The 72,089-nt window shown below is 36.2% G+C and overlaps 1 protein-coding gene across 1 annotated transcript; it reads left to right on the top strand.

The window, feature by feature from the left end:
* The first annotated feature begins 33,911 nt into the window (after positions 1 to 33,911).
* LOC131038039 (syntaxin-22) lies at positions 33,912 to 57,685 on the top strand. Its single transcript, XM_057970313.2, has 7 exons — positions 33,912 to 34,490; positions 44,020 to 44,113; positions 46,265 to 46,404; positions 46,603 to 46,677; positions 56,674 to 56,831; positions 56,919 to 57,019; positions 57,115 to 57,685. Exons 1-7 carry the CDS (start codon positions 34,303 to 34,305, stop codon positions 57,178 to 57,180), a joined length of 822 nt encoding a protein of 273 aa, XP_057826296.1. The 5' UTR covers positions 33,912 to 34,302; the 3' UTR covers positions 57,181 to 57,685.
* Positions 57,686 to 72,089: the final 14,404 nt, after the last annotated feature.

The raw sequence follows: 72,089 nt of genomic DNA, 5'->3' as shown, positions 1-72,089 counted from the left end.
GTCTCAAAACTAATGGAAAAGAACAAGAAGCTGACAGACTTAATATGCTTAGAAAGACTCTAAAAGAGCTTGATGATAAAAGAAAATTCAATACTTACTATCAGAGACCAACTATACCTATGAGAAGACTAGTAATACCATCAAAGAAAAGTTTCATAGAGTGATTGTTGTATGACTGTGAAATGAAAATATAAACTTAATATTTTTAGATCATACTTATTCAATGGTCCATATTATGGACAAAAATAAGAATCAGATAAATACTAACAGATGAGAAGAGTAGAAAAATCAATAAGATCTATATAAGTGATGGCGAAGATGAATGACACATGAAAAAAAAAATCTAAATCCCAAAATTTTCACTAAGCATGAAGCATTGAATGCATGCATACCTGTAGCATTTGAGCCCATTATGACAAATTTTCAAAAGACAAATTCGAGCTTCCCAATTCAAATGAGGTCACTACTAAAACATGAGCATTTCCCCTTCCAGTTGAGCTTTCTGTAGTACACCAATTCAATTTGCAGGTGCTAATCATAAAATTGATACTATTGACCATGTTATTCCTCCCTTAATGTTGTATCATTCTAGCTCTTCTCAAAATTGGTCATGCCTCCATTTGTAAATCTATTCCTATTTATTCTTTATGCAATGAGATGAACTTGGTGCAAGATATTCGAGTCATATAAATAAGAGTGGGGTCCCTTAGATATCGTTGAGTAGTGCTACTAAATATAGCTAAAGTAAATGTGGTTTTAAGTGGAAGGTTTAATGTTTCATTTATGTGAGTATCACCTAGATGTAATGAGTGCTAAGTGGACCATTCATTCTCATGAGATATGGGTTCTTGTGTACCACTACTCATGTAACATGGGTCAATGAGTTTGACTAAAAAAATACACATTTTAATCTTGATAGTAATATAATAATAGTTTTAATCTCATAAAAAATGAGATGAAGGTACTGACATGCATTCTCATGCAATATCCTTGAGCACAAAAGTTGATAGTTATAAAGACTATTCCCTCCCCATGAGATGTATCATGCAAAAGTAACAACCCACTACTTTAACTCTATTTTTTTACTTTAAGTCTATTTTTAAGCCTTTAAGTCAAGTGATCACAAATATTCTTCTTATGGTTACAAATAAAAATAAAAAGATTCTAAAATAAATATTTAATTATTTCACAAATATGATTAATAACAAATTAATATTAATTAATTAATTAAGTTGATATTCAAAATAAAATACTTATATAATTGATTAAGAGGAAATTGCAGTGACAATATTTATGTTTATTTATGTAACTGTTGTAAAGATTTGAATTTTTTTGAAGAACCCTCCTCTCAAGGTTAGCGTAGGAAGTTGTTTTGCTACCTCGACTTCTTTACAAGTGGTATCAAAGCTTGATTACCTTTGGTTTTAGTTGTGGGTTATTGGGTTTGTTGAACTAATCCGGATTTGAATTGGAGCTTGTGTAAAAGATAATTTATGATCTTGTTGTAGGAATTTATAGATAGCAAGTTTATCAAGGAAAATATAGGTAAATTTTTTTTAGAAATAATTTTGAGATGTGGAAGCTGAAGATGGATGATTTGTTAATAAATTGGGATCTATGATATATTATTGATGAGAATGTCTTTAGACCTATAGACCCTACTTTGGGTGCTCAATATGATGTCATGGACCATAACTCCAAGGTCTAATTGGACTATGCTTGGAAGACTCTATTTTAATCAATGTCCATGAAGAGTCCTCTACAAAAAAGCTATGGAAGAAATTTGGTGAGATGTATCAAGCCAAATTTTTAGTGAACAGTATTTTCTTGAGGAGGAAATTGTATTCCTTGAAAATGCAAGAAGGTGGATGAATTACAAACTATTTGGAAGAATTCAATATGTTGGTGGCTCAGTTGGCATCTATTGGTGTCAAGATGGAGGAGGAAGAGAAATGTTAGATCTTGCTTTGTTCTTTTCCTAAATCATGAGATTCTCTTGTTATGGCTATTGGTAGTACTTTTTTTATTTCAAAGGCTAAAGATATGAGGAGGAAGGTATCCATCAATACCAAAGAGGCCCTAAAAATTCATGAAAGACCTAACGAGAAATGCAAGATGAATGAGAAGTGTAATAAATCCAAGTCCAAGGGGAGATCCAAATGTATTGGAAATTCCAAAGTCATTTGATGGAACTATGGTAAGTGTAGACACTTCCATAAGTAGTGTAAAGAAGAAAAGAAGATGAAAAATAAGAAATTTGATTATGATTTTGAGTCCAAGAAGGAATATACTGATGTGTTCATTGTAGCTTTAGAAAGTCATGTAGGTAATGATGCATGGTTAATTGACTCAAGTGAATCTTTTTATATGACCTCTAATAAATATTAGCTTTCTAAATATGAGGAATTTGATGGAAATAAGGTGTACTTGGGTGATGATTTTCATTTAGATATTGTTGGTCATGGTAAAGTTAAATTAGGTTTCCTAATGGTAGAATAAAAAGGATTAATGGCGTGTTGCATATCTTTGGACTAGCACAATTTTTTTTTATCTATGAGCAAGCTAATAGGTGTAGGTTTGCAAGTAGTCTCTTTTGATATAGGATGCAAAATGGTCATAGGTGTTATGATGGTTGTTAGAGGTGTTAGATTTGGCACATTGTATAAGTTGGATGCATACACTGTTGAGTGTAATAATGCTTCTATGAAAAGTAAATATGTGAATACTTTGTTGGAAGAGGCGAGGGATTCAACTTTAGCAGGTGGTCATGGATTTTGGGTACCTAAGGGTACTCTTTATTCTGAGACAAAGTTACCTATAGATATGACTATGTTCTAACACAAGAGAAGTGGCCACATTGGAGAGAATGTTCTAAAAATCTTGAAAAATAATAATCTTGCTATTTAGGTATGAATGATTGTAATCTTTATTTTGATTTCTTTAAGCATTACATTTATGGAAAATAAAACCGCGTTCAGTTTTATTTGAGTTCTCATAAATCTTGTGGTATTTCGGATCTTATTTATTCTGATGTGTTTGGTCTTGTAGATGTTCTTTCCATTGGAAAATTTACATGTTATGTTTCATTTATTGATGATTATAGTAAAAGGATACCAATATATTTTCTAAGGAGTAAATATGAAGTTTTCAATCAATTAAATAATTTAAAGTAATGGTTGAGTTGTAGAGTGGAAAGAAAATAAAATGTTTGAGGACTAATAATTGTAGTGAATTTATTTAATGATTTTGATTATGTAAAGATTGTGGCATTCATAGACATAAGACAACTTTGTATTCTCCACAACAAAATGGATTTGGAGAAAGAATAAACAAGATATTGATGGAGAAGGTTAGGAGTATGTTGAGTGGTACTGGTCTAGGATAAAAATTTGGGTTAAAGTTGTTTCCACTTCTTGCTTTCCAATTAACAAGTCTTCTACATCAGTTCTTGTTGATAAAATGCCTATGTAGTCATGGTTGAGTCATAAGTTTTCATTAAGACATCTTAGAGTTTTTGGCTATGAATCATATGCACATGTGCCAAAGGAGAAGCAAATGAAGTTGGAAAATAAGGTTGTAAAATGTATCTTTGTCAGATACAGTTATAGTGTGAAAGGATACAAGCATTGATATCGTATTGCACAGAAGGTAATATATAATAAAAGTTTCATTTTTAGAGAAACCAACATTTCTTTTATTATATTGTAGCTAGAACAAATTAAACAAGAAGATGTGATTCAACTTCCTTCTAAAGCTGAGAAAGGTTGAATAGATACCCTAAGATAGACAAGAAATTGAGGAGAGCTAATCTAGCTCTGAATCTTTAGAAGAGGAGGAAGAACCTCCCTTTCAACTTTTTTGAATATCTACAAGGCATATACAACCACTTGAAAGATATTCACTTGATAATTGGGGATGCATTCTTCCTTTAAGTACTAACACGAATGAACCTAGATCTGTAGAAGAGGCATTAGGTATGAATGATGCAAAATCCTAGAAGATTATTATGGATGAAGAAATTGCAGCTTTGAAAAAAAATGATACATGGGATCTTGTCCCATTTATTGAAGGATGAAAACTTGCTGGTTGTAAATGGGTGTTCAAGAAAAAGATTGGTTCAAATGGAGGTATTGATAAGTACAAAGAAGAGTTGGTTGAAAAAGGCTACTCTTAGGTTGAGTGTGTTGATTATAGTGAGATATTATATCATGTTCCAAAAATGACATTCATTATACTTTTTCTCTTTATTGCTACTTCTTATGATTTAGAGGTTGAGAAAATGGATGTGGAAACTGTTTTCCTTAATGGCGATTTGGAGGAGGTTATTTATTTGTCACAACCATAGAACGACATGGTAAAAGGGAAAAGAAATTTGGTTTTTAAATTGAAGAAATATGTGTATGGCCTCAAACAAAGTCCTAGGATGTGGTACTAGAAATTCGATACATACATATTGAGTTTAGGATTTGAGTGTTCTAAATTAGATCATTGTGTTTATTATAAACTTGATGATGATCATTTCCTAAACATTGCATTATATGTTGATGATATGTTATTCATTGGTAAAGGGAAATGAATGATTTTAGAACTAAAGACTCAACTTCTAGCTAAATTTGAAATGAAAGATCTTGGTGTAGCTAAACACATTCTTGGGATGGAAATTAAAAGAGAGAGAGTGAATATAAATCTATGACTAGGCCAGAGTAAGTATGTGAATTTAGTTTTACAAATGTTTAACATGCATGATTGTAGACCAACATGTGTTCTTTTTACAATTGGAATGAATTTATCTCCTTCAAATTGTCCTACATTCCCATAAAAAATGGAAGACATGAGTAGAATGGCTTAATAGAGTGTAGTTCAAATTTTGATGTTTTCTATAATCTACACCATACTAGACATTACCCAAGTAGTGGGAGTTATTTCTAAGTATATATTCAATCATGTTAGAGCTCATTGGGATGTAGTTAAAAGAATATTAAGATATTTGAAGGGTACCTCAGAGTATACATTGTGTTATCATGGTAATTTGACAAGAGATGAGTTTTCCATTAATATTCATGGTCACGTGGATTCAAACTAGGCAAGTGATATTGATAGTAGAAGCTCTATGTGTGCTTATGTGTTTACTTTATTTGGTGGTGCAATCAGTTGGATAAGAAATTGATAAGATATGGTTATATTGTCTCCTACTAAAGTTGAGTATATGGTAGCTACTCATGCTTCTAAATGAGTCATTTGGCTTAAGAGACCATGTCCATATATTGGAACAAAAAAAGGTGGAGTGATATTTTATTGTGACAATCAAAGTGTGATTTGCTTAGCTAAGAACCCAACTTTTCATGCCAGGACCAGACACATTGATGTAGTATCATTGTGCCAAATATGTGATTGATGTTGGCAACGTGAAGTTGGTTAAGATAAGTTCTTTAATGAATTTTGTAGATTCTTTATCTAAGGTTGTGACCATAGACAATTGTAGGTGATGTTTAGAATCTATGGGTTGTTGGAAACTTGAGTTATTGTGTTGTGTTGTCATTGATGTCAACCTATTTGGTGTTGTTATTATGTGTTGCATCGATGTTGAAAATGGCCTATGAGTAAATGATGTGATATTGTATTGTAGTTTGATAGTGATATTGAACAAGTTTAAGGTGTTTCTGAAAAGTTGGTGTAGTGGAAGTTTCAATATCTAGGAAACAATATATATGCAAGAAAGAGTTTTTAATGTTCTAGTAGAAGAATAATTTGCATTCCTTTGGTATGTGAATATTAATGAAGTGTGGTTCTAGATATAATGTTTATGGTCTATGTATGTTGTGCTATCAAGTTTATAGGTCTTCTATTGCTCATATGGTAGCATTAGTTGTTGTTTTTTACAGTGGGGTGTCTATTGGAATTGGTTCGAAGAATGCTTGGTGGTTCTTTGATATGTGTCTTTTTGTGTTGTGGCTTGGAGGAAATGTTCATTTGGTTTGTGTAGTGTTCCAGTTTAATTTTATAGTGATGGTTTGATTGGCAAGTGAAGTTATGGTGTTCAGATTTTTGTGTTGTTAACTAGGTTGGTTTCTGGTTAACAGAGGTGGTGTATCCTATCTGGAACATGCCTTTTTGGTCTATATATACTTTGGTGATTTATTTTGGATGTTTATATGGGTCTCACAATGACATGTGTAGATATGAATTAAGTTTTGTGCATTGGAAGATATTTTTGGGCTGACTGGTTGGCGTATGTGCTACATTTTTTATCTACATATTTCAATTGAAGTTGACCTTGGAGGATGTGTTAGCATGTGCAATTCATTGGAATCAACTTGGAAGGATGTGTTGTGATATAGTTGGATCCTCTCTATCTCCTAGAGTGGACCACAATAGATGATTTAGGTTTGGGTGCCTGAATTTATGTAATATTGGTTATTCTGTCTGTGGTTGACCCTCAAGTAGGGTTTCAATGAAGTATCTTGTATATATATGAGTGTGAATGTATGAGTTATGCATGGGATATATGTGAATTAATTTAAGTGGATATGAATGATGCAAAAGAATATTTGGTATAGTAGAAGTGCAAAAGACAGTTTGTGAAAAGCTTTGAGACAATATTCGAGGTCCAATATGTTTACCATGATATTGGTCTTACCAATTTTTGCACACAACTCAAATTGATAGAGTTGGAGAAATTATTGTTATTAATGGTGAAAGGTACATTTATTTATTGTTATTTGATCATATTTGAAATCAAAGATTTCATTAAATTTCAGATTTATTATACAAAATCAAAACAAGAGATTATAAAAAAGATGCATAATATTCCCATCCTTTTCCATTTCATTATGAAAGTACATAAAAGAGTGCAAAAAATAGTTCCATTTCATTCTTTGAAGAAGAAAAGTGTTTAGAAGTCCCACACAAGTCGTGGGAGTAGCTGAACCAACATAAAACATATGAAATGTACTATATAACTGAGTAAAGAAGAGGAGAACAGATAAGGATAACATAGCCATCATTGCCTGATGATGAGTCTTCAGGGGGTCTTCAAAGTTGTCATCTTCTCTTGCTTTTGGTCTTCAAACAAACCTGTAAATGATGAGTGAGAAGGGTTAGAGATCTGGTTATGAGACCTTATATGTTCTACTAAACAAAATATAGTGCATCACATATGCCATAGTGATCAAACAAATATCAGATGCATGCAAGAGAAACTGAAAAAGTATCAATCACTGAGGCATCTAATCATGAGCCTAGAAGATGCATTTATTTTTCTAACTTGTTTGTTCACTGTATAGGTACAGGTACATAGTGCATTACTGATTTATCATTAAAATATGTGGTGTAAAATATGGATCCCACAAGGATTGAGCCCAACATGCTTTATGTCAATATGGCTTCATTGTATAGGGGCTCATCATTCACAAACAATGCACTTTTGAGATAATTGTCATGAATAATGAGTCTGTGTCCAATAGAACCATATTGGCATGTTAACAACCAGACAACCCCAATAGGGTCTCAGAGTAATTATTGCAACATCAAATCCAAAGAAACAATGCATTATTCACATCAATGGTCACCATGTGAATAAAGGAATTCATAGAGCTAAAAGATAGTCACAAAGGTTTTCAGCATGTCCACTGTATAGTGCATCCACAGTCATGGCATCATAGACAACCTATGACTGTCTTGTGTGCACTACTCTCAATACATCATTATAGGCTTATCAAAAAACAATTTCACAATAAACAAAGCTTTAACATTCACTGTCAAAAAAACAATAGATAGTCTACTAACCAAGGAGTCTCTGAGAAAATTCAAAATTTTGTGACAATATTTAAATCAATCCCGGGGATCTTTTTGCTAGTCACTTAAAGCAGTCATAGATATAAATCCTAATAGAAGCATGCTACAACAATGCAGTCAAAAGACAGTAATTGGATATATGACAAACATTCAAAGTACAAAAAATACAAGGACTCCTATAGTTACATAAAGGGTTTCGACAGTGAGTAACAACATAAGGATCATTGAGATAAAGTTCTTTCTTTTCTGCCTACACATAGCAGAAAAAGTATTGTAGCTCACAGATTTTATGCATTGTAATATATTTATTTTCAGTATTCAATAGAGAAAGCAGATTTCCTTGTCAATTATTCTTATTCTTCCATTGTCAAGTGAATGATTTGATAGAGTTGTTGTGATTTAATTTTGAATCCTTTACTTTGTCTCGTTTATGCTTTGTAGAAATGGGAAGATTTCATAGTAAATTCGGGTTGTGGGTTGTGTTCATCTGATTTCCAGCCAATTGCATGTTGTGAAAATTCATTTTTCCTTCATACAACATTGGAAAACTTCGAGCCTTCACATGAAATATTGATGAATTTCATGATCTTATTTGATTTATGAGATAAATAAAAATCTTTATTGCAGCTGATTATAGTTTTAGGACAACCAGTAGAATCACACAATTTTAGTGCAATCACCTCCTATAGTTTTAGGATTTCAGTTTTATCAAGCTTTTTATCCTTTTTCTCAACAAAAAAGTTATTTTTAGGAGATTCATCATACAAGAAGCCGACCTATAATATGGAGGTCTACTTTCAATATAGGCGACTCACAGGCCTTAAAGTATTCCCATGTTTCATAGGATTGTTGAGTTTCATAATTATCTTCACGAGTGCAATCCTTCGTGACAACAATTGGTTTCTTGATACAGTGGTTCAAGGATAGCTACATGAATAAGAGATCTTGTTCATTTCAATTAATTGATCCTCTACACCTACCAAAGGAAGGTGTGTTCCTTTTGGCAGTCAGTGCATTCATTTGTATCTTGCCTTGAGATAGCGAGTCCTAGTAATGCAAGTCCTTTATATCTTTCCCTAAGTTTGTGCCCCTTAGTCTTTCAAGTCCTTCAGGGGCAGTGAGCTCCTCAACATTAAGCCTAAACATTGTAATAAACTATTCATATTGTGAGTGTGATTCTCATTGTGGTTTTTCCCTGTTTAGATTTTTCCACATGAATATGGTGTTCATGTGTTTTTTGCAGTTTGTGTTTTCATGTTTCATAATTACAATAATAATTTAATTGTGGTTTGAAGATAAATAGATCACAAGTGAAGCATTTTTGAGGTTTGGATTGAGTCACCCCCACTCTTAGTGACACGGTATGTTCAACATAGGCCCCATGGCCTCTAACAATTAAACTATGGTGTAGATACTTTCTTTGCTCTTGCAAGGTGTTTGACAAGTGGGGGAATGCTAGGGAAATGGTGTATCAATCTTGTATTTACATAAGACCACTATTTATAGTAAGTTTACATTTGAGCTTGGATTGGTCACAATTCTTTCACAAAGCTATGAATTGGCCAAATAAGCATTGCTGATAAATTTTTGTTTCAATGTCATGTCTAGATTTGAAGATAAAAAGTTTTTAGTTTTGAAAGTTTCAAGGCCAATGTTGAAGACCTTAGAGAATTTTTTTGGGCTTAAAAGTGGTCATAATCGATGTAACGGTTATAGCTTGATAGATCAATTCACTAGCTTTCTAACGCTTCAAATAATTCATCTATTAGACTCGCAAATCAAAAGTTGGGTCTCCTAAAGTAGGAAATATAAAAATGTTTAGACACATAAATGAGTTGTAAAAGGGAGTTACACATGTTGGTGTGTGTTTTGACACATCGTAGGGTAGCTTGGATTGGAGATAAGTTGGGTGCCACTTTTTGGGGTGGTTTTAGCTCATGGTTTTGCAATATCATTTGATGGTTTCATATATTGTATCTCTTATATATTAGGTACATGTGACATAGGTTGTGTGTAAGAGTCTTATATAGCTGTTGAGTAACCTCCAAATCTTTGGTTGCTGATACTCTTGTGAGAAGGTTGCTCTAGAAGTATATTGTATTCTATTGTTTAGTTTTGAATAATATATTTGGTGGCTTTTGGAGTGTGGAGTTTTTTCTCTCGAAAGGGTTTTCCCCACACAAATCATTGTCTTGTGGTATAAATGCTATTTATGTTTATATTTGTTAAGTTTTTGTAACTGTTGTTAATATTTGATTTTTTTTGCATAACCCCCCTCTCAAGGTTAGTGTAGGAAGTTGTTTTCCTACCTTAACTTTCTTACATTAGTAATCCTCAATTAACACCACACACCCCAATCACTATTTGAAAATAATTATCACCCTCCTTAAAGATGAACTAATCAAACCATCAAAAGTGTAAGCAAATATCTTTTCCTTTCCTTGAAAACTTATTTCTCTCAAAGAGCATGTGATTCAATATAGAAGACAATTCGATTTATAAGTATGTAAATCATATCATTATTATGGAGCAAATTTGATATATCATGCTATCCAACAATGATTCAAATTATTATCTCTCAAGAAGAAAGTTACAACCTTCAATAGTGTTTCTCTTTTACAAGTTACTTTCTCCAAATTCCTAACCCTTAAATGAAGATAAATTTACATTTTATATATTTCCTTGAATTTGAAACTCAAATTTGAGAATTATTACAAAAAGAAAAATTAAAAATCATGTTGATTTTTCCTATATGTTATGTCTATTTAATATTCTCCTTTTCAAAATGCTTTTAGAATCTTAAAAATCGCTACCATTTTGAAATTTTAATTTTGACATCTTTATTTATCTTCTTAAGTACTTCTGAAAAATATGCACAATTTTCAAAATCCAAAACTTTTGATTTAGGTACACAATTGACCTCTCATTTTTTTAAACAGAAGATCTTAAAGTTCTCTTTTCTCTTAAAAATGCTACGATATTTTTGATAACTTTCAAGGAAAAAATTATTCATTCAAAGCTTCATAATCCAATTTGAATAACTTTTTTTAAGATTTTGAGATTTCAAAACTTTAATCTCTCACTATGCATAGGTGGTCTTTGGTGGATTTATTCACTATACAATGACTTTGAAAATTTGAAACTCTAGGTAAATGTTCAAGTCCATATGTTCTCATCTAACAATACTTTATAAAAATAGCAAGTTGCTATTTAGACAAACAAAATTTTACTTTGCCAAATTATTTTACGGATCTTTTATGTAAACATGACACTTTATAGGATCTAGAATCTTGATATTGACCAACTTTGACACACATGTAAACTTTTTACCTATTGAACTAGTTTAGGCAAGTTATGACATCAAAGGGGATGCAAAGTAGGATGATAGTTTCATATATTGGGTTGACAATTTTATAATATCATAAAATATAAACTCGGATATAGGGTTCAACAATAAGAAGGCAAAAAGACATGGTTTAAAAATCATGGTGCAAGAAAGAGATGAAACACAGTAGACATGATTAAAAGGAAGCAAAGATACTATCATGAGTCACTGACCTCAAGATAAATAGTGGTTAGGTATCACCTAGGAGTATTTAGAGAGTGTTGTAATTTTAGGGGGTACCCATAGACGAGGGGTCTTTTGGTTAAGGAGTGTTGTAGATGGAAATGACATAATATGTCTCATGGAACTTCATGAGAAAGATGGGTGCAATAATTCATTGGAGGTTATATGAAAATGGTCATTTAGAAAGAAGCAATAGAAAATGACAAAGGTTATGGAAGAATAATGGTGTTGGTAAGGGAAATTTGGGGCGAGAACACTCAATTGGAAAAAAAAAATACACAAAAAAATGCATTTGGTAAGGAGAACAAAAAATAGAAGGCACATCAAAACTACTACTTGCTAATATGCTCCACGGGCCCTATAAATCATACAAAAATAACACCTGATGGATGGAAAGGATCCTTTTGTATCATTAAAAGGAGATATCAGCATACCCTTAGCATGGTGAAGTCATATTCATGGGATAATTCAATGTTAGGATTGTAAATGTGAAAACCTTGAGCTTTTGAGTAACAACGAGAATAATAACCTGTTATAGCTGAAGGAAGTGGAAAACTATTGGTGTGCTAGATGTTTAGAAGAAAATTGGGGCATTAATCGTTTTAGTGAATAATTAATAACCCTAGGTGGTATTACAACTTGCTTATCTATAATAGTATGGGTAGGTGAAAGGACTCAAAGAATCACATGTATAAAAACTATAATGATGCAAATGTAGTTGATTATGTTACTTGTGTTGAACAAACCATAGGATTGAGGGGGGGGATCAATCCGAACCTCAAAAGTACTTACTTTATGATCTTGAAACTTAAAACCACAATCATATAATCATAATGGAAATAAATCATGAATATATAAAGCACAACAAATACATGAAAAATAAATTTACGTGCAAAATTGAAGCAGGCAAAGACCACTGTGAGAATGAAATTCACAATATAAATATAATCTATTACAATGTTGCCTCCAAAAACCACTTCCCCTGAGAGGACTTGTAGAACTAAGGTGCACAACCTTAAGGCAAGATGCAATTGACTTGCAAAGCTAAAACACATTATTTTAGGGCAAGATATAGAAAGTTTCCAAGAGACTCAGTGTCTTCTAACAAAGAAAGGAATAGCTGAATTAAAATGAACAATATCTCTTGATCATGAAATTGTCCTTGAACCACTTGGCCAAGCGACCAATATCATGGAAAATAAATCTGACATCAAACACTATCTTGGAACACTATCACACCGAAGATATTATCATAAAAAATATTCATAGCAATCTTTTGCACATCTCCAATACCAAATCTTCTTTCAAATCACTCACAACCACTTCACATAAATTCACATACATTCCACACCTTCACTTATACATTCACACTCCTTAATATATAAGATAATCATCAAAACCCTTAACTAGGTTGATCACAGATAGAATAAATAATATGACATAAATTTGGCCACCTCAACAAATAACAACCATCATGGTCCACTCCAAGAGATAAAGAGGACCCAAAAACATCATAACACGTCTCTTTAAAATGATTCCAATTAGCTGCACACGCTAATATATCTTCCAAGGTTGATACCAAATTAAACATGTAGATAAGCATTAAAGCACGATAGCCAGTCGACCAAAAGCAAATCTCCATTGTGAATTACACAATGTGGATCTATGCATGCCATGGTGAGACCCAAAACATTAACTATAATGATCTTACAAAGAAAACCCGAACTAGAAGAATATGATCCAATCAGGAAACAATATCACAGTCGGTCAAAAACTAGACTAATTGACAACACAACTCAAAACATCATAAATCTACTTGTCAATCAAATCATCACCTAAAAACTGATCTGGAACACTACACAAACCACATGAACAAATCCTCCTAATTGCAACACATGAAACCACATTTTTGAAAGCCACTAGGCATTCTCTGGAAGTATTCTGATAGACAAGCTTATTGTCAAAGACACCAATAATCAACTTTGTCAATTGAGTCATAGAGGATCTGCAAATTTGATAGTGCAATATATACAAAACATAGACATTATATTCAAAACCATAGCACATAATTTTCACATACTAAAGGAATGCATGAAATTCTTCCATTGGGACATTAAATATTGATTCTTGCATATTGAAACTCCTACTGTACCACCCTTCTGGAAATACATCACCATTTCCACAAGACAATTTAACAATATCAAAACACATAAATACGCTTTCCTGCATATTGAGACTTTCACTACACCATCCTTACTTCAACATCAACGACAACAAATCCATCAATACCAAAACATATTAATACTCTTTCCTGCATATTGGAACTTTCACTGCACCATCCTTACTTCAACATCAAAAGCATAGGATAGGTTGACATCAATGACAACACGTGACAGATTGACATTAATTACAACAAAGCACAACAATTCAATTTTGTATAAGAAGGTAGGTATGCAACTCAACACTAGCAAGACGAAGATCATGATCTTCTATAATAAAGGGAAGAAAAAACATCTTAACTTTTATTTTGAAGAGAATATTCTAGAGGAAGTAATATAGTACAAATATCTTGGCATTGACTTTCTCAACAAGCTCAATTGAAATAGTTTAATGAAGAGAAATTTGGGAGGGTGGAGAGTGTCAATGCTTTTCAAAACAAAAGCAAGGAGGCAAAGTATGAGACAAAAACACTATGTAGATTATTTTGGGGCTTTTAGTTATTTTAGTGATTCTTTATGGATGTGATTTATGTGGTAGCAACATTTTAGGGTGGGGTCCCATGGGGGGCTTAAGATTCTATTTTTTAGGAACATGAGGTTCCATGAAGAAAATAAAAATTTCTATAGGATTATTTGGAATATTTTCCTAGAAAATAAGGGTTCCTACTTTTTAGGCTTGCATTTTTTAGTGAGTGAAAATGGGTTGGATCTAGAAATTGCCCCACTAGCTTAGGAATGCAATTTGCCACTTGTCAATAATCTAAGTTTAGGTTTTTGTTAAAAAATAATATTGGAGCCTAGAAAATATTTTTCTTATTGTTTTTATCACTACATAGAGTATATAAGACCAACAATAGACAAAATTACTATATTCATGAGACCACTAGCTTCCTTAAATTTTGTAGCTTAAACTTTTAAACTAAACTACACTACAAATTTCATGGGACTAATAGCTTTAAAATATTCCTAATAACCTCAACAACTCCAACTCTATTTTTTAGGAAGCCCCCCTCCATGGGACCCCATCCGTAGTGATAAAATGAAAGCAAATAGAGAAGATTCAAAACAAATGATCACAAACATATTCAAACTCAAAATTTTAGTCTCTTATGAGATTCTTCTTGCTGAAATGGGTACCTTCCCTATTGAAATCATTTCAATGGCGTGTCTTATAAGTTACCTTAAGAAATTTGAACAAATGGAAACAACATAGATGACCTGAGATTGTCTTCAAAAAAGTCTTGAAAGAGAGAAATAAGTCTTGGATGAGGCAAAATATCAAATGGATGAGAAAATGTAGATTTAACCTAAGTATGTGCCGAAATAAGAACAAAGAAATAAATGCACTTTGTTATAGATGTATATGGTGAAAATGGATAACAATAATAATGATATTGAAAGGCTAAATGAATTCAACCACAAAACCCTAGCCTAACAACAACAAAGATCCACCATAACATATGAAGATTACCTAAGACAATGCAAATCAAATGAAATCACAAAGATTATACCATCACCTGTCCAATAGGGTTTGGATCTCCATTCTTCCTATCTCCATTGATCTTGCTTGATATATTTGCTCTTAGATTTTATGTGCACAAGAGCTCAACAAAGAACGGAATGTGGTTGCAAGTAGGACCGCATATGCCGAGTAGTCAAATTGATCAAGTAGTGCGGTAGTTAGGGTTTGATAATGAAGGAAGCATCTCCTTATATAGAAGACACAATATGAAATGGATGGATATGATTGAGAGGTGTAAAAGGAGGTCGGCTATGATTAGAGGGTAGGTAAAAGAAATAATAAAATAGTGAAAGGGTAGGTAGTGTAGGAATTAAGAGATGAATGACATGTGTCATGGGTAGAAAAGGTTAATGAATTAATTAAATAAATAAAGATTTATTAATTAATAGAAGAAGTGGGATAATTAAATAAATAAGATATTTATTTAATTTAGAAAAAGGAAAATTTAAATAAATAAATGTATTTATCTAAATGAGAAATAAGGCTAGAAGAGGATAAATGAATTAATTAAATAAATAAAGATTTATTTAATTAATAGAAGAATATTAAATAAATAAAATATTTATTTAATTAGACATGACAATTCTAGGTGTCTACATTTTGCCCCTCTTTGAGACAATGTGGCTTGTCGCGTTGTTTCAAAGAAGATAAGATGAACTGATACAGAGTTGCCCCAAGATGGGAATCATATGCCCCCTCGAGAGATTGGATGGAAAAAATGTCTGAAAAGATCGCAGACAAACTCTTGATAAGAAAGACGGGATAGAATGGACTGATTGGATAAAGTGACAGAGTCACGAGATAATGAAGACTGACTCGGGAGACGAGGGCTAGGGCTAGGGTAGTCTATAAGATAGACCACGAGGGAAAATACATCTTCATTGTCATCCACACATCCATGAGAGCAGAGTGCAGAGCAAAAATAGAGCAGTAGCAGTCAGTAGCAATGGCTTTTGTTTATAGATTCGATCACGTTAGCCGATTCCAGAGGCCAGCAGAGGCAGGAGAGCTGATAAATACCACAAAACCTCCTTGTACTTTGTTGCATTTATTGTTGTCATTAATGCATGGTAGATAGGATAATAAATGCGCTCTAGGTTAGGGTCCAAAAAATGTCAAAAACGTCCAGGCGCGTCTGCGTTGGTGCCAGGCGCGTCTATGTTTGTGCCAGGTGCATCTGTGCTGGAAAACGTGTCTGTGCAGAATGCGGCTGTGTCTGCGTTGTGCAAGCACGTCTGTGCTAGGCAGGCACGTTTGTGTCTTCCAGGCGTGTCTATGTAGAGCATAGGCACGTCTGTCTGTTTCAGGCATGTCTGTGCAAAACAGGCACGTTTATGGAGTTCCTAAGCACATTTATGTCATGAAGGCGCATTTATGTCTTCAAGGTCAAATTTGCAGTTCTGTGATGAATAGGGAGTGCAAATGTGAGCAACACTTTGTGATGAATAGGGAGTGCAAATGTGAGCAGCACTTTGTGATGAATAGGGAGTGCAAAACACGTAGTACTTTGTGATGAACATGGAGTACCACTAGGATAGAAGCAACACTTTGTGATGAATAGTGAGTGTCACTAGGATAGAGTACCATATGCACTTAGATAAAAAGTAGCATTTTGTGATGAACAGTGAATGCCACTATGACTGACATGATTGATTTGCTTGACTGCAAGAGTATTTGCCTATGCTGGAGTCACGGGAGAGATTCCCATCGACTTAGAGGTTGCGACCTGAGCTGACCTTCGAGGACAGAGCTGCTATTGAGGCTATGGGTCTGAGACATATTCTATATGTGCCTGAGTTTCGGGCAAACATGGGATTGCTGACTGCACTGGCGGAGAGGTGGCACTCCGAGACTTGCACGTTTCATTTGCCGATGGGTCAGATGATAGTCACCTAGGAGGATGTATACAGGATTCTGAGGTTACCGATCGATGGGGAGCTGATTCCCTACGATTGAGATGGAGACAGGGATGCCCTGAGACGAGTGTTCCGGGATCCAGGACTGGAGATGAGGGCAGGGCATGTGGCATGGGATAACATGACACAGACAGGATTGGCACTACCGGCAGTGGTAGGAGGAGCGATCAATGGGTTCTTGTGTCCGGATAGAGCGACACGAGGGTTGGCTGTGGGATAGGGGAGCACCTTGGAGACACTGGTGACACAGCACACCAGATATGCCTGGGGACCGTGTGTGCTGGCGCACCTATATTACGAGCTACATCAGTTTGTGTACCATGGATCAGTGGGATTGGGCTGCGGGGTCACATTGTTACAGGTGTGGGCCTATGAGCATCTACCGATGACGCGACCGATACACTTCAGGGGCAGAGGTCACAGACGTAGTTTCGTGCATTTGTACGATATGATCACCTCGCAGCCACGGATTGGCAGGTTGGAGTACTGGCGGCGAGCCATAGATGAGATTGATACAGTTATATGGAGGCCATACCTGGGATGCGAGCAGTGGGAGGATGATGCAGTAGAGCTACCCTACACCTTCCAGAGCAGGTATTTGATTAGGCGGACACCCTATGTACTAGAGAGGCGGCTAGTGGACAGGGTGGGCAGGCAGTTTGGCAGGATCTAGCGGATGCCATGGGGTTCATGCATGTATGCGCGGATAGTTAGGGATCAGGTGCAATTTGGGCCGTTACTATCATATGATCAGGTTGTTACACAACTAGTGGAGATGATGCCCCTACCTTGGGATATATGGCCAGATATCGAGGATGCTAGCATGGATGTAGAGTACACAGCATACTAGGTCGAGCATCCATTCCCACACCTGACAGATCCAGGAGAGCCACTAGATGGAGATGGTGGTGGGGATGGTGATGATGATGGAGATGATGGGGGGAGAGGCCGACAGAGGAGGTGGGGTGTAGTTGGAGAGAGGAGGGTGGTGCCACGGAGGGAGGGTGGAGAGGACAAACAGGTGCGGATTGTGAGGGGTCGCGGTGGATTACCACTACAGGTGCCAGCAGCACAGGGTCCCAGACAGGTGCAGGGACAGGGACAGAGGTAGGTACAGGTACAGGTACAGCCACCAGTACAGGCATAGGGACAGGCACCCGTACAGGGGGATCCACATGCAGAGGTACAGGGGGCCAAGGCGGAGGAGGATGAGCTGACCGAGCTGAGTGAGATCTGCCAGGGATAGGCATATGAGATTCAGGACCTGGAGAGGGAGAAGGATAGACTCAGGAGGCGGCTTAGAGATGCTGAACGGGAGCGGGACCAGGCCATTCAGTGCTACACAGAGGCTGAGACAGCACTGAGGGTTGGGAGGCAGGCGACAGAGGACACAAAGGCTGGATATGCCTATGTCCTGCGGGCAGGGGAGGAGATTGCCTACTGGTGGGATCTCTATTATGGTGCAGTGCCAGCTGATCAGTGGGCAAGGAGCTTCCATAGACCATCGCGGACAATGACAGCTACAGAAGGGAGCTGGAGGAGACAGGCGTCTAGTGGTGGGGTTATGGGTCCTCCACCACCACCAGAGAGAGGGGACAGGAGGGATGATCCTGGGGTGGGTCCTTCAGGGGCTCAGATTCCATCGAGGCCAGGTGGCTCCAAGGGAGGGAGTTCATCATAGCCGTAGAGGGCTCTCTATGTATTAGTATTGTACCATTTTTGTATGATGATGTAGACACCTTCGGGTGATTGTAGCCATATGATTTTGACATCATTGTATCATGACACTTATGATTATATATATGAGATGATTCATCTTTGCGGCAGCTATATGCATGCGTACCTATGTGATGTATGTTTCTATGTGATGCTTATGATATGGATGCAAATATGTACATGATGCAATGCAATATTTTTGTTCTTTTATGTTTTATATGTTATGCATATGCAAATGTGAATGTATGTAATGCAAATGAATATGATAATGCAAATGTAAATTGTGCTAACAGGTGTTGTGTGCAGGATGTGATGCAGTTGTGATATCTATATGTATGTATGAAATGCTTATATGTGGTAATGCAGGTGCAACTACATGAAATGCAAATGTTTTTGGTGTGTCATTATACTCAGTCATGTGATAGCAGGCTACGCGGACTCAAGAAGGATGATGGAAGTCAATCAAGAAAGGGGGATGAAAGACATAAGGTATGAAAGTGAAAGAGCTTCTTGTGCGTTATCATCATTGAGCTTTATTATGGCAAGATAGGTTATGACAATCGAGGCATATGTTCGACCCAGAAAGTCATTGTACCCGTTTGCATGGAGATAAGATAGTCACAAACAAGGAATGCCGCAGTTCATACTAGACTCACAGTGTCCTCATATCCTTGGACAAGTCATAGCATTACTAAGAGACAATCCACAGACAACAAATAAAAATAGGTGACGATATCCCATCCTCGCCTTTCTAGTCAAAGACATCCTGGAGATAGAATCTCTAGTCAGAGACATCCTGGAAAGCTAAAAGACATGTCACCAAAAGATAAAATCAAAAGAAAACCAAGACTCGACACCAACATCCACTGTAGTCCTCAAATTTAGTATCTCTTGTCACTTGTATAAGTCTTATTTGATTGTGGTCACAATGTTTACTTTCACAAAAAGGATAGATAGCATTGAACCATCTGTTGTCTGAGTCTGTTGAAAGATTTGATTTGTTGAAGCCCATTGTTGTTGATGTGTCTCATCTGAAATTGACTGAATCCATGAAACTGATACTTTATTGCGGAGAAGATGAAACTTTATTGTGGATATGTGATGCAAGTGTTGCTTTATTGTGGATTGTGCGCGAATAGACTGAAGAAAGCTGAAAGAAACTGTACTCCTCAAAACATGTGATGTTCTTAGTTCCACACCCATCACTTAGACGTAGGATTTGCCTTAGCCAAAGATAGGATCTGATTTATTATGGATAGAAAGGGAGTGAAAAGGGAGGTCTATTATGAATGGCGAACCAATCTTGGGTAGATCAATAACAAGCCATGATGGGAATGGGTAAGTTTATTATGAACGAATAGGTTGTGAGTGTGTGCAAAGTGAAGGATGAAATGGAATCCTGAAGGAGGGAGGAGCAATGTCTCTACACATGGCGTTGGTGACCCAGTTTTCACCATGGTACTTGCCCAAGGTGCCACCGAAGTGGTTTTCACCATTGGACGAAATTATTTCTCTTTACTTTTTTTTGATTTTTCAATGTTTTTTGTGTCACAAGGCGCCTGTTTGTCAGGTTTTCACCAAGTAACAATTTTTTTGTATTTTCTAAATTTTTGTATTTTTTTGTATTTTTTTTTTTAGGATACTCTGAAGAGCTATGTGTAAAACCTACGGAGGTGCATGCTATTGATAGGATCCTCAAAAGATTCACCCTCTGTGGTTGAGAGCTGATATGCACCAGATCCATATGTTGTTGTAATGATGTAAGGACCAAGCCAATTTGGTTCGAACTTGCCCTTCTTTTCTTTGTCTTGCTGATTTTTAGGATTTTCTTTGAGAACTAAGTCACCCACCTCAAATGTGTGAGGCTTGACTTTATGATTGTATCTGCATTGTTCCTTGACTAAATGATGTGTAGCTTGAGCGACTGTCTTCCTTGATGAAGGAACTGAGATAGAATTACTAGTGTGTGGACTACACAGACCCATATGCATGTCACCTAAAGAAGTTTGGGCATCCTTGACAACAAAGTCCTTCGAGGAAGCTCCATTAAAGGTCCATGATGTATCGCCAGAAGGGAAAGGATGTGAGGAACAAGTGAATGAGTTATGAAGGCTTGTGATTGCGAAAAGAAGTGAAAGTAGGATAGCATGATGGAGACTTAGGATCAACAAGTATGCTTCTTGACTTGAAATTTTAGAACTTTTGCCCCCAGTTTTTTTGATATTAGGGGAGATCATTTCTTGCTCTTTTTCCTTCATATGATTTTTATCCTTGACCTTGATTTTTGCAGAGTCCAGTAGCTTTTGATTTTGATTTGTACTAAAGGACTTTTCTTTATTTTTGACTTGTAGATTTTTCTTGTCAAAGCTTGATTTTTGATCCCCAATGAGTAAGGGCTTTTGTGATTCTTGTTGATCCAAGTCTGGAAGTGGAGTGGAAATGGAATGATTAGATGAAATGGTAAGGCTATATGAGTTCTCAAGAGGGCTGGCAATATGCTTAATAGATTCTTCGTTGGAACCACTCTTAGGACTATTGATATCAAAAGTTGCTTGCACCACTAGAGGAGATTTGCATTCAGACCTAGTAGCCACAACACTAGGTGCTTCGTACCCAATTCCTTGCAAATTATTTATAGATTGTTCTTGTTGACTAAATACCTTAGGAGATAGTGAGAGTTGATCAGCATGAAATATATACTCACGACATCCCATGTCTTTAAACTTGAACTTTTCTTTGATCTCTACTTGTTTTGATGTGGAAGCTTTCAAGGATTCGGGATCCAGATATGTTGATGAAGGAATAACTTCTCGATTCACTGGGATTGTTATTTCTGATCTAGGTCGTAGATTGTTGCAATATATGAATGGATTAGGATCAGCTTTGACGGTCACTTCAACTCCATTGTAAGGAAACTTGATACATCGATGATATGTAGATGGGACTGCGCTCATCTCATGAATCCATGGATGCCCTAGCAATATGTTGTATGTGAGCTCTAGGTCTAGGACTTGAAAAACCACATCCTTTGTAACTGGCCCTACTCTGAGAGGTTAGGTGACTGTACCCTTGGATGAACACTCTTCATCATCATATGCTTTGATAGTAATTTTGTTTGTAGAATTCACAGCTTTGTCGGAATATCCCAATTGCTTAGTAGTGCTCAATGTACAAATGTTTAGACCTGCTCCTCCATCTATCAGGACTCGTTTTATTCAATGTTTGTGTATGAAGGCTTCAATGTGTAAAGGTGCATTATGTGGCTGACTTATAGATGCGTCATCGGCTTTTGTGAATGTAAGGGAGTGTGGAATGGAAAGGTATCCCACCATGTCTTGAAACTGGTCCATGTTCAGATCAGTAGGAACAACAGTTTCTCTCAAGATTTTGTCAAGAATGGATTTATGTGCAGGGGATATGCGCAAGAGTTGAAGTATGGAGATGAGCACGGGTGTCTTCCCTAACTGTTCTACAAGGTCATACTCAGGTTTGGTTGATGAGGAAGCGGTGTTCTTGGCTGGAGCACCTTGCAAAGTGATTTTACCTCGACGGGTTGTAACATGACATTCAGAGGTAGGTTCGGAAGAAGATCCAACACCTTTTAAGACAATCTTGGGTCTCTGGGTAGAATTCTCAGGGTTTTTGTCCTTGATGATAATGGTAGAGACGTAATTGTCCATCGAGATGTGATTGATAGTTGAATCATAGTTGTAGGATGCTCTGGTATAGTTGGTTTGATCATCTATGACTTTAGCTTTTCCTTTGTCATGTTTTGGGAATGGTTCTTTAAACATCTCATGTTCTTGATTGGATGAGTGCCCTTCAATCTCAATGTCACCCCTATCAATGAGATCTTGTATGATGTTCTTTAGTCGATGGCAATTTCCTATCTTATGACCCTTGCTCTTATGAAATTCACAATATTCATCATCATTCCACCAATTTGGTTTAACCTTTGGTTCATACGGAGGAAAATATGGAATAGTGATTACCCTGTTTGCCACTAGCATCTTGAAAACCTGACTCAAGTGGTTCTCCCAATGGGGTGTACTTCCTTCGTGATCTAGAAGTTGTTTGAGTATTCACTGATTTGATGCGGAAAAAATGAATTTGGGTCGCACTGTATTAGCATCAACAACGCCATCATTGACTGTGTTCTTGTTTTTATTCCAAAATCTTGGCTTGTCTTTTCCTTTAAAGTCATCTTTGTTTTCCTTGAATATCTTAATGACTCCTTGTTCAATTAGTACCTTCTCTGTTGCTAAGCCTTTTTCAATGATGTCCTTGAAGGTGGACAAACAAGATTTCCTTAGATCATAGCCAATGTCTTTGTTAACATTTTGGGTGAACATTTCTACCATTTGTTTTTGTGGAATTTCACAAGAGCATCTGCTGGCTAGATTCCTCCATCTTTGTAAAAATGATGCAAAAAACTCTCCCTCTTTTTGCTTGGTGTTGCACAAAGTAGTGACTGATATGTCTGTCTCTATGTTGTAGGAGAAATGTTGAATAAATGTCTCTGCTAAGTCACCCCATGACTTAATACCAGGTGGAAGTTGGGAGAACCATTCCATAGCTTGATCGCCTAGGCTCTGTGGGAATAATCTCATCAAATATGTCTCTTCTACTGCTATCTCAATGCAAGCCCTGAAAAATTGTCTTATGTGTGCCTTAGGATCCCCTTTTCCTCTATACTTATCAAATTTAGGCGTCACAAAGTGTGTAGGAAAAGGAGGCATTGGAATGCTCTTGTCAAATGGACAAGGACATATGTCTCTCATTGTGTATGTTGGCTTCGGTGTATTTATGTCCTCCATTTTCTTTTGTAAGTCCCTGATTTGTTGCTCCAAATTGCTCTTAGGTGGAGATCGACTTCTTGGACCATACCCCATGCTTGAGGCACGAATTGGAGGAGGAGCATGTTGCATATATGGATGATATTGATCATACACATGTTCATATGGAGGAGGTCTATAGTGATGCCGCATATATGGACCACTTGGTATAGATTCATGTTGAGGAACGAAATATCTATTTTGTCCATGTATACCATACTCTATAGGCATGTCATGTTCTAATGTGTTGCCCCCAAATTTGACATGGGGTTTCCTTGTGTCCAAATTTTGAACATGCCTTTGAAAATCCAATTGCTTTGGTGGTTGATCCTTAGCATTGATATGTGATTGAGCATATTTCTCTGCATAAGACTTCCATAATGGTCTGCAAAGGTGAGTATCATATGCTTGACCATGTGTATGTGGGACCTCTGGTTTTTGAAACAAAGATGATGGTGATTCAGGCACAAGATGTGGTCTTCTATCGCCTCCACTATTAGGCCTCCTTTGATCCATGTTGGAGTGAGGTTGTTGCAAAGGTTGATTTTCCATTATTTGAGACATGTCAAAATCATGAGGTATCTTGGCTCCACTTTGTGCCATCATTTGTAAGAATTATTGTCTATCCCTCCTCATTATTTCCTCAACCAATCGATTGAAACAGGGATCCATAATGGATTCTTCCACATCTGCTGAATGTACTGAAAAGTTGTCCATATCATCATTGTGTGTATCATTGTTGTTTGTAGTGTCCATGTTCTCAACATTTGGAATGTTTCTATAGGCATCCATGTCAGGTAATGTAGTATGATCAGAATTGAAAAAGATATCATTGTCATACTCATAAGAACTCATGTTTGCGGACTCTTGAGCCTCTTTAGTTTCTCTCCTAGATTTTTGAAGACGGGTTTCAACCATGAACTAGGTATTGACCGAGATGTGTGAGACTAGATGAAAATGGAAAAAGTATGGAAGACCAAGAGTTGGATGGAATGTAAATGAATCTGAGGTGTACTTGCAATGTCCAAAGTGTAAGACCAAGTATGTATGTAGTAGAGTAGGTGTGACTTCCAAAGAGAGGATAGTTTCTCTTGATGAGGTAAGTTGACCTTGACTCTAAGTAAGACCAAATGAGACCCAAAGGTGATAGACCTTGAAGAGGGACCACTTAGCAAAATGTTGTTGTATGTAGTGTGTTGACAAAGTATGATGAGGACAAGCAAGTGACCTTTTGACTCAAGTTTAGACAAATGTAAATTTAATGCAAGATGTAAAGCAATGATGGACTTTGTGAGACCCAAAGACAAGTTGAATGCTAGATGAAAACCTAGAGAAACAACCTAGGAAGCTCAAGAATTCTGAAATTGATTGCTCTTGTTTGCTGGACTGTAAAATTTTTCCAATTTGTGAAGTTGTTGGTTGTGACCAAATCTGAATGTTTGACTGTTTTTCATGACAAGAGGACACAATGTTTATGAGGACTCAATGTTTGCAAGTGTTTAGACTCAAAATGACTCCAAGAAAAGTGTGTTGTTTGATGTAAAAATGTTTTGCATACACTTGAAGACACAAAAGACACAATGTTTTGCTGTTTGGTCTTGAATGTTTAAAATAAGTCAAGCACAATTCTTATGGCTGGCCAAGACAATAGTTGTTGATCCCACATGGGGTTTTACCCCCGAGGCTACGCTATTTAGAGTGGATACTTAGATGTTTGACCTCACTGGCTCCACCCTCGGCACTCACTTCTCGGGTCAGCCAAGCATCAGTCCCCACGAAAACTCCCCATGGTGAACTTTGTATCTCTACTAAGAACCGTATGTGTGTGGGCCGCTACCAGAGGTCCGACCTCCTGCCCCAACAACTAGAAGGATTTGGGCTTCTAAAACAAAAAGGTTCTAGTAAGGGCATCCGCTCGTGTGGCCATACATGCAGCACTTTCAGCTCTGTAAATACAGAAGGCTCCTAACCGGTAGGGGTTACACCCTACAACTGATCAAATAAATTTGATCAAACGGGTTTATGGGGAGACATAGTGTCGGTATGAACTAATCAGCACACGTTATTCATAGTTTTCACCATGAATACAGTTATTTATAGTGGTTTGGAAGAAGATGGCTTTTGTTTTGCTACCACTTGGGTTGTTCTCTTCTCAATAGTAGTCCTAATGACCACACGGGAAGACAGACCCTCTAAAGATTAAACAAAAAGGGCCTATTGCTCAAGACACAAAAGACAATGATTCAATTTTAGTGCACCAATTGAAGTGTTTTCTAGTCTATGAAAACAAGGCACACAATAAAAATCCAAAAACCCTTGCCAAGGACCTGCAACAAAGATTTGTTAGTAGTTTGGATTGTTTGAAATAATCACCCCTTCTTGCAAGCACACAAGTTAGGTAAATTTTAAATCCAAAAGACTTTGTGAAAATAGGGGCCTTCAACCAAATGATTTTGCTTTCAAGACAAGCTGCACCAATTTCGTTAACTAGATCTGAAAATGTTAGCTCAAAATAAACCAGATTTGAAAGATTAAATGACCAAAAACTGAATCAATAAAACCTCAAAAATGAAATCAATGCACAAAGACGCGGTTACCCCAGACACAAACGCGACTCTCTAATGCAAACGTGCTTCTGCGAGACACAAACGCGGCTCCAGAACCCAGACGCGACTTTTGGACACAGACGCGTCTAAAAACACCGCAGACGCGACTGAGGAACACAGATGCGGTTTTTGGAATTTGCAAAATAAAATACTATCGAGGACATAGACGCGATTCCAGATGTCATAGACGTGGCAGGAAACCAAAAACACGATCTGAAAGTACACAGGTGCGAAAGTACCAAAATGTCGTCGAAAATGTCAGATCTGCAACTTCAAAATACAAAATCTACAACGAAATGTTAAATGCAAAAGGGACAAGAGTCCCACCGGGCGTACCAAAATGTATATGGTGAAAATGGATAACAATAATAACTATATTGAAAGGCTAAATGAATTCAACCACAAAACCCTAGCCTAACAACAACAAAGATCCACCATAACATATGAAGATTACCTAAGACAATGCAAATCAAATAAAATCACAAAGATTATACCATCACATGTCCAATAGGGTTTGGATCTCCATTCTTCCTATCTCCATTGATCTTGCTTGATATATTTGCTCTCAGATTTTATGTGCACAAGAGCTCAACAAAAAACGAAATGTGGTTGCAAGTAGGATCGCATATGCCAAGTAGTCAAATTGATCAAGTAGTTCGGTAGTTAGGGTTTGATAATGAAGGAAGCATCTCCTTATATAGAAGACACAATATGAAATGGATGGATAAGATTGAGAGGTGTAAAAGGAGGTCAGCTATGATTAGAGGGTAGGTAAAAGAAATAATAAAATAGTGAAAGGGCAGGTAGTGTAGGAATTAAGAGATGAATGACATGTGTCATGGGTAGAAAAGGTTAATGAATTAATTAAATAAATAAAGATTTATTAATTAATAGAAGAAGTGGGATAATTAAATAAATAAGATATTTATTTAATTTAGAAAAAGGAAAATTTAAATAAATAAATGTATTTATCTAAATGAGAAATAAGGCTAGAAGAGGATAAATGAATTAATTAAATAAATAAAGATTTATTTAATTAATAGAAGAATTAGGCTAAAGTAATTAAATAAATAAAATATTTATTTAATTAGACATGACAATTTTAGGTGTCTACAATAGAATAATGTAATGGTGAAAAATTAGGGTTTCCACTATGAGAGAGATGAAAAACGCTAATTTGCCATTACATTCAAAAGAGGGGTAAATTTAATAAATGCAACCACAAATAAGTAATGATAAGGACTGAATACTAACTGGATTCAAGGGGGCGTGAATTTGTTTACCCTCTTTTGTGAGTTGAATTTCTGAAATTAGGGCAAAGTGTTGAAATGAAGGTAAAAATGCAAAAATAGCGAGCTATAAATGCGGGACCGAGACACACACCTGGATCTAAGAAGTATATGTAGATTTGGATTTGATCCTTGAAAAAGCTCCAAAAAGGTCGAGACTAGAATGCTCGTCACTCTAGCCCTCCTAAATTTTTGCACACCAAAGAGGGTTAATTCCTCTCTGCAAATAATGCCTATTTTGAAGATTGCAACTCCACACCTGTTTCCTACACACATAAAGAAAGGGAAATAGGTTGGGAATAAGGGCTTGCCTAAGTCAAATCCCGGTTTTGGAATTAACCATGAAATAGAGATAAAATATAATTGAATTGCCCTAAATGAAGATTCTCCTTTTGAGGGAGATGTTGAATAATGATTGAAAACCCTCCTTGTGAAGTTTTGTTTGTCTCCACATGGGATTAGGGTTTCATGAAGTCTTTGATAAAACATGATGTTACAAATGTCCACTTTAATGCTTGAATCTTGACTTTTTTGTTGCTCCAAGGCTTGAAGGAAGATTGATGACTTGCTTAAACTTGCTTGAATGCTTGATCTCATGTGTGTATTCTTGTTGTTATATATCGAAATGAGAGGGGAAAGCCTCCTTTTATACATGCTCGTCAGAAAACTTGCTAATTTCTTGACATGATTCGACATGGAGCTAGGAATCCCACTCATTTTTTAAATAGGGAAGAGGGTTTGAAATAGGGCCCAATTAGGGAGGACCAAAGCATGGTGCCCTGGTTCTAATTAGGATCAGGGTGTGGCACTCTATTCTTACCCCAATTTAGGGCTAGGATAAGATAGCAAATTGATATAAAAGTAAAAAATGTAGTCATACTTGAGTGATATGAGCAAAATTAGGTCCCAATCAGGACCAGGGGCACAAATGCTAAGGTAGGGACCCAATGCAGTCAAAATTGTACAAGGGTGCAATTTTAGGACACTACAGATAAATTTTGCAAGTCTGTGGGAAATTTTTAAGGAAATAGAAACATTATCTTAATGAACTTAACCCCCCTTATGATCATCAACAAAAGACATGCATAAGGGCAATATATCTTGGAGAGTGAATATTCTTATAGCTCAATCGATGACTAGTGCACACCATCTTCAATGTGAAATAGGTAGATGTAAAAATTCTAAAGAAGAAAGAGTTTGTATCTTTAAACTTTTATTTTAGAGTTTGAAACTCACAATCAAATTGGTGGGTACAATTGGTTTTGTTGTGGGCCTTTCTTCTTTTGGTGGGATCTAGTCTATCCCCTTTTCAGTTGACTTTCATTATTTGGTTGCCTCTAATAGGCAAACATGTATTTAACAATGCTTTTATATTATTTTTATTTTCTTTTTATCTTTTCCTTCTGATGATGGAAAAGCAATCAACATCATACATGAAAAATGGGTAAGAGTTCTCTGGTCCATTTGAAACAAACCATCTAGGACAAGTAAAGATTGCTTCATTAGTTAAAATGGGGAGGTGGATTTGGCTTAATGCCAAGTAGTTTCATGGTATTTTAAAACATAGTTTTTCCCATCTAAAGTGGGAGTATGCAAGAAAAAAGCATTCTCAAAGGGTAAAAATGTTGGGCCAAAGTCACAAGTGTAATTCAAGCAAGTTCCCTTTAGAAGTCTATGAGAATATTAGGTATAGTGACAGATTTGTTTTTAATATTCTACCATCTATAGCCCCACTTCCACACCTCTCACTTGGTACTTTGAGCTATATGTGAAAGAATTGATATATTTCAAGAAGAGGTTGGAGATCTTGGAAGTCAAAGAGCAGGAAAGAGCACATAAAATCCATGTAATAATAGTAGCAAATCAATCACTAGTGGACAATAATAATTTTTTAGAGGAACAAGTGACATTGTTGCAAGAAGCTCTCTTAGTAGGGAAGCTAGAGTGGAAAGACATGAAGACCACTTGGAAACCCATGGAAGAATCAATAACGGTAAATAAATATGTGATAGATTCTAAAGCATCTTAGGTTGAGGAGAAAATGGTTCACCAAGCGAACTCTCATGGAGTTAAAGAAAATGAAGATGTAAAAAGTAGTTTCCCAAAAGTTTCCAAATGTTGGGCCTGAGTAAGTGATAATTTTTCCAATAGGGAGGAAGAAGAAAACACATAGGTTGATAGAATGTAAGGTAGAGAGCTTAAAGCAAGGCAAGATAGAGCAACAAATGTAAATATTAAAGGTGTGAAAAAGTATGAAAAATGTACACACTCTCAATCTTGCAAGTGAATTCTTAATAGACATGTTGCTTTGGCAAGGATATATCTGGCAAGCATGGAGGGTGGGTAAGCTATGTGATGAGAGAGATAGGCCCATAAAAGTCATCATGTCAAGCATTCATGAAAAGAAAAATCTTATAAGAAAGAAGCAACTCTTGAGGGGTTCTTGCTTCTTTTTGGATGAAGATTTAACTATTAAGTAGCAAGAGGAGAGAAGGGAGGAAGTGGCAAAGCTTAGAGAAAGAATAAATGAAGGCAAAAGGGCATGGTGGTACAAGGGCAAAGCCATTATTTCCTTTTTTGGTTCTCATACTAAGATAGAGCAACAAGTTGACAACAAGGAAGCTGTAGAGAATTCTTTAGTAAGAAGCAAAGCAACAAGGTAAATATGGTCAAATATGGATGAAGAATCAACTTTGAGTCTTGTGTGGCAAATTATATAGTAGCCAATTCCTACCCATGATTCCTTAAGTGTAATTCGTAGAAATTATAGAGGTTATCATTAGAGGCAGGGGCCTAGGTTATGGCCTATTGAGGGAGTAGAGACATTATATAGAGATACATGAGCATGAAGGGTGTAAGATTCATTTATTAAAAGGGTATTGGAAGATGACAGTGTTGAAAAAGGGCAACGAGAAATGACAAAGGACATAGAGGCATAATGGTTTTAGTGAGAGAAAATAAGATCATTTCATTCAACTCAAAAGAAAAGACTCAAATAAATAGCTATATGGTTCAAAATCTCAGAAAATGGCAAATTTAGTAGAATTGCAATGTGCCATGTTTCTTTCCATGTCTTAAAAACTTACAAAAATAGTGGGCTAGACCATAAATACCCCTTTGCAACCTAAAAAAAGAGACATCGTAGTGTATTCTTAGCTATGTGAAGTCCTCCCAGTGGGCGATTTCATGCTAGGATTGCAAGTGAACAAGCTAGCATACTTTGTTGTAAAGAAGATTGCGATCCTATTTGGCTCAAAAATGAAAGAAAACATCAATGGACAAGAGTCTCAAAAGACAACAAGGGTTACAATCATTTTGGAGATGAATTGCTTACTATATGTGATGCTTTTGATTTGATCATTTGTAATGGTTTGGTTAGATAGGCAAAGTTGGGTAATTTCACTTGCAATACCTAAAATAAGGTAAACATTGTGAATTGTACGATATTCTCATTACTTGTGTGAGAAAATGGAGGAAGTATTGATTGGTGAGAAACATTGGGATTTGAAATCAAATCATAGACCAATTTATTTAAGTTTTTCTTGGGTAGAACATGAGTAGTATTGGACGAGATCTCAGTGTCTTCAACAACCACCTTCAAAAGGGTAGAATTCTTTTGATTAAAAAAAATTGAAGTACCTTCAAGGTAACACTAGAGAGGCTTTTTAATAAAGAGAAAATTTTGTTTTATGGCCTCCATAGTCACAAGCTAACAAAGTTAATTCATGGGGCACTTGCATAGTGCAAAAGAGCAAAAAATAAGAAATCTAGACAAATTACTTTTCAATTAATGCTTGGTTTGACAAAGAATGCAAAATTGTAAGGAGAACTTTGAAAGACACAAACAAGAAAAAATTAGTCATTAAAACTTACAAGCAAGTTTTAAGAAAGAAAAATGTTAATTACATGATCACAAGATGGGAAGAGCTAATTTTCCTTGGTCAAAATAATCCCAAGTTATTTTAGAAGGAAATTCAACGAAGAAATAAGCAAACTAGAACAATTTTACAACTACTCAATGGTTTGATTATGTGAGGCAATTTTATGAGCAATATTTTGATGTCGAATCCCCTCCCTAGGTCAACATTGCTTCAAATATTTTCACCGTGCAAGAGATTGAGATGGGTATCAATAAAGTGGGTGTTGGAAAAACAAAAGATTTGGCCAAGCTTCAAGCTGAGTATTTAAAATGGGGTATGAAAACTCTTGCACCACACATTATGAAATTTTTAAACAACATCATTCAATAGGGGTTTCCTAAAGATTGGACAATTAGCCTTGCGATGCCTCTTTTCAAGAGCAGTGACATCAACAATCCCTCCAATTACAGGACCATAATGATAAATCCCCTATTTGCAAAATTATTTGGCAACATGATAGAAAATAGAATTAGCAAGTGGATGGAAGAAAAAGATAAACGTGCAAAAGACAAGCTTATTTTAGACTTAAGCATTCCATAGTTGATCATGGTATTAATTTGAGGCACATCATTGAAAAAGTCTAGGAGTAAAAGAAAGAAGTCTTTTGTTGCTTTGTTGATTTCAAAAAAGCATTTTACACGGTCCTTAGGGATAAGCTTTGGCACAAAATGGAAGAACTTGGGATTCTTATGCATCTTAGAGCAATTGTCCATAGACTATATGATGAGGTTAAAGTCAAAATCAGAACCTCAGTTGGCATTTTAGAAACTTTTAGGAGTGATATTGGGGTTAAGCAAGGGTGCCCACTATCCCCTACGTTTTTTGGCTTATATATTGACAAGTTGGAAGAGTGGTTAAATTTGCAAGATGACAATGGTATTCGCTTGGGTGAGTTTGTGATAAGGCTTCTTCTTTATGTGGATGACCTCATTTTGATTGCTAAGTTGACTCTTAGTCTACAAGAGCACTTATATACCCTTGAGCATTTTTGTAGAGTGGTGGGGATGCAAGTCAATCAACAAGATGTAAGTCTTGGTTTTCTCTAATAAAAGAAAACAAAATCGACATGAGTTCTATTGTGAAGACAATATTCTTGAAGAAGCAATAGATTACAAATATTTCGGGATTTACTTCAACAAAAATCTAAGTTGAGAAGGTTGTAGAAAGAAGATAACTTTTGGAGGATGGAAAGTGTTTTATGCTCTTCAAAATAGATGTAGAGAGGCAGAGCTATGGGATTGATAAAATATCCAAACTCTTTTGGGCTTGTAGGCTTTCGGTTGTACTTTATGGGTGTGAATTGTGGGTCAACAATACTTCAAATTCATAGTGGAAGCAAATTGAGAAAATTCAAAACGTTTGATCACAAGGAAGTTCAATATTAGAAGTACAGTTTCTTATGATATCATGTTGAGTGAAACTGGGATTGCTCCTATTGAATAAATTACTATGGTGTGTCTCATAAGTTTTTTAAAAAGAATAAAGCAAATGGAAGAAGCTAGATGGCCTAATGTTGTCTTCAATGACTTATTGTGCAAAAGAAAGAAGACTTTGGATGTGGCATAACAACAATTGGATGAGTAAATAGAATATATACTTGAATACATGCCCCAAGAATAGTAAAGAGATAAAGGCTTTTACTATGGATAAGTTCTACAAACGTATTTTGGATAAAGGGATAGGGAGAATTAAGAATTATTATATGAATGAATTCAATCCTTCTTTGATCATCATAAAAAAAGCGTACATAGGAGCTAATATCTTGTAGAGGGTCAAAATTCTTATTGCTTATTTAGGAACTGACTCTCATCAACTCCATTGTGAAACCAGGCATTGGTAAATTCCAAAAGAAATTTGGGAAGAAAGAGTGAGTATTTTTTGCATGCCTCGGAATGTGGAAACAAAAAAGCATTTCATTTTAGAGTGTGATGTCTTCAAGGATAGTAGGCACAAATATGTGCATATCTTGACAAATGGCTCATGGTATAATTTATTCAACGAGGGATTATTGAGAAGTTAGAGGCACTCATCATGACCTTGCATAGGAAAATGATGGAATTGCAATAGTTGGTTTGATCAAATATGTTGTCTCATAGGCTATGTTTAGCCTTGTAGATGTTAAAATCTTCTTCTTTTTACTATTATATTTAAACCAAGAATGTAAACACTTTAACCTTGCTATGACGGATTACCCCAAAAGCTATGTTTAGCCTTGTAGATGTTAAAATCTTCTTCTTTTTACTATTATATTTAAACCAAGAATGTAAACTGGTTAACCGTTTTTCATCGAGTCAAAAAAAGCTAGAAAGACAGTCCTACTATACCATAAACTCTAACCCCGTGAATATTAAAATTCACCGTTCGGTCTTCACCTAATCAGCGTGGACTAGAAGTTAAGATGCTCTTGTGTTAGTTTATGGGTTTTGTCCATGCCTTGATTAACGTACCAGAAAACAAAGCATGTGACACGCCAACATGGTTTTTGATAGCGAGGTGGCTTCACAACAAGATGAAGATGTATTCCTTGCTTCGTCGAGAAGACTACCAAATTTACAAAAATTAGATGAAACGTTAAAACTATGTGCCCCATGAGAAACCCGTTGCCTATTAAATCATTTAGATGGCCTCTCTCCCGGATGTCTACGTCATACTAAATTCTGTAGTAAAAGTATGTACGACAATGATAGGATCAACATTCTACCCAATTCTACTGTAGGATTGAATCTCCAATACTTTTTAATAACATCAATTCAGCCTTTCTGATTGACTTCTGCATACGAATCATATTGCAACCCAAATTGTTAGCAGTGGAATCAGATGATATAGGATATGAAGTGATCTGTCCCTTATAGTTGAAATAATCCCGGGCAGGTGTGGAAGAATTGTTGTTGTATAGGATTCTTTGCATTGTGGGAAAATGAGCTTTCAGGATTTAGAAGCAGGACGGTTATTGCCCATTAGGAAAGAGGCCGCTAATGGGAAGCAGGATTTCTCTCAGGCCGTGGCAGCAGGAGTTTTCCAGGTCAATACAGCGGTTTCAACCTTTCAGCGGCTTGCCAATACCCTGGGCACACCGAAGGATTCTCCCGAGCTAAGGGAGAAATTGTAAGTTGCTCTCTGTTTTCACTTTTTGTTTTAAGACTCAAACTTGCACCTTGCACCGATTGAATTTCCATTTCTGTGGAGGGCATCCAACGGCTGAGCCTTACGTTAAACATAATTGAACATGGGTTTCTACTGACGAGTAACATGATTTCACGGTCACCTAACTTTCTAATCTCTTACAAAAAATTCTCCAATTAAATTAGCCTCCAAAATCGTAAGGGAGAATTTTCACAAAACAAAATTAAGGCAGTACCCAGCAATGTAAGCATGCTTTAAAATATAAGCTGCTAGTTGTAGGTGGCCTGGGAGGTATCATGTTGAGCCATTGGCCAAGTGGGTAGAACAAAAGCCAGGCGTTGGCAGAGTTGGTATATTTCTTCTTGCAATTAGGTGTAGTACGTGGGTCACCACGATTGTTTGTCATCGTGCAACTTCTGGACATTCCACGCTGGAAATTCTCCCCAAATGCTTGGTCTAATCAATGTGGGTGAGCTTTTGAACTCTGAGTCTTTACAGCTCAAAACCAATAAAACATCTAGATGCGTTTGCAGGCTTGGGAAGTCTATTGACATAAGCCCTGAAAATCTCCATGCTCAACTAAGACCTTGAATCTGTATAATAATTAGTGATTATTCAAAGGAGTTTCAGACTAAAGTTTTCTCTCTGTTAGATTAGAGAATATTAAACTAGAAATATGTTAGCTCTTCATTTCTCTTACAAGGTGACGCAAAACGGAACAGTGTATGGTAGAATGGTTCTTCAAATCATGAGGAGAAGATCCCTCAGATCTAATTAGACCTAAAACTAATCCTAGACTAAATCTATACACTGAATTTACAGGTATACACACTATACAAGATTTTACTGAAGGGTTTTGCATGAATAAATAATTAAGTGCCTGTGTTTTTGACATAGATACATGTGCTAGACTATTAACAGTAAAGCCCTACAGATGAGGTTTTTAGATATTGAAGAAGATGAACTATCTAAACACAAACAAACACCACAACTTTCGGCTAGCTAAATCAAAGACTAGTATTCTGCTACAAACAAAATTGAAAAACTAACAACATAGAATTAAAAAAAATAAGCAACTAAACTGTATTCAAATCTCAATTCAAACTAACAAATATCGTCTATACAAAGGTTGACTCAACACAATCTCATTTCAGTTTATTTACTGAAATTACAAACATAAGTTTCAGCCTACTTAAGCTGAATAACAATTTTGAATTTTTGTATCATAAGCCCAGTTTCAATTCTTAGTAAGAATTTATGTACTCAAAGCATCTATTTATAAAGTTAAAATAAACAACTTTTAGGGATTTAAGAATACTAAGTAAATATCAATAAAAGTATTGCATTAAGGCAAACCTATTCAAGAGCTGTAGAAAAAACAGAAAGAAACAAATTTTAAAGCATACCTGAACTGAAATAGCTTATAAAATACAACTTAACTAAAACAGTCTAAAATAGATCCTTATCCGTTGCTTGCAATATAACATCGAGAATAATTGTAGCCAGTATTAGAATATTTAATTATATTTTAGTCACCTATATTATATTTTAGCTTTTTAGTTAATTAGCTTTTAAGCTTTATTTAGCATTTAGCTTTTTCTTTTTAATTAATTAGCTTTTAAGCTTAATTTAGCTTTTAGCTCTTTAATCTTTTACTTTAACGTTATGTTCTAATTATAGAACATCGTCTTGTAACCTCTATATATACGTGTGTATATCGTTCAATGTAATCATCTGATTATTGAATCATTCATTCAATTTATTTTTCAGCCAGATATGATTACTGCTAAAACTAGTAACTTGCACATGAATGTCCATTGGGAAGTTTGAAAGTTGAAACAATATCTGTACTACAATCCATCATGTTTTCTGAAGAATTCCAAAATTGTAACTTGAGACTTGATGAAATTAGCAACAAAAATATGGAAGCCACCACAAAATTTGCAATGAAGAAGGTATCTAAACTACTGCTGTATTTGAAAATCCATGGTTATTAGGGGTTGAAAACATACTGAAATGATGACTAATCCCCATAGATCTGACTGAAGCAGGCCCTAAACAGTAGCCTTTACACTTAAAAACTTCCCTGTTCAAATCAGACACACTCGTTGCATGTCGTAGACACTTTGGCAGAGGTAAACAGTGGCTAAATCCTATCACTCGTTCCTATCTATTGGGAAGAGATTTTGGATTTGTTTTCCGACTTCAAAACATGGGAGGAAGTTGCTGATGATTGAACTGGCAATAAAACATGCCAGAGGAACTTGGAGATGGCTAAGCCATTAGACATTCATGCCCAAACTCAATCTTTGCTGATTCAGACCTGGGCACACATAACTTACTCATTTATCATCCTTTTCTCTTCTGTAGACATTACTTATGGGCTTGCCACTTGAAATGTGTGCGTGAATTGCAACACTTGCTCTGTTTTATGTCTTGGCACAGATCACTTGACTGCATTCAGACAATCATATAAAACATTCGTGAAGACATTCAGATGATCAAAGACTGCACCTTATATTCATTCCTTTGATAGGTGACAAAATAATGATGCAGTGAAAAACAAACTTATACATTCAACATTATGTTCAGCTTGATACATATTATGAAATACAACGCAGACTCCATAATTATTCCAACCCTTTCCCCTTTACCAACCGTGAATAATTACTCCCTTGGCTTCATGGGCATTGGAAGGAAAAGTCAAAGTTCTTGTGTCACATCATATTAACAAAGGCATAAACAACTCCCAGGAGATTGGGTGGGAATCACACTACATCAAAGGGCAAAAGAGTGGCCTGTATTGAAATTAAATCTCAGGGCTCTAATCACTGTTTTTATTGCTATATTCCACAAGGCTTAAGGTTTCTGTTTAATATCTGCAGCAAAATAGTGTCACAACATTTATAAATAGTTTCCACAATAAAAACTATCTTTCTTCTTATATCAGGCCCCTATGACACTTCAAAACCTTTCTGAAAAGATCTCATGGTGCTCAAAAGCAGTGTTTAGATATCAGTCACCCTAATAAACTTTTAACATTGACTTCCCATGATTTAGATTTCGTTTTCAACAACAAAACTAATGGTTACAAATGTATTGATAAACAGAGAGTCTCTCCAGGCTTTTGCAACATCCATACTCACACATGATGATCCTCATAACTGTGGTTTCAACAGGTTTCAATTAAACTAGAACATTCCATTCTAAGTTTTCTAAAAATTAGTAATGTCATCCTTGGTAGCAATTTTATATGGATACTACAGAAATCTGTTGTCATTATAGTAACATTAATGGCTATTAGTATTACAATAAAAGTTATGTCACTGTTGATGTGTGTTTTATTACACCTTGAACACAGAATAAAATACTAAGTATTCTATCCTCTCGTGAACAAGGAAACCTTATATGCTAAACAATATGATCAAATAAGGCAACCCCAAGGTTTCTTTAGTCATGTCTTGACGTGCAAATTGGATAGACTCAATATTGTTGTTTGCACAAAGGGACTTACACAAGGATTCTATTAATTCCCTTCCATAGGCAACTTCAACAAAGCAACTGGAACTTCCTTCTACACTAACTCAAATTTAAACAAAGGACAAAAGGGAATGGGCGTAATGTTGCCACCTTGAAATAGAATCTAATGGTCAATATTAATAATAAAATTAAAATAAAAATATAAAAGAATACAATTAAATATAATTAAAATTTAATTAAGCTAATAAATGGTCAAAAGGCATGAAATGATAAGTTGTGACTCTCCCAAATATGAGTTATAAAAGGGAGAAGAGAACTCATTTGAAGTGGGTGACAATTTGGGAATCAGAAGTGCAGATTTGATTGTGAAAGGTTGTGCCCCTTTCAAAGGGCAGAAATAATGAAGAGTTGCACTCTTTCAAAGGGTGCTAATGGTGAAAGGGTGTGTCTCTTGCCAAAGGGCATATATGATGAAGAGGTGTGACCTCTCCCTCAAATTGAGAGATATATAGGAAAGAAATCAAAAGCAATTAGTGACATCACCATTGATCAGATCAGAACTGTTATTAAGTTACAGGCAGTAACATCCTTACTCTTGATGGTATGCATGGGGATTTGATTAATGTGTATACTTAATATATGAAGCCTCATAATGTTCTTATGCAGAATGTAGTAGTATTATTATTAATATAGACTGCAAGATACCAATATTCGCACCCTTAGGAGAATCAACCTGCACAGAAAAGATCTAAAGAAATAAGAATCGAAGGATTCAGATTGGATATTTTATATTCAGCAGTTCGTCTGATTACCACAGTTTGGTATGAGTTTTATGTGCATAGCATAATAAGTGTTGTAACAATATACTTATGTTTCTGCATATTTTGATCAACATTACACTGTTGTTATGATTGCTCATATAAATCACAGTAAATATTAATCTGATTTAATGATACTCTGCGGCCAATTTATTATATTTAGAATAAATTCCTTCATATGTTCTGAATATTCAATATACCCAATCATGGTAAGAGAAGGAAGGGATCCTAAATAGGGGGAATGGTGTGGGGGTCACCCCTAAGCATGCCACCTCACATGTATGGCAGGGTCCACATGAGGCCAGAGGGGGGTGAAGGCGCTCTGCCTTTGGGCTTAGGAGGGTCAGACTTAGGGCACCCTTTTGGGGTAAATCCTTATCCTCTCTACCATGGTGATAGATGGAATCATGTGAGTGGGAGAAGGTGGCCTGATTGAGGGGCAATGGTTGTAAGACACCATATCAAGTTACCCGTCCGTGGCTTGATTGGGGGGGAGCGGTTGTAAAGACACCCTATCAAGTTGCCCATCCTAGCTTGCTATCATTGGGGTTCCTTTAGTTAGTTAAGTAACCTTGTAATTAATTGGTTTTCCCTTTTAAGGAGATAAGGGTACTCCCCCTCTAACCCTCCCTTATTGGCTTAGAGTTGTAATCTAGGGCATTTTACAAAAGGGGACATTAAAAAAGGGATAGAAAAATCTAAGATAAAAACTAACAATGCAAGAAATGATTGCCGACATAGTGAAACCAAACCAAGCTTTGCTTTGCCATGAGGAAACAACTACACAAAGCTGGTGTGATTTCCAAAGGGTACGCAAATGATATTCAAATCACCTATGCACCTCAACACCATGAACAATGAGTATAGAGCAATTGAAGTTAAGCTTTCAACATGAGTTCAAACCAACCATGCACTGCAATTTGCAATCAACAAATTTTTAAATTGTATGAACATATAGGCTTCACCATTAATCAACAATAAGATCTTCCATTCAACTAATCAACTCCATGTCAAAAAATCTAAAACTTGAGAAGTAGAAACAATGCAACATGTTGAAACTCATACAAAGATCTACCATTTCTTCAATGAAATCAAGTATTTATTTTGACATATTCTTGGCAACAATTTCTTCTCCTCCTCTACTACTAACTATCAGCTTCTATTCTTCTATTATTAACCTTTACAAATGAGAAGGCCAAGCCTTATATAGACTCCCAATTACAAATGAAGGGCCCAAATTAATTCTAAATCAATGGCCAAGATTTGGACAAGAAAACCCTAATGTGGGGTAGTTACAACTATCACCACTTACATTTAATATTTGACCAATGATATAATTACACAACTCTGGACACATGTTCTTTGTTTGAATGTGGACCAATGAGAGATGGGGTAAGTTATATTAATTAATATTTAAATGTGACTCCACACATCACTTGCTCCTCTTGGAATGATTCAAGTTTAGTACATTTGGACATGTCGACATGGCATCACTTGATTAGTTGAAAATGATTAGGCACCACATCAGCATAGATATCTCTTGATATTCAACATCATCCAATTGTTTGATGCGATGGCTTATATTCCCAAATTGCATCATCTTGATCAAGTCTCTAACTTAAACTATCTTTTTTCCTTGATCATTTTATCTTCACATTTGGGAATCCTCCTTGTGTTCACTATCCTTGACTTTTATTTTCTCATCCTTGTCGTGTCTTGAACTTGTCTTTCCTTCATTTGTAGTATCTTTCCTTGATGCTTTCTTCGAATGTGGATCTTATCTTTCTTTTGAAATGTGGATCTTCACGTTGCTCACCATCATTCCACGCTTCCTTGCATCATTCCTTGGATCTTGAAATGCATTTCCTCAAGTCTTGATCTTCTTGTCATAGTTGAGCAATCCTCCATATTGTTGAGTTGCTTTCTTTGATCTTGCATTTCCTCTTTGGAAATCCAAGGTCATTGTAGAATCCTTCATTGTAAAGCAATGTTGTTCTTGAAAAGCTCCTTCTTTGTGCTGTAATTGCATTGCCGAAATTGTAATGTCATGTGCTCGTGCATTGTGATGTCATCTTGTCTTGATTAGCTTTGCATTCACCTTCATCTTGAAAACTCTTGAATGTTGTAGAACCTTTCATGTTGTAGGGCAATCCACCATGTTGTGGTTGCATTGTTAAGGACCAAGGCTGTGAAGTTCTTCATCTTGCACATGTGCTTCTTGTCATTGCTTGCATTGTGAATTCCCTCTCCTTGTTCCATGTAATCACCCCTTGCATCGTTGGGACATCTTACTCCATTGCTTTCCATCATATTCTTTGTAATCATTCCTGACAGGAGAAAGATAAATAACTTAGATTATAATTGAAAATGAAACTTTTGTAAGGTAAATATGATAGAATGAAAGCTCAAGTCCTACACTAATTTATGTTGTGTAAAACAATATCAATAATCAACATCATTAATTTACACAAAGTCACACTACCAACACTTTCCTTCGTTTTTTCATTATTAATCCTCCATTCTTTGTCACTCAACACTTGGTTTGAAGCCTGATTTTCCATGACAAACACTGATCTCTGCTTTAATTAGCGTTTGTTGCTGTTGAATTGCCTCTGATCTGCTTTTAATTTGCTGACTTCTGAATCTCTTCCAGTGCTTGTTTAAATCTTTCTCATTTTTCTGCTCCTTAATTTGGCTACTGTAAGAAAAGCCATTCATATATGAATTAAATAAACATGCTTTGGCAAAAGATATACAATACTTTCAATCACAAAACCCAAGAAAGTTTGATCCCTTCATGACACCTAACAATCTTAAAATCCATGAGAAGTCTACAAGATACACAAATTAAAGTAAACTTTGAAACCCTTGAGACCTAAGATTCCCAAGGAATTTAAAGATACCCAGCACACACTTGATAAACTAAATCAAGGCTTCCAAGGCAATCACTGAAGCATCAATCTAAACTCAATGCAACATCATTATAGAATCATGCAACTAAACTATCACAACACATCACCTACTCAACATGTGATAAGGCATTATCATCAATCTGCAACTTCATCATTACGTGCAATTGAAGCACTCACTATTGTTAAACTCTGACACACACACACACAAGCGGAATTTGCAAGAAGTGCAACACAATCAATTTGCAACATCATTTGATCTACAACATCCCCCCTGAGGGAGGAGAGAGTAACAAATACTTTATGGAGCCCCCCTAAATGGGAAGTCCCAAAACAAATATTTGAACGAAGTAGTGATCATCATTGTAATAGTTGGGTAACATCCTTCAGATTTTTCATCATCACAAATCTACAATTCAGATTACCATACCACAGTAACATGTTTAATCTAACATAATACAATATCTATCATAAATATAAATCATTTATCAAAGTACCCATTGTCAATCCATCTTAGTCACTCAACACAGTCCCCACTACAAATATGGCAAGGATGTAACTTCTGCCTTGGGAAATGACCATGATACAATATTTTTCATCATTTTATTATGGTATTCATTGAAAGGGACCTTTAATAATAATCCCACAAAACTCACACTAGTACACTTAAGTTCATATAAAAGAAGGAAACTAGTTAATTGGATTCCTGCCGCCTATCTATGAAGAGATTCTATTGCAGCATAAAGATATTTTATTGGAAAGGGGGAATTATTTTTACCAAGGCAGATAGTATCATCTATTTGGAATAGAAATCGAATAAGCAGATCAGCAACTCAGATCATATATAAGAATCAATGAAGGAGATTGTTCATTGAATCAGCAAAGTCTGAAATGTAACCAGCAATATAAATATTCATATATAATTCTAGCAACTTGCTCAAGAATTATGAAATAAGACTATTCAATATAGCAAATTCCTTAACCAATCAATTTAGAATTTATGGAAGTGTCTTGCAAATAGGAAGGATGGTCCTCCTTCCAAGTCCACGAGAGATGAGAGGATGGCCCTCCTCGCATACTCTTATCAAGTTGGCCAAGAGGTGGAAGGATTGCCCACCTTCCATGCTCTTGAGCTTGAACAAGGAGGATGGCCCCCCTACAAGGTGAACTGGGAGTTGTAAGGATGGCGCCCCTTACATGCTCTTGGCAATATTGAGGATGGCCCACCTTAATATTGCTATTTGCAAGTATTTCTAAGAAATTCACAATATGATTGGCTATGAGAAATATGCCATGATCTGAATGTTAATGATGCTATGATGTATTGATTTGAATACTAGTGATGCTACGATGGATTGATTTGAATACTAATGATGCTTGTGTGTGTGTATATATATATTAATTAGGTACTATCATAATTTTTTTATATCTAATATTTCTAATATCAGTTTTTAGTGATTAGTATTGTTTGCAAGCCTAAAAACAGGAATATCCCAAAAAGGGACATTGCAGAATTATTGGTCAAAAACATAGACCATGACATGACAATCTTGCAACTAAACAGGGGAACACTATAATTGAGATATTGAGTAACACACAAAGAATGATTGATTGACAACAAAATGGACAAGAAGCAGTAAGAAAATTGAGTTTCATATGGGTGCCAACAAAATGGATAAGATCGCTCTATACCCCCCTATTTTCTAGTATATTACATCCAAAATAAGAAGACTAAGAAACAAAATGCATTAGAAAGCCCCCGGCTGACCAAACTGTACTGAAGGTTACAGAGCCTAAAATTGCAGGGTATTGAATCCATGGTTACAGCCCCATAACAAGGCACATGTTAACCAAGAAAGCAGAAGAAACCCAAAAGAAAATACCTTCAAGCAAACTTGGAGACTGAGAATTTTTGACACAAATGCATGTAAGTGTATATTTATCAGAAAAATAAACAGCAAGGAAAAGCATTGAATCTTTTTTTCAACAACTCGAATCCTTCATTATATAAACATGAGCGTTGAATTGTTAACAACTTTTACCTCTCTGGTTATATCAGATATTAAGTAATTCAAATTTGAATGTGATGTAATTGAGTTTTCACATATTTCATTTTGTGCATTTTATTTTTCTGCCTTTTTAAGTTTAAAGGTGCTAATATTTTTGCTGTGGCTTTGCAATTAACTCCTAGACCGGTTGATTTGATATTCACTTTATAAATTCTTACCATACCACACAATATTTATACAGAATGTTTGCTCTGATTTCCACTTACCTTTTATGGTGCCTTACTATGATGGGCAGGCATAAGACTAGGCAACATATTGGACAGTTGGTGAAAGATACATCAGCAAAACTTAAAGCAGCCAGTGAAGCAGATCTGAATGTGGAAGTTGGCGTAAGTTCTGTTTTGTGATATGGAAAGGTTTTGCCTGTTTCCAGTGATAAGTCTGGCATTATTTTCAGTAGTTCCAGTTTTATTGGTCTAACTCTTTTGCATGAATTGTGACAATAGTGGTTATTTTGCACAATTATAAAGTTGTCCTAAGTTTGTGCCACTGAATACATCATTATATGCAAAACTATCAGAAATTTCATTTTTATATATTTATGTTAAAAGCCAGTTTGGTAATATTATTTTTGTTCTTCATTGGTGTGGTTTTCTGTCTTATTTGTATTTATGCTTGTCTTTCTAAGCTGCAATTACAATATGCTTTCTACATTGCATGTTAGAGTGACCATTCTACATGATAATATTGTGAAATGATGTCATCTTTCTTTTTTGATACATTAAAAAAATTATCATATTAAAAGAGCATAAATGCCATTATTACAAAGAAGCTTTGTTAAAGATACAATTTACAACTAAGATTCAGGTCACAGACTGACGATCAACAAGGGTAGGTGGTAGGAGAATTACATATCCTCATCAAAATCATTATCAGATTTAACCTCAGGGGGTTGATCAGTGTTTCTGACTTGCTGGCCTCTATGAAAGATCCTCTCAAGACATCTCAATTCATTGACAATAATTTGAAGACTTTCTCAAACATCCGCCACATTTTGAAATGTGTCGTATTTGTTAGGTCTATCTGCTTTGTTTGATCTGAAGTCTACTCTTCTTTCTTCACAACACTTATGTTTAAAGGATTTCCAATTGCCTTCTTGATTTGAGCTAGATCCATCTAGTAACTTCTAGTTCCTCTTCAGTTTAGCTTGTTCTTCTCCTCTTTGAAGGAAACTTTGGATGGGGCTGATTGCCCTTATTTTCTTTCTCAAGTCTATTAGATTCTTGATTTACTCTAGGTTCCTCAAGGAGCCTTTCTAGATACCCCTTTAAGTCATACCCTACTATCATCCTATCATCCTTTTCCAGCTCTTCAAACTGAAACTAAGTTTATTTTACTGTATCTCCACCTTCTTGGATAGTAACAACCTTTTCTGTTTCCCTGCTGTCCTTGATTTCATGGCTGTTGATCCTAGCTGTGTGCTTCGTCTTTGTTTTGATAAAACCATCTCTATCTGTACTAAATTCCTCTTGGCTTTTTACAGGCTGAACAATATTCTAAGTAGCTAGGCATTCGCTTATTAGGTGGCCATATTCATGGCAATCTCTATATCTTCAAGGTAGACTTCTATATTCAAAGCCTGAATTCATTCAAATTCCCCTACATTCAACGTGTATGGCTGGATATATCAATTACCACACCTAAGGATTTTAGAATCATCACAAACACACAAGGGGACCAAAACTCTTGAGGAAGATCATAGATGCATATCCAAATTGGTGTTGTAGAAGGATTGCATTTGATGGCTTAAACCCATTTGTTAGTGCTTCATAAAAAATCCACTATTCTAGAAAAAATAAGGGCCTCTGCTGAAGATTCTATCTCAGTCTGATTCAGTGGTAAAGATGACAATGAAATATCCTTTAGCGCACGAACTAAGTTCGTATTCCCCCTTGGTTTTCTAATTCCTCCACACCCAAGAATGCAAATCTTCCGAAGGGAGATGAGCTCCAAGGAATCTGCAGATTAAACTTTGACCATTCAAAGAAGATACATTTTATCTGAATTCCAAAACATCAAAATTGATGATTGGTGATCCCTCCAAAGCTGGCATGCAAGGATTAGATACTCTCGTAGTTTGATCCAGCTTCTTCTTGCCTCCTATTGCCATGATTGTATCGATTTCCTTCTCAAGCATGTATGGACCAGATCCAGTCAGCATCGTTAAAGGATTGATGGGGTGGGGGTTGGGCAGTGGGGGGTGATGGGAGAGGGGATGATTCCCCTGACTTGGGATCGTGGGGAAAAACCAATTAACAAAGATCTCCTGAGACATCCAAAGCAAAGTGCAAACCCAACATAATCAATGAAACCAACAAACACTAACAAAACTCATTCTGATTGAAGTGAAATGCTTTTATTAATTGATGTTATCTTCACTTCTGAGTGGATTAAGTGTTAAATTCTGATTACTTTGGTCCAGTATTCATCAAAGTCAGTTGTTGAATATCTGACATTTTAAATGTTTTGTGCACAAATAGGCTAGCAAGAAGATAAAAGATGCAAAGCTTGCAAAAGATTTTCAGGCTGTCTTAAAAGAATTTCAGAAGGCACAAAGATTTGCAGCTGAACGTGAGACAGCTTATAAACCTTTTGTTCCCCAAGCAGTTCTACCATCAAGGTGATTATAAGCAGCATTCTAAGTGTTATTTCATTTCATTAGTATTTGTTTATTGATTCTTTATGCTTGCATTGGGGTGGGATACATTTCTAGAAAACTTTGAGATTGCACGGCTTTTTTTTTCCTAGTGGGAAGTTTTTCACATGCATTTCTGCTAAAGATATTTCTGAAAATTTATTCTCCTATTGTTTTTGGCAGCTATGTTGCTAGTGAGTTGAACTTAAGCACAGACAAATCTAGGGAGGATCAGGCTCTCCTTGTAGAGTCAAGGAGGTATTTTTCCCCCAGGGGCTTATTAATTAATACATATGCATTTCTTGGATGTGTTAATGCAGCTATTTATTTACCTTGATTGTAGCATCTGTAGGTTTTTCTTCATATGGCCTCATGTTCGCTTAAGAATATAATATTAACTTAGGTCAGTCAAGTGAAATCCAAAGAGCATAAATTCTGCCTCATTTACTTTACACTGTTACAGTCTACTATAATGGTTTCAGATTGAGAGTTTGTGGCAGTTTCCAGTTATGCCTTACATTTATATTAAAAATTGTACCAGAATTAAATTTTGTGGCATTTTTTGGTTGCCATACCATTTGTAGATTTTCTATTAAATTTATCATCATTATAAATCCGTGATGAAAACATGATAAATTTGTTGGAAAAAGTTTTGGGTTTTAGCAGTTGCATCCTTTTCAAAATAAGTTTTTGTTGGTGTGTAGTGCAATATTTAATTAAAATGTGAGTTGGAAAAAATCCACAATTAGCACTTGGTGGTTCTCACTTTATACCTGAAATAAACATTTTTTACGCCTAAGTAGTGATAAAGTGATGGGATTACCTTTGCAACTTTAGTTGCATATGATGTTGAATTTTGAGAGCTTCTGGATTTAAGTCCTTTTGCTTCAACATTTCTGGATCATCAGAGTGTGATCCAAAATGTTAATGCAGAAAAAAATACAGTCAAATTCACAAGTTCTCAAAATTTATTTTCATGGACTGTGGAAAGAACATGCCTACCATCTGCATATTATTTTTACAATTACAATATCTGATCATATTAACTCAAAGCTCATACTTCATGACTGAGAAATCATGCCTATTTGTAATTATCCTCTACATGCATGTTATTTGCACCTATGGAAGGATGGGTTTGTTCATAGATCAACAGTTTTTTAGTTTCTACAAGATTATTTCAACAAATTATTGTGTCATTGTCTTCGGTGACAGTGACATGGTTATCTTATTAGTTTATCCTAGGGTAAGTTATTTTTTATGCCAGTAATACAAAATATGTTGCCATTCGATCATTATTTTCAGTGAGGATTCGAGTATTCAAATTTCAACCTATTATAATATTACTTTTTTTTTATTAAAGGATTCATCCAATAGAATGCCCCAAGTGGCTCTTGGTCCTAGGCACCGTGTCACAATCGCTATCTGAGAATTTGTTCACGTTATAACTTTTTTGCAGCACCATTTTATGTGACTTGCTATTTATGTTACTACCAGATGGGGAATTTCTAGACAAGTATGTGCATTCTCAGAAGACCACATTTAAACCGATGAACAAGAAATGTTATTCTTTCAACATTCACGTGTCCCAATGTTTGAAAAATAAAACCGAAACCGGCTAACTCAACCGGAAGGACTCCCATAACGGACTCTATAATATCTGAATTAGTAGTGAAGCTAGTGATCTGAGAATGCATAATATCTTCAAAAGAAAATTTCTTAACGTTTCACTTACTTGATTGAGACTATGATTGAGACTATGAAGTATTTTGTCTGGACAAATTATTCCTGGCAGATGAAATATAGAAATACAGAAGTGCAGAAGACTGAAACGTGTGAAGTTTAACTACAGCTATAGAGATTCAAATTTGAATTAGCAAACTGACAAATACAACTGTGTTTGTAAACAGATAGGTCATTTATCTGTTAGAATGCATCAAATTACTGAAGAATTGACTTTGTAATTCAATTTCTCTGTAGTAACTGGACGAATTACACTTGTTGGGAATTCATTAAATGTGAATGTACTTAATTGAGTTTCCAAGAAGCAAAACTAAGCTTTCACACAGCCTCACTAGAATGATGTATGCAATATGAAAGGAAGAATAAGTTGTGTTTTGCATGGAGAGTACATTCCACAAAATAGGTGGGGGTATGTCCATGTAATGTTGATGCATGTTGTTGTGACCTTTTCACACATCGCCCCATTGCTAACGGGGACCCCCTCTTTGCCAGCTTTCTGTGTTGTTAGGTTAGGGTTTTGGCTGCTTAGTGGGCAATTTTGCGTTTTCTGTGCCCGAGTCTCGGAGTTTTGATCATGCCTAGTGTCATCTAGGGTTTTGAAGTTACAGGATCAAGTTGCAAAAGTTGATATTTTAAGGATTGTAAGTTTTGTCTAAGTGTAGACCTATTGAGCATTAACGTGTTTTTAAACATGCGCATCAGTGATTGTAAAGTGCCAAGATATTCACAGACCTCTTGGAGTTGTTTTCTGGCTCCTAAGATATTATTTAAGTTGGTTTCGCACTTTATTCCAATATTTTCCTAGCGTTTCGCTCATATTTTTGGAAAATTAGTCTAAGTCTAGTGTAAATTTAATGTTTCTAAGTGATTTTGAGTGGTCAAAATGATAAAATCCTAAGGGAAATTCATATTCCAAGGGTTAAAGGGTCAAATTTCATGCTAGAGGTGCTTTTCCCCTCACATTCCAGACTACCCAACCCATTCCCCCACTCAAAATCCATACTGCACATGGGTTTCCCCTGAAATCCATACTGGCTACTATTTTCCCCCATTGTTTATCCATACCTGGGTCGAATTTCCCCTGGAAGTGTTAAAATTTGGCTAAGTGTCAGGAATTATCCAAACTGCCATCGATTTTCCACCAGGAGTGCGGACTGGAGTGCGAGGATAATTCCATGCCTGGGTCGATTTTCCACCAGGATTTTTGTGACAACTAAGTGAGGATTTTTGTCCGGATTTCCATCCAGACAAAGGTCGATTTTCCCCTGAGAGCATTTGCAAGGATTTTTGTTCGGATTTTTATCCAGACTGAGGTTGAAATTCCACCAGGGAGGTTTTTTCCAAGTTAAATGAGTTTTTGAGTGTGGATTTTTATCCAGACCTATATCGAATTTCCCTTGGGGGTGATTTTTGCAAACTAGAGTGGATTTTTGTCTGGATTTTTGTCCAAACTCACATCGAATTTCCCTTGGGAGGTTTTTTATGTGCATTTTGATGAAGTTATGCATGGATTTTTATCCAAGCATGGGTCGAATTTCCCTTATGGGGTGAATTTTGACATTTTAAAGAATTTTTGAAGGGATTTTTCAATCCCAACCCAAATCGATTTTCCCTTGGAGGCTTTATTTTGGATTTACTTTGCAATATTTTAATAAATAAGCTCCATCTTAATTACTTTTAAATAATGATTAATGATTATTTAAAATTTAAAAGCAAATTTAATAACTTGCAAATAATTATTTAATATTCGAACCTTCTAGAAGCAAGTTAGGTTTTCACCAAGCAAGTATTTATACAAGTGTTTTATCCCACATTGCTTGTGTGGTGAAAGTGAGAGGTGAAAGCAAGTATATGAGAGGAGACTTAGCATTATTTTATTATTATTTATGCCAGGTGTCTCTATGAAAGCGATTTTTTTTCTCCAACTTGGGCGAATTTTTAGCAAGGCGTTTTTGTGAAGTGTGGGATTGAGGATTTATTTTCCTCCATTTTTTCCAGCTTGCTGATCTATTCCCCTTGGCTGCCATTAAAGACCAGTTTCAGAATTTCGATTTTGCTAAGTTTGGTGATTTTTTCAAACTTTAGCATTTTTTGGTGAAAATTGGCAATTTCATGATTGGAGACTTGGGCGTTTTTTCCTCCACCATTTTTGCTTGCTGTTCAGACCTTCATTGCTGCAGATTGCTGCCATTAACAACATTTTTCATAATTCTGAAAATTTCGATTTTGTTAAGGAGGTGATTTGATGCCACATTTTGATGATTTTCATGCATTCTTGGTGGCTGCCATCATTTCCAGCCTGTTGATTCGCTTCAGATCTGAGGTTTGCTTCAGATTTTGACCTCCATTAATGGCTGCCATTAATTTTCAGACTTAAGTTTTTATTGCCCAGCCAATTCCAACTTAGGCAATAAGCATTTGGAGGTGTTTTATGAAGTTTTCTGTGCATTTTTTAGACCATTTTATCGCTGTTGCAAGTCTGAAACTCCATTGTTAGGCGGTTGTCCTCAAAAATTTTCATTTCCAGCCACCTAACCAATTTTGGCGAATTTGTTTGGGGTTGTTTCCTTGGCAATTTTTCATCATTTTCAGGGATTTAAACCACTTTGCAAGGTGTTGGTAAGTCTGAAATATCCAATTTTCAGACTTGTCCTCAGAAAACTAAATTTTACCAGCCGTACTTACATTCCATAAAATGATTGTTTTGATCATTAGAACTATTTTTTATCAAAATTATGCACATTTTGAAGATTACAACATGTTTTAAAAGTCTGATTTTCAGGTTGTCTTCAGAATTTTGACCTCCATTGTTGACTGCGGAAGGTGTCTTAAGACATTCATTGTGTGAAAACACAACCTTTCACACCTTTCCTTAGTTATCATCAATCCGGTATACTCCTTTGCATTTTAGCTTGCATATTTTCTAAGCATAAGGAGGTATTCAATGAATTTTATGGAAGGCTTACATGCCTTAGTGTTGTCACACTTTTAACTTAATTGCTAAAATTTACAAAGTGTATGGATTATTTTCCTTACTCCATGCTCTGAATTAATTAAATCTTTAGAAAGTCAAGAATTTTATTACGAATATTTTCCTAAGTCTAACTTCGAGCTTCGTACAGGTGCAATGTCAAAGTCAGGATATAAGAGGAAAGAAAAGAACTGCTGAAGACTGGATTTTATCCAGAGTTTAAGATTTCATCCAGATGGAAGGAGATCGCTAATACAAACATGCATTTCCTAGACTTCGACCAAATGCAGCGTCGGATGTTCGGAGTCAGAGATCAGGTTCCTTCCCCAGCATATGCGAATATTATGAAGAGTGGCATTTTCCATGCCGCTGGATTTCCACAGTCCATACAGTGCAGTGAGCTTATCCTGGAATGTGCATGATGTTACGATCCGCTCACAAGAATGATCAAGAGTCCTAAAGGCGTTGTCATCGCCTACCTTGCTGAGGATGCCATTGCTGAGGTGTTTGGAATTCCACGCGGAACAGACATGAAGGATGTGACCAAGGAGGATTATGCAGACAGATACACGAAGAAGATGGGTGTATGTAAGAATTTAATTAACAAAGAGTGGATGATTGAGCCTAGGTCTCATCATTCCAAGGCTCCCAAGACACTTATGTGCATAGATTTTAAGGAGGAATATAGTGATTTGATATTCCTACTCATAGAGTGATGGGGATGCCGCCGGGAGCAATATTTGATGGATGGATGTTCTACCTCATTCAGGATTGTTTGAGAGGAACACTAGTGAATTGGTCCAAGATTATAAGTGACAACCTGGATTTTCAGCTGAGGAATGTAGAGCGGTCCAAGTCATTCGCCATGACTTCCTACTTGGTGTGCCTGCTTGCACGATTTGTTTCATACAGAGGATTAATATGCAAAGGTGAAGTCGGGAATGGGGAAGGACAGTTTAAGAGTTATGAATGCTACACCCAGCTGAGCATGCATAGAATTGAAGACTATAAGAGAGTGAATGATGCATTCACTATGTACATCACACGGATGCTGCAAGGCGGAATTCACAGAAGATTGTCCAAGGAGGCAACAGAGCTAATAGAAAAATATGGATCGTGGTATATACAGTTTCCCACTTTCACATACCTCAGGATTCATGGGTTTCAATCTGAACCCTACAGACTTCCTAGGTATCCAACCGACAGAATGATATTGTTGGAAGTGGTGAGACAGCTTCTAGAGTTCGATGTTATCCAGAGAGAGAAGCACAGGATAGGAATGACATTCCCTATTTTAGTTGGGAAGATGTCAGAGGTTTGCCAATCCGCCATAGCCACTAGCACTGCAGGTGAGGAGCTTGCATTCTATCGATTTGCTACATATAAGAAGAGAGAAAGATTCGATCCAGACAAGAAGGTCGGAAGGATCAGAGGAGAGAAGTTCACTCATAAGATTGACATAGAAGATTATTTGGCTAACCTAATGGACAAGCAAGCAATGAAGAGAAGAATGTGGTCCAGAATGTCAGTGGATTTCATGAGGAAGTGTGGACTTTTCCTCATTCCTGATCAGGTATTAGATGATAGAGATTATACACATCCACAGTATGAGAGTGAAATGAAGAAGGCAATCCTATTGCCTAATTGGTCAGAGTCAGAAGAGATTGACCTGAATGTATTGATGATAGAGGTCTTGAATTTCTCCCGCCTATGGGTGGATATACAGATGAATAAGTTAGTTGACATGGGTGTTCCCTTCACTTATGAAAGGATGAAGCCGGAAGAGTCTACTTCCGAGGATGATCAGAGGACTATCATTGATGTCAGGATTCATGCAGACGAAGGGAGTCAAGCTCCTAAGAGAAGGAAGAACACGCCAGGAGAAGTCAAGGCCAGAGGGAAGAAGATTGAGGAGGTGAAGAAGAAACAGAAGACTATCACTCCACTTATCATTCCTTCACCCCCTCCTAGTGTCTCATCAATTGAAGTGATTGAAGTAACATAAAATAATAAGGAGACTCAGCAGTGTTCCAACACAGTGATACTACCAAAGAATACTTAGTAATTTCATGCCACAGCGACATCTGCACCTCCTGAGGAGAATGATGACCAGTCGGGATCCCCTGTTGTCCTTTTGGAAGTTAGTTTGGGAAATGAGGTATATGATTGGACCAGGGATAATCCTAATGACAATGATGATGTTATTTCGGCATTGAAAGGACTTGATCAAGAAGTATGTCTTGATGATGGTATGGAGATGGCCGCTATTCCTGAATGGCTGAGGAGAAGTATGGAGAAAAGTAAACAAATGATAGAGGTACAGCCTATTGATGATATTGATGACTACCTAGCTAGGAGTGCTAAGGGGAAGGAGCCCAAGAGAGCGGAGATTTTGTCGCACATAGCTAGAGATGAGATAGGAATGCGGATTGCGCAGATTGTTGTTCCTATTGCAGGCGTGACAGCGGACATTGCTACTCCTATGGATTTCTAGATCACTTCAGTTGCTCTTGGTTGTACATCCACAGAGCAAGAATTTCAGGAGATTGGTGACAACCTCCAGGCAATCAATGCAAGGTTAGACAAAATGGTTGAAGAGAATGAAAGGTACAGAGAAGAAAATATTAGACTCGGAGAGTATATTACAGGGACAAGGCGTGGAGATCCCACCCTTATTTCCCCTATTGTAGTTGACCATGGAATACATTCACACTGCGAGGTAGCAAGAGGTACACACTCAGAGGTGGAAAAGTGGATTGAAAGCACAAAAAAAAAGGCAGATGATTTCCTTACTCAGTTTGTTCATGCATATGATAGGACAACAGGGCTTATATTCAAAATCCAGTATTTTGAGGGAGTTTGGGAAGAATTCCGGCCTATTCAAGACAAGACTATTCCACGCCTCCAAGCATTGAAGAAGATTCCTAATTCCACCTTGGTCAACGAGAACATTGTGCACAGTGGAGACATATATGATTTCCATGGCTGGTATTGTGCATTAGCCTTGAAGAAATCAACTTATGAGAACGCCCAATCGAGTTGTATGGAGATGGAAGGATTAATTCAGGACATTCAGATGAAGATCCTTGCCTCAATTGAGGAATTATTGGGTGTTGATGTTAGTGATGCTAGTGGTTTACACTTAGCCAAATTAAGAGACAAGATGAAATTTATGTATTTTTGCCAGTTAGACTCTTTGCGGAAGAGTCAGATTGATGACTTGGTCTCTTTGTTGATTCATGTTCATAATTCGCAGAAGCTTATGCCAGAATGGGGGAACACTTTGAATGCTTGCTCGGATTCATTGGATGTGATTGATTTACAGCAGGATACCTTGCCTAGCATTTCTATGGAGGAGTTAGATTCAGTATTGGGTAGATTCTTGGAGTATGCTAGGAGAGAGAGAGAGGTGTAGGGAGGAATCTTCTAGAAGATTCCCTATATGATGCCTAGGTATCTTTTCATTGGGCCATATGTTGGTGGCGCCATTTTTTATGTAACCTTAATTAGGGCAATTCTAGGGTTTTGTTGGCATGATCTCGGTCTTTGATCTTAGATCAATTTGGGCCATCCATTTTGTAAGAGACTCTATATATGCCCCTTTGTCTCTCATTTGTAAGAGAGAGTTTTTGTAGAATTGTTGGTATATGCTACAGCTATTTGAATCCTAATCATTGTTCAATTGTTGGTGATTTTGCTCTTCAAGTGTTGTATTTGCATTCATGGTTCTCAATTCCTCCAAGTTAGATTAGAATTTAGATTAGAATTTATTTTCATGTATGTTAGATTAAGTGGAAGATTTGTTGAATTTATTTGTGTGGAATCCTTAGTCCATACCACTAGCCTCTTTCTGCTGGTAAGTGCGCCTTGTGTGGTCAACTAGAATTTGAGTAAGCATAACTTCAACTATTACGTGTCCGTTGACAAGCATCAACTTGGATGGTGTCAACGTTTGATGGTGATAGCCTGAAAATCTTTAAGTATACCTTAGACGATTGCACTAAGCTTGTGTCAATACCCGATTGTGAGACCTTGCTTGGTTTGATTCCATTATATCCATTCATCATTCCTACATTCTTAGGCTTAGAATAGATTTCTTAAACCTTATTCTTTTCCTCCCTTTTTTAGTAAGAAGTAAATTCAGAGCCTTATTGATAAATCTTAAGTTGTCAGCACACCTATTCCACATCATTCATGATAATCCAAACATTTGCGTAAGTCCCCAAGTGAAACACAGCAATTCACATCAACCACTGAACTTACCCACTCGTCAATACCTGACATGTAGAAACCTTGGAATCATTTTAGTTGATCTCATTCTTAGCATCTAAGGTGATTTTGTTCAAGAGAGGGTAAATTACTTTGGTAATTTATTCTGTATTGTTATGTGCATAAAAACACATCAACACATGTCAAGATTTTTACAAACCAATGCATCATTTAAAAAAATTACTTAAGGAAAAAACCTTCACCTTCAAACTAATTAATATTTCATGTCAACGTTTTAAAATAAACATAGCAACACAATGCAGTTACATGTCTTAAAATAGAAGATAATTTTACTCCAAGCAGCAAGAGAAGTAACTCACTAATTTGTCTTTTTCCTTTATTATTTGCCTTGCTAAAGATACCTAGGAAATTTAGGTACCTTAGAAGCCTTAAGGCTTAAATAACTGATAAAAAGGTTGTCACCGATAGATTAAACTCAGGACCAACAAAAGTAAGCACCTTCTGACGCATTACCAGTACGCCTGCCTTTGAAATTCAAGTCATTGACGTATACTTAATAATAATATGCTTCTTTGGGTTCATGCAGTTTCCATATGACATTTGGTGATGGTAGATGTTGTCATTTTTAATCATTTTCCCCTCTACTGGTAGAATATAGTAGTGGTTCCATCCTTATTTCTATAAACTTTGTCTCAGCAGGGTAAAAATAAATCACTCACCAGAAACCACTGGCATGTTGATCACAACATACAGGTGGTTTATGCTTCTCCAAAATAAATTGCCTTCTCTTTCACGGTTTGTAGATTACATCATAAGACTTGAGCCTTTTGCAGATTACGTCTTAAGACTTTATTCTTCAATAGTCCTGCAGTCCATCTCTTAGGATAGATCATTTATATTGAAATTCCAATCCATACCCTCAAATTTCTCATACTTTACAGAACAGGAGATAGAGAGAATGCTCAAAATCCTCTCCCACGGAAAAGAGAAGGCAAAAGAGGGAAAAGAGAACCAAAGGAGGCAGAGATGAGATGAAGCATGGCTGAAGGATGAATATGGGACCTAGAAATGACAAGATTGCTCTAGCCAAGTCCATCCCAATCTCAATTGCTAGTTCAATGCGCCAACAATTCCATCGACAATGAAATGCTAATGAATCATTCTATATGTGTGTTACACATTATGTAGTAGTATGCATACCTTAGTTTATGAGCGAGGATGTTGTGTGCACTGCAATTTGACTACATTGTTATTTTGAACTCCATGTTAACATGCATGCTTATCTTGATGTATGTTATTTTAAAATGTTTTAGACAGGAAGTTCTTCAGCTACAAAATGATGTTATCTTTAATGAGGTCATTATTGAAGAACGAGAGCAAGGGATAAAGGAGATTCAGCAGCATATTGGAGAAGTAAATGAAATTTTTAAAGATCTTGCAGTTCTAGTTCATGAGCAAGGAGTCATGATTGGTAAAGAGTGCATTTTTGTATATATAATTGGTGTTTGTTTAATAATGAGTTATATTCCTTAACATGATTATTGATTTTTCAAACCAGATGATATTGACTCCAACATAAATGGTGCCCATTCTGCAACTGGTCAAGCAAAAATTCAATTGGCCCATGCATCTAGGGCTCAGAAATCAAGTTCTTCTCTGGTAAGTGTTTGGTTTGCACCTCTTAATTATTTCTTGTTAACCCAAGACAATGTACTATTACAATATGTTGACTTTCAGTTTGTTGGACCATGCAGACTTGTTTGTTGCTGGCGATTTTTGCTATGGTAGCATTCATTGTCATCATAGTCCTTGCAGCATAATTGGTGACACATTCCCTAGAACAATTGGGATTCGATTCCTATTGTGTCAAAGCTTTATTAACTCCACCGCTGCAGATTGGTTTGTGTCAATCTTGGATCTCTCTTGAGATCTCCTGGGTACAACATTTTGATGTACCTGAAAGGTTGGGGTCCTTTGTTTTGTATCCCATGCAACATATTTCTTTAGTTTTTTACAACTGGCAATTGCCACAGGTTGCCTCTGGATTAATAACATCCCGATTCATGTTGCGCTTTGATGGAGATGAAAAAGCTAATTGTTTGTATAATAGTCGGTCATTTTCGAAGTATGGAATATATATATATATATCATTCTTAAGACTACTCGCCACATTTTTTAGTAATGCCTTGATGTGATAATTTGTGCAGTTGCAGTTCTTCTATGGAGTCATAACTGACAAATTCCTTTTACAGGGGTTCTCATATTGGATAATTAATTGTCTCGTCTCTTCCTCATGTTTTTTAATGAATGATTTGTTTCGTTTTCTGCCTGCTTGAAAAACTTAAGACTTCGGTGATTTGACTTGGCATAGAATGCAGTTTTTCATTGTTGTTCCTGTTACTTTTTAATTCTCGAAGAGATTTAAAAGAAATTGTTATCCTTCTATGTTGCATACAAGTAGCATGGTAAGGTTGTATTAATTGATCTTTATTGTTCAGGCTAAATGATATACAGGTTTGGAGTGAAATCACTGACCCATTTAACAAAACTTGCATCTCTTTCAAACTCCCATGAATAGCACTAAGTCACACACTATGGTGCTATATTAGATGTGCTGGTTTTTATTTGACCTCACAAATGCATTCAGGTTAAACCCAAATATGCAAAGCAGATGTTTTAATTTATACAGGTTCATATTTATCTTTGCAACTTCTTTTGAGGCAAATTGGAAGCAAATACCATTTAATTTCCCATATATAATTCTATGTATATTAAATGTTTAATGATTAGGTTTTTGAAATTGCATTTCACAAGGCAAAAAGGCATTCCATGTATTTGATGGTTTCATTTTCACTTGTTTATGCTATTTTGGGAAAATGATATTATAAGCTTCTAGCTCTGTTTAAGCTTGACATCACATATACGAGAAAACTTCAAATTCCAACACAGATTACTAGCTATCCAAAGAAGTTCATATATCATGCAAAGAAAACAGAAAAGTTATTTTAGCATATCAGTTGATCATAGTTTCATACCTTCATTGTTGTTGCGTAGGATTAAGCATCTTAGTGCAAAGAGCTAAACTGAATTTACTTGTGATTTCTGTTTCCCAGCTTCTGGTGTATATTGAATGTTGAATTGTAGCAATTTATTGTAGGTTATATTTTGTCATTAGCTGCATTTAGGGCAGGGCCGATATTATATTCATGTTAATTGTGGTAATTCCATGTATATAACACATTAGAAGCCATTTTCAACCTGTAACAGGAGAGATCATAATCCATGGCTGCATTACTTGAACTCAAAATTGACTAGGCAAACCAAAAGAATGAATGGAATTCAATTACTTTGGATATAACTGGGAAAAACTTGGGGCAAAAGTAGACACTATTAAAAAACTGTTGAAATATTCAATATATAAAGGGGAATTCTTTTTATTTATTTTTGTTATCATGTCAAATACAATATATATAGAGATAGATTTAATTGTAAAATTATTGTTTTATGCACGTGTGAGTGTGGAGTACCCAAGCTTATGTATTCAAATACCTTGAGGGATGAGGACGAGACACCCCAGTGGTGTACTCTGCTGCTTTAATCAATACCAAAAAATATAGTTCTTTATGGAAGTCCATCCCTCCCTCTTTACAGGTTTAGCTTTAACTTACAATTTATGCTCATTATTTTTTATTGGAAACACATAAGACATGTTGATGTGTTTTTTTGCTAGTGTATGCTCCTTATTATTTTTTATTGGAAACACATAAGACGTGTTGACGTGTTTTTTTGCTAGCGTCAAACACAGAATAAAGTTACCAACAGTCATCTTACCCTCTCTTGATCAAAATTAGTCCGCATGCTAAGATTGCATAAAGTTCAAACGACTAATTCCAAGGTTTCTCCAGTGCATGGATGTGACTTAGTTGTTTGATGGGTTTGTTGTTAACCCAAGGGGCCTTACGTGTGTTCAATTGGAGAAGGTGATAAACTCATGCAAGCTCGAGGATTTCTATACGGATGATTTGCAATGAAAGCCCTAGTTTTGGATTTTCGAATTATGCAGAAAGTAAATGAGAGTAGGGTATAGAGAATTATGCTAAAGCTAATCTAATCTAAAGAATAGGAGATGGGATCACTCATGCAAAATCAAACCACGCTTCGCTTTGCTAGCAAAGCACAACTACGCGAAGGCGGTGCAATCTTCAAAGGGTGTGTAGATGTTTTTCAGATCACCAATATGGACCATCGGATCGAACAATCTTCACTGATGATCGAAGTTAAGCATACACTCATTAACAAAAGGCTCAAACTAACTTTGCATGGTATACAACAATGAGTTGCACACCAAAAATATGAGCTCGGATTCTGCAACAAGTACTCCTATCAAATCCGGTTCTCCTAATAGCATGTAAGCAAATCTAATCTAATTGAAGAGAGCAAGACCATGCAGATTGCTCAAATAGAACAAGAATACACCATCAAAATCGAACAATGTATTAAGTTAGCTACTTCAACAATCTCGATGCAACAATCTCAGATAATAATCTCTCCTCCATACAAATGAGGGGGGTCACCCCTTTATATAAGCCTCAGGCCATGATTACATGCAAACCTTAATAACCCATCATGCCCATATAAAATTAATTCAAAAGTACCCAAAATAGCATCCATTGCGCATTAAATGCACCACCTCTTTCAAATTCACCTAACATGCGTTGAATATTCATCCATGCAAAAATCACCCCATTATGTCATAAATGCTCCATCATTTCCACATGCGGCAGCTATATGCAAAAAGAATCTGTCATAAATTCAACATGCAATGATCGGGTCGCCATTTGATCAAATCTTTCGGTAATGATTGTGCCACCATACTGCCATGCGTTCAATAGATCCTCGCCATGCAAGTGGACCTTGTTGTCGTATATCCGCTCCTGCACATCTTGAATTGTTGAAGAGAGAAAATTTGATTCAAGAAGAATTTTCTTGAAGTCTCTTCAAATGTCCTTGCTTGAAGAAGGTTTTTCATCAATTCTGCACATTTCCTATTTTTTAGGAAAATTTTTAAATTAGGGTTCCATGGTCTAGGAGAGAAAATTCTCCTACGAATCCAAATCTGTAAAAAATTTACAATTTGGATGTGATTTGATGCCCGAGAATGAATTCTTAAAAAATTTTCTTGGGGGAAATTTCTTGTTCAGTTCATCGCTGATTCCTTCCTTGACAAGAAATTGTTTTTCCACCTTCAATTCATCCCGACATGGAATTCATGTTGTGAAGGAATTCTCCTTTGAAAAGAAGTTTGTTCCTTACCTCTGAGGAAGGAAATTCTTCATGCCTTAGCCAATTTTTATGATTTCCAAGAACTATGTCATGAAGGAAGGAATTTCCATCACTTAGTCAATTTTTTTTGTCAGAATTTCTTCTTCTTGGACGTAATTCTTTCTCGAGGAAGGAATTTTTTTGTGCTCTTTGAATTCGTCACATTTGCAAGGAGCTTTTTGACCATTTGCAACATTTCCTATTTTTAAGGAATTTTCCTAAAATTTAAGACCCGGGTCCAGGAGATAGAGAATTATCTCACGAGTTCAAATCTGCAAAACTTTCCAGGTTTCGATTAGGTTTGGTGTCTAAAAATGGAAATTTCAAAAAATTTCTCAAGGGGATTTTTTTGCTTTTCATTCCTCCTTGACCCTTTGACTTTCATGCCTTAGATAAATTTTCAATTTTCAAGCTTAAGCATGGAATTCACCATGTCTTGGAATTTGATCATTTTCCATGCCTCCAAGCACCCCTCATTTTGGCGCTTTCAATTAGTCTAGGGTGCTATTTCCATGTGCAGAGGAATTCACACTTTGTTTGGAATCTTCCATCACTTCCTTGTTTTGGCGCCTTCACCATGCCTTGGGTGGAATTTCACCGTGGAGGAGGAATTTCATCAAACGCTGAATCCTCCATGACCCCTCCATTTTGGCGCCTTGTTGAGTGTTTGGTCGGAATTTCACTGTGGAGGAGGAATTTCATCAAATGTCGAATCCTCCATGACCCCTCCATTTTGGCGCCCAACTGAGGATTTGGATGGAATTTCTCTGTGGAGGAGGAATTCATTAAATTGTGAATCCTCCATGACCCCTTCATTTTGGCACCCAGCTGAGGATTTGGGCAGAATTTCTCTGTGGAGGAGGAATTCATTAAATTGTGAATCCTCCATGACCCCTTCATTTTGGCGCCCAACTGAGGATTTGGGCGAAATTTCTCTGTGGAGGAGGAATTCATTAAATTATGAATCCTCCATGACCCCTTCATTTTGGTGTATGTCCTTGGCCTGGGGCAAAATTTTGCCTTAGATGAGGAATTTCAACATTTCACGCCTCTTCTGAACTTGGATGGAGTTTTTGAGTTTCTTCTGGATCAGGCCACCATATAAGAATTTGGGGTGATTTCCCAGACTTAGACAAATTTCATGAGCTTTCCAATTCAGGAATGGGCTTCCAGCACTCAACCATTTTCTTGCTCTCTCTGTTTGCTTTTTGAGTTTCCGAAATTAGAAGTAGTTGCAAATCCCTGACCTTTGTCACCTTGCCCGAATGGTCCTGTCAGAACAAACCCTCCAAAAATAGAAACCTTTAAAGTATCAGCGTTAGATCCCTAAACAAGACACATAAATAGAAACTTACTAAAAATAGAAAGTTTGATTTTTGGTACAATGATGACATTTCGGGACTCAGTAAAATCCCTAAAAAAATAGGAACTTTCTAAAAATAGAAAGTTGCTCCGTTTTGGCTCAAATTGTACTGGGAGGTTCTTTGAAGGGTCTTGATTCCAGTCGTATGTTCAGTTTTTCCAAAACCTAACAAAGACCCCTAAAATCTAGGACAAAAGGCAAAAACCCTAAAAAAGACAAAACAGACCCTAGACTTCACCAAACTCGCTCAAACGAAAAGCAAATTAAATCAAAATGATCCTCGAACACCTACAAAGCAGAGAGACCGACGAGACTGCCACTAAAACCCACAAAAAACCAAGACCAAACGACCAAAAGGGCCTAAAAGTTAGGGGGTCCCTATCTGGGATGGGGTGATGTGTGATTAGGTCACAACAAGACGCAAGACTAATCATTTAATAGTCCCTATTCCTGATTCCATTGAGTTAGTTAGACGCAAGACTAATCATTAAGTGGCCTCTCTAGTGGAGTTATGCCTTAGATCCACTTTTTTCACGTTCCATAACGTTATCTATAAGCATAAGTTGCAATGGGTTCCCCTCTCTCTCCTATCATAGCCAACCTTTACATGGATTATTTTGAAGAAATTCCCCTCCATTCCTTTCCCCTCAAGCCCAAGTGGTGGAAACGTTATGTAGATGACACTAATGTTTGTTGGGCTCAAGGTCTCGAAAAGCTTGAGGAATTCCATGCTCATCTTAACAACATAGCCCATAGCATTGCCTTCACCAAGGAGCTTGAAACCGATAACCAACTCCCCTTCCTTGATATTTTGCTCATCAGAAAGCCTAATGGATCCCTAGCTCATCGTGTCTTCCGCAAATCTACCCACACTAACCTTTACCTTCATTCTTCTTCCCATCATCACCTGGCCCAAAAAGTTGGTATCCTCAAAACCTTAGCCACTAGAGCTTTCTGTATTTGTGATCCTGAGAACCTTGACCAAGAAATTTCCCACTTCATTCAGGTTTTCAAATTAAATGGTTACAAAAGTAAGCAAATCAAGAGAGCTTTCAATCAAGCTTGAGCTTGTTTCCTCTCTAAACCAAGAGAACTGTCCCCCCGTGACACCCATGTAGAGACCTGCCCCCTTGTGACACCCATGTAGCCTCTCTCCCTTATATTGAAGGTATCTCCAACAAAATCTCGAAGATTCTTCATAAAAAAGGTCTTACTTGTACTTTCAAATCCTTCTTACTGTTAAGACACCTTATCCCCTCTCTTAAAGACCAAACTGGCCCTCTTCTTAACCCTGGGGTCTATAGGGTATTGTGTTCCTATGGTAGTGTGTACATTGGGGAAATGGGTCACTCCATTAGCATCATAATTAAGGAATATGGTGCTGACATAAGGCATGAGCATGTTTCTAAATCTGCCTTGGCGAAGCACTCTTCCAAAACAAACACAACATTTGCCTAAAAAATACTCAAATCCTAGCCAAAGAAGATAACTATTTCAAGAGGAAATTCACAAAGAGGCGGAGCCTCAAAAATGATTCTCTCACCCACCTCTCTTGATCTCTTTGTTAAACTCACCCCTCCTCTTCCTCACCTTTCCGTTCTTTTTTAGTTTCTCTCCCCTTCATTTTTTTGGTTAGGCTCCTATTTTGTCTATGTGTTAGTTTACATACATACACATGTATATATGTGTGTATGTGTATGCACACACCTTACTATTCTTCTTTTAATATTTTAGTTCTTATTATTTTAGTCTTAATATTTATTTATTACCTTTTGTTCATTTATTCTTCTTTCCCTTGTTTTTTTCAAAGATTTTATTAGTGTTTTCTTGTTTGTGTTCTTAACTTTCTTTGGTTTTCTTGTCCTTTATTGTTTTTGTTTCTATTTTGTTTTTATCTTTCAACATTCTTCTTCAAATATTATATCGATTCATTTCTTGTTTGTTTGCTTGTTTTGGGTATATATACGTATAATAACATAATTTTCTTATTATATACTATTTTGTCTTTCTTTTTTAATTTTTATTTGCTTAAATTATTTTATAATTGTTTTGTTCTTTTTTGTGAAATTTGTTCTTTTATTCTATTTATTTATACTTGAATTTGTTTCTAATTGTTTTATTTATTTGTGTGTTCTTTTTAGTATCATTTTCTTGTTTGGTTTTATTGTCTTTTTGGGTGTGATCTTTTTGTATATTTGTTTTTGTTTTCATTATGTTGTTTATATCTATTATTATTTTATTTATTTACTTGTTTTGTTTATATGCTTGTATGTAGGTTCTTTAATATTAACTTTCCTTTTAATTAAATATTCATTCTTATTATTATGTTTTCTTTTTCTTTATTTTAATTTGTCTATTTTATTATTTTCCAATCTCTTGTTCCCTGTGCCTTTCCCTCCCCTCCTTCCCACCAACCCCTACACTATTTAAATGGATTTTGTTCTATAATTTAGTCATATTTTATTTGTTCCTTGTGCCTTTCCCTCCCCTCCTTCCCACCAACCCCTACACTATTTAAGTGGATTTTGGTCTATAATTTAGTCATATTTTATTTTATAATTGTTTTGTTCTTTTTTGTGAAATTTGTTCTTTTATTCTATTTATTTATACTTGAATTTGTTTCTAATTGTGTTATTTATTTGTTTGTTCTTTTTAGTATCATTTTCTTGTTTGGTTTTATTGTCTTTTTGGGTGTGATCTTTTGTATATTTGTTTGTGTTTTCATTTTGTCGTTTACATCTATTATTATTTTATTTATTTACTTGTTTTGTTTGTATGTTTGTATGTTTGTATGTAGGTTATTTAATATTAATTCTCCTTTTAATTAAATATTCATTCTTATTATTATGTTTTCTTTTTCTTTATTTTAATTTGTATATTTTATTATTTTTCAATCTCTCATTCCTTGTGCCTTTCCCTCCCCTCCTTCCCACCAACCCCTACACTATTTAAGTGGTTTTTGGTTTGTAATTTACACATATTTTCTTCTCTAGCTCACTATCCCGATGATGACTCATAGAGTATGATTCGAAACATTGATTAAAAAAAAAACACACACGGTCAAATCTAGAAGCACTATATGTTGATGTTATAGAGCAGGAGATATCTTTCCCATGACTTCTATCTTTAACTTTTATTAATATCTTACTTATTGATTACTTATCCTTAACTAATATTTAATTAGTATTCATTACATTAGTGAGGGAGTGTTGATCAGATTTGTTTATCCAAATCACACTCTTGTTTTGGCGGGTCACCCCGTTTAGGGTCATGTCCCTTCATATGTTTTAGATAGATATATTATTTGTTCGATCAAGAGCCTTAGAATATAGCGACATTAGTTGAAGTATATACTGTGTGTATCCACAATACCCGTGAAGGCTTTGTCGTGTATACACTTGTATTGCCCGTGAGAATATTGTTGTGCACATCTGAATCATCTATGAGAATTACATATTGTTCTTAGACATGCAATACTTGTGGATAATCAACATGGTATAAGAGAACGCATGATAATAGGGGCATTATATTATATAGAGCCTTGCATATTAGTCGAAGAGATTTGATTCATGTTCGGGTGTGGATTAGCAACGAAGATTGGGTGGTAATTATTTAGATAGTTGTATTGCCTTCCCATACAATTTGCTTGGTTTAAAGGAAGAATTGGCATTCATTTTGATGTTGTTTAATTGTGTGTGAGAAATAATACTAGTGGCTCGACATTGGGTGATCTACTAAAATTCAGACACTAGAATTATTGTTGGTTGAAAGATTAACTGCATTTGTGGGCATGAGAAGTTTGGTGGTCGTGCAATTATCTCATTTATGCCATATCTCTGAATGAGAGAGCTTATTAGTGCTTGGGACGGGTAATTGTGAAGATTGTCCTATTTTGAGTGATTTATCTTTCCATAGTTGTTAGGCATTTTATTGACCAATTTATGTGTGAGATCTGTGGAGGTGGAATCAACTATGGAGTTGTGGAACAATGATGATATGAAGACACAATAATATGATGACACAGAAGGATTGTGAGTATTATCAAAAAAAAAAAATACTATTTAAAATGTGTGAATAAAGAGGACAAAGATCGCATTCCCCTATATTCTCTTAGGGAAATTTTGGCACCTGAGGATGGTAGAGCGGGAATCAAAATTTCAAAATGTGAAATACCTAGAATCTAGGTAGACTCAACAACCAAAACCTTGATAAGAAAGGAAAGCACATTTTTGGTGTTGGGCAATCTGTTTAAATCAGCGAATGACAAAATTTGTTATGTAGTGTAACCCAAGTAGAACCAGAGCACACAAGCAATGGTGAAGGGGTGGGAAAGTGAAGAAGGCGAAGAAAGAGAGAGTAGGCACCAGCCTCAAAGCCTCAACCAGAAGAATGCCTAAGCACTTCAGACGTTGGATCGCCTCTGAGTGGAGAGACAAAAAACTTCACCCAATTCAAATCAATTTCGACCTGACATCCATTCCAAACAAATGTGAATCAAAAGAAACCTTGCCAAAGAGTCAGGGAAAGGGCTTGGATAAAGTCAGAATTTATGGAAGACAGAGGTTGTGTAAGGTTTCTGCCAATACTGTTACTTCAAGCTCCCATAGTCTACTATCTGATGGGTCCCAAGCAGATGAAGGTAGTGGTGAGAATTATTTTAAAGTATGCGATGAGGAATACAATGGGTTATACAGTCATCCAATGGCCAACAATGTATCTTCCAAGAGCAAAAATGAGTCAAAGGGTTGGCAGGATGAGGAGTTTGCATGTAGTGGCAAGGACACAAAGGATGAAGCCAAAAGCCCTATTCACAACTCTGATGCTCCAGATTTTGAGAGCGCACAATCGACATTGTCTTCATTGTCTCATAAGGGTGATGATGGTGAAGAGAAATATGTTGAATCAAATAGAAATACATCATTCTTTATTGGTGTTGGTTTTGGGGATCAAGAAGATGCTCCTAAGTTGTTAAACACTAAAATGGACCATATGCATGGTATCTTTTGTGCTAATAATGCCAAAGTAATACCTTCAAAGGCAATGGAACAAAATAAAAATACGTCTCAAGTTTGTACAACAATAGAAGTCTCTTCTTCTATTTTGGAGCCTGATTCTATGTGTTCCGAGAATGATAATGATTTACTAGAATCTGCAAAGTTTGTGAAGATCAGAACAAACAGTCATGCATCTCTTGTGAAGGGCAATAATGAGCAGGATGCATATGAAATAAATGCTAGTGACAAGGAAGACACTTCTTCAGCAACAACAGAAGATGATATTGTCTTCATTGATGATAATAAAACTTACACACTTAATGGGAAAATTGCAAAACACTTGTATGCACATCAATGTGAAGGAATCAAGTGGTTTTGGGATCTTCACCGTAAATGTAGAGGAGGCATTCTAGGTGATGACATGGGTTTGAGAAAAACAATGTAGGACGGATCGAGGAGCAAAAGGATGATGAGAGATCACATTCAAGGGAGGAAGAGCTTGATGCATCTTGTGAGGAAGTCACGCAGGTTAAAGAATGGAGACACAACTTGTTGCCATGGGATTGATTTGGTGGCACATAACTAGAGACATCTCTCGAAGAGGAAGAACCTATTCAGATTGTCATTGTGACCAGTTTATTCAAAGAGGAGGAATTAACATTCAGAGTGAGTCTAAAAAACCAATAGAAGCAACCTTGGACGAGGAGGTTAGGAGGTTGATGCAAGCACTTAGAGCTTCAAAGGGAGTCACATTATCATTTGTTAATGCATTTTTATCTGAGACGGAGAAATTTGAGGTGAAAGCCCTTGTTAATGCTTTTTTCTCTGAGACTGAGAAATTTGAGGTGAAAGCCCTTGTTAATGCATTTTTCTCTGAGACGGAGAAATTTGAGGTGAAAGCCCTTGTTATTGCATTTTTCTCTAAGATGGAGAAATTTGAGGTGAAAGCCCTTGTCCATCTCTGAGATGGAGGTGTGGTTCTCTCCACCCTTTGGGATTAGCCATGGTGGATGTCATGTTGAGTGACTCCATGACAACATCATGTTGAGAGACTCTATGATGATTCTCTTGTACTTGTGTTTATCCACCCTCTGGAAGTAGCCATTGTGGACGTCATGTTGAGAGATTCCATGATGACATCACATTGAGTGACTCCATGATGGACACTTGTGCACTTGTTTCCTTTCACTCATGGCAGTAGCCATGGAGGACATCATGTTGATGTTGGCAACAACAATGAAGGAAGACTGAGAGGGGAGGGGGTGAATCAATCTTTTCCGGATAAAAAAAATTAATCACAAATATAGATCTGATAAATTGTAGCAAAAACAAAGATAAGCAAATTGAAAGCACAACATACAACACCAAGATTTTTGACGTTGAAAACCCAGTTAAGGGAAAAACCATGGTGGGAACCTACCCACAGTAAGATGATACTCTGAAGTAGTATGCAGAAATATTACAATGGAAAATACACATGCATTCAGACACATTGCTTAGAGATCACTGTTCAAAAGATAATGACCTGAAAGGCTACAACCCTCAGGGAAGTCTCACTGACTTACAACAAGATTCAGACTACAATCCTGAAGGAATGAATTGAAAGAATAGCATCTCCAAATGCCTGATTACAGTTCTAGTTAAGCACAAATGTCTACCCCGCAACACCAATCTCTGCTCAATCACAATACCTAAGGATGAATCCTTGTTTGCACATAAACCTCTCTTTGATAATGCAGACACAACCTCGATCACTAAATTACATGAATATATCACCTATATATAAAATTCATCAACCTTGACAACAAGGTCGGCTAAATCCTCAACTCACAGTTACAAAATTACATCACACGATACAAAGATTGACCACTAGACCAATATAATGATTTACACGACATAACATGGACCTAATTCAAGTTAACAAATTCTCAACTCCATCGAAAATCACGCCAAGATCAACCACAACATGCTACACCATCAGAATACTACATAACACGAAAATCATCAGCACATTAGAATCATCAGTAATAACTACATCAACACTACTTATCAAATCTTCATCGATCAATATCTGAAACTCAAGAATACAACCAATCAACAACTGTCACGAAGAAAAGATAACTTGTGGAGCACCAAATCATGAACCATATGAAATAAAGATACACAAGACCATCCCAAACAATATCCCAAAAAATCAGATCAAGATCTGATCACACCGGCATATACTAGAGGAAATACTGAACTCTGCAAAACACCAACACAACAAAACAAAACTGCAAAACCGGATCATAAGATCTTCCCAATCTATAATCACCAGAGCAAATTGTAGGAATATGTTGACATCAATGACAACAACATATCCTAGCAGCAACAATGCCCAAAAAACTCCAACAATCTCCCCCTTTGGCATTGATGACAACATATGAGTATGAAAAACAATCAATGCAAAGAGAGAAGATATCTCCAACAAACTCTCCCTAAGATCAAGACAGGTAAAGAATTTTTTTCACATGATCTCTCTCCCCCTTTGACATCAATGCCAAAGATCCCAAAACAAAAAACCAAACTCTCTCCTCAGAATATGAAACATGAATCTCAGGAATCTCTCCCCCTAAAACACAGACTACTCCACAAAAGGAGCAACACCAACTCACCAATCTGGATAGAAAGATAAGGATGTGAAGTCCACCGGATTGATGCAACTCAATGCATCTAGTTCTCATCAAGAGGGGTAGATACCCCTAACTTGTCTCACAAATAGACAAATGTCTCTACAAGCAAAGGCTTAGTGAAAATATCAACAATTTGTTCCTTTGTAGATACATACTCCAACTTCACTTTCTCTTCACTGACTTGCTCTCTTAAGTAATGATATTTGATTGACACATGTTTAGTCTTTGAATGTTGCACTAGATTCTTTGACATGTAATAGCACTATAATTATCACAGTATATGATAGTAGGCTCATCATAGATAACTTTGATATCCTTCAACATTTGCTTCATCCAAACTAATTGGATGCAATTACTAGCAGCAACAATGTACTCAACTTTAGCAGTGGATAAAGATACTGAATCTTGTTTCTTACTAGCCATGAAACCAACCTCTTACCTAAAAAGAATGCTCCACTCGTAGTTCTCTTCCGGTCATCTACATCACCAACCCAATTAGCATTAGTGTAAGCACATAGCATGAAATCATCATTACTTGGATACCACAAACCATAGTCCACAGTTCCCTTCAAGTATCTGCATTCTCTTAACAACAATGACATGACCCTCTTTTGGATCAACTTGATATCTAGCAGCCATGCACACATTATGCATAATGTTCGGTCTAGTCTGAGTAAGATATAGTAGTCCACCAACCATAGATCTGTACAAACTCTAATTAGTTTTTGGAGATTCATCATTCTTAGACAATTTACAACCAGTCACCATAGGAGTTCTAATAGGTTTGGAGTCATCTAACCCTAACTTCTTTAACAATTCCTTCACATATTTGGTTTGAGATATAAATATACATTTTCCAATATGTGAAATCTGCAAAACTAAGAAAAAATTCATCTCTCCAACCATAGACATCTCAAATTCTTTCTGCATACCATCGACAAACTTTGTGCCCAAGTTATCATCTCCTCCAAAGATAATATCATCAACATATATGTCAATAATCAATATGTTATCATTCTCAATCTTAAAGTACAAATTACTCTGAGTAGCACCTTTATTGAATCCCAATTTCAACAAATATTTATGTAATCTAGCATACCAGGCTCTAGGGGCTTCCTTCAATCCATAAAGAGCTTTCTTCAGTTTACATACCATGTCTCCATCATCTGATAATGAAAATCCATCAGGTTGCTCAATGTAGACTTCTTCCTCAAGATCACCATTCAAAAGGCAGATTTGACATCCATCTAATATACCTTGAAATCTTTATAAGTAGCATATACAAGCAACTTACAACTTCAAGTCTGGCCACCAAAGCAAAAGTCGCCTCATAGTCAATTCCTTTTTTCTATGAATATCCTTTGCAAACCAGTCTAGCTTTGTTTTTGACAACTTCACCGACTTCATTCAATTTGTTTTTGAATACCCATTTAGTATCAATTACATTCTTATCCTTAGGTCTAGGCACAAGCTCCCAAGTGTTGTTCTTTTCAATCTGATCTAATTCTTCTTCCATAGCTCTCATCCAATTTTCATCTTTGCAAGCTTCATCAACATCTCTAGGTTCAACTTTAGAAATCAAACATACTTCTTTAGCAACTAACCTTCTTCTAGTCATCATAGCTTTATTTTTATCACCAATACTCTGATTTTATGAATGATTCAATCTTACATACCTCGGGGTCTTCTGCTTGTTCTGATTTCTAGGTTCCTGCACATCTTTACTAGCAACAACAACATCTGGATTAACAGTCTGTACTAGATCATTATGCTTTGGCTCTTCAGTCTGAATAGGGTTTAGAACAATATGTTGACCATCATCATATCCACATGCTCTGATCTCTTTCCCAAGGTTCTCATCCACCTTCACATTTGTACTTTCTACTATCTTTCTCAGTCTCTTATTGTAGCACCGGTAGACTTTGCTCTTCGTTGAATAACCCAAGAAAATTCCTTCATCACTTCTTGCATCAAACTTTCCTATATCCTCATCTCTCTCAATAACCAAATACTTGGAAATATCTCATAGTAGGAACATGACCAAACCATAACTTATAATGAGTCTTATCAGTATCACCTTTAATATGAACTTTGTTGAATCTGTAAACAATTGTGCTAATAGCCTCTCTCCAGTAGATCTTCGAAACATTCCCTTCAATCAACATAGTCCTTGCAGCATCCAAGACAATTCTATTTTTTCCTTTCAACAACTCCATTCTACTGAGGGGATCTAGGAGCAGATAGTTGTCTTCTAATCCCATGCTTTCACAGAATGAATTAAATTCACCAGAACAAAATTCTCCACCTTTGTCAGGTCTCAGACATTTCACCTTCAATCCAGACTCAGTCTCAACCTTTGCTTTGAATATTTTGAATTT

Source organism: Cryptomeria japonica, chromosome 2, assembly GCF_030272615.1.
Source record: "Cryptomeria japonica chromosome 2, Sugi_1.0, whole genome shotgun sequence".
Taxonomy (NCBI): Eukaryota; Viridiplantae; Streptophyta; class Pinopsida; order Cupressales; family Cupressaceae; genus Cryptomeria; species Cryptomeria japonica.
This window is presented reverse-complemented; position numbering and strand designations above follow the sequence as displayed.

Excerpts from the sequence above, each read along its gene's own strand:
- LOC131038039 (XM_057970313.2), top strand. The coding sequence starts at position 34,303 with ATGAGCTTTCAGGATTTAGAAGCAGGACGGTTATTGCCCATTAGGAAA. Across the intron at positions 34,491-44,019 it reads CCCGAGCTAAGGGAGAAATT|GCATAAGACTAGGCAACATA; the intron begins GTAAGTTGCTCT and ends TATGATGGGCAG. Across the intron at positions 46,678-56,673 it reads CTCCTTGTAGAGTCAAGGAG|ACAGGAAGTTCTTCAGCTAC; the intron begins GTATTTTTCCCC and ends AAAATGTTTTAG.